The sequence below is a fragment of the Taudactylus pleione genome, unplaced genomic scaffold, assembly GCF_031769625.1.
Source record: "Taudactylus pleione unplaced genomic scaffold, aTauple2 ptg000044l, whole genome shotgun sequence".
NCBI classification, from domain to species: Eukaryota; Metazoa; Chordata; class Amphibia; order Anura; family Myobatrachidae; genus Taudactylus; species Taudactylus pleione.
This window is the reverse complement of record NW_028284446.1, coordinates 2,634,497-2,706,585: the sequence shown is the minus strand read 5'-3', so window position 1 is coordinate 2,706,585 and position 72,089 is coordinate 2,634,497. Positions and strand designations below refer to the sequence as shown.

Here is a 72,089-nt window from a genome sequence, read left to right as displayed (position 1 = left end):
GGTCCCGGCGCCTGCTCAATGAATCTGGCAGGCGCTGGGATTGCCGCATGTGCATGAGCGGCGGTGGCGCCACACATGAGCACCCTGGAAACCACTCTCTGCTGATCGCAGCCTGGACTGACAGTCCCAGGGGGAGGAGACACCTCCCCTTGGGGCTACCTGTCTTCAGCGACTGCACTGGCTCCATTGTGACTGGAGGTGGCTTCCCAATGGGAAGCCACCTCCAGTCACAGTGGAGCCAGTGCAGTCACGGACTACACTGGCTCATTGAAGTGGTTGATTTTCCTGGGGGGGGGGGCAGCCTCGCAGCCCCTAGGTAAAATCCACCACTGGTCTATAGGAATTAAATAGCATACTATCAGGCAAGACAGATAATCATACTTGCCGACTGCCGACTTGACCCCCCCCCCCGCAGTTACTGTATAAATCACGGCAGCGGGGGCGGTGATGTGATTCGCGCTAAATCGCGTCAATGTGGCCCCGCTCCCTGCTTCACAATGCCATTAATATCGGCATTGTGAAAAGGGGGTGGGCCATGATGACGCTATCGCGCCGTCAAGCCCCCATGCCCTGCCCCCAATGATGCATCATCAGCCGGGCCACACAGCGACATGCCCCCCCACTGTGAAAGCCCAACAGCTCCCGACCCGGAAGGAGGGAGCTAAATGTCAGCAAGCATGATTTACTGTAGCTATTATCTTCTAGAAGGTGCTAGATAAATGTTAAGTAGAATCTGATTGGTTGCTATGGGCAACAACATCTCCACTTCGAAAACCTGCACTTTAATAAATAATATAAATATACTCCTTAGAGTGCAGGAGGAATGCATGAGGGACAAGATAATCTGGATGAAAGAGGAAGTCAGTTGCTATGAGTTGACTGCATTATCACTAAACATCACTAGATGACAGTAGAGGACCAGAATGTTTGTGTATAGATGTGTATCACTATCTGAGGGAACATTATCATAAAATTTAGAAGAATATAGATGGCTGTTTAGAAAGAGAATTGAAAGTATAAATAAATACAACATGTAACAATCAGATTAGTGTGTACAGTGGGCCTGATTCAGCTGGGATCGCAACTGCGATTATGTACTGTATGTAAAGGGCCGATTGTTGCATACTGCTCAGGCAGTGAACACTCCACTGCAAGCGGACAGTAACTACGCAGACCCATCGCAGAGTAATTTACAGGAAGTACCATTTGGGGGTGGTGATGAGGTGTTGTCGGCAAAACGCAGACGTGCCAGTGCGTTTGAATGCTGTTACAGGGGAGTGCATAAATTATCCACTGCAATGTCATACACAGCTTATGTACTGACAGCGTGCAATGAGGTTAGCAATTCCTGAGTAAGGTCAGAGCTTGTGCAAGTGTGTGTGAGGCTGCGGTGGTACTCGATTGTACCGATGGTTTTATAGTCTTGCTAAATATTACGCATGTGTGTAAGGTAAAATGGGCGTCCTTATGTTGTGCTGCGACGGCATAGCGATCGCAGTAGATTAGCATATCACAACAGCGAGACTGCGTGCGCAATCGCTATTGCAATCGCAGTTGCGATCCATAGTGAATCAGGCCCAGTGTCCTATGAATAGTCTGGTTTATACAATTAGGTTAAATTATTATTTTTGTTTTGTTCTAAAAAATGGACTTTCTTTACATGGTCTCTTGATGATTTTGGGATATCATATATATAAAATTCATTGGTTTGCTTGTTTGTCTGTCCGGTTATGCATTCGGACACTCCTGCACTGATTGGGCTGAAACCAACAGGAGGTGGTCTAGGGATCCTGGACTAATTTAGAGGGGTTAAGGTCCTGGTCGAAACACCCATTGGTGTATGCTGGTCATAACTATGACCCGGGGAGTCTGTTCTGAGCCTTCCACTGGATGGATGACGGGTACTTCAGCTAGTATGAGATAAAATTAATTCTAATGATGATGGTGCAATCTGTGAAGTAGTAGGCCCAAGTTAGAACAAAGGATCCTGATAGTTACAGATTAAATATACACACTATTGAAGACCAATATATATATTAAAAAAACCTGTACAATACTGATATAATAAGTATATGGTATAATAAAAAGGTTTGCCATAATCTGTCCAGCATATCAAATGGTATATTTGTATGCTCAGTATTTATACTTTACACGGGGCAATTATTTATTTTCCTGTGCTTAGGCTAAGATTATGTAACAAGTTACTAAAAAAAGTAGTAACCCCTGGACCACATTATAATAGAAAGGAAATGATGGGAAGCACAAAAAAGCACATGAGTGCATGAATTACTGGTGTGCATTCTACTTGGTTACAAAAATGTTCAGTATATAGTTATGTATGCAATGCCGGCGGATCAAATCCAGCCCGACGGGTTGGAATCCCGACATCAGGTAAGTAATCTAACCCTCCCCTCTTCCCCCCCCAACCCTAACCCTCCTTTAGGGATGCCTAACCCTAACCTCCCCCCTTAGTGCCTAAACCTAACCTCCCGGCTGGGGGTGCCTAACCCTAACCCCCTCTAGTGGTGCCTAACCCTAACCCCCCCTTTCCCTACCCTAAACCTCCCAGGGGGGAGTGCCTAACCCTAAGTCCCCCCGGGGATCCCTAACGCTAACCCTCCCCCCCGCGGCTACACAATAAGGATCTCATTCAGAGGCGGTCGTAGAATGCAAGTGGTCGCTCAGAAACAGGGCGACCGCTAAGGGAGATGGTCGCGATGGTCAAGACCATCGCAACCATCGGGGCTTACGACGAGACCCTAGGGTAGGGTCTCGTCAACCTTAAGCCCCAGAGAGCTTCCTGCTCTGTTTGAGCAGGAAGCTACCCACTGATGTCAGTGGGGACGCCCACAAAACGGCAAGTGTTCCGAAAGGAACGCCTCCGTTTGGCCGGGCACGCCCCCTGCTCGCCCAGCAAACGGAGCGAGCTGTCAATTAACATCGACAGCTCGCTCCGTCTGCTTCGGATCACCCGTCGTTAGCGGGGGCTCGCGCATGCACACGACGGAGCAGTCTCCTTCGTGCGCATGCCCTGTGGACCAACATCGAGCCGGTTGCGAGCGCTCAGCCCTGAGGACCCTCCCTTAAACCACATCTATAGGCTCACCTCCCCATAGCTCCAAATACCAAACAGCTCGCAAACAATTGTAACCCTTGCCTGTCCAGAGGCAGCCACATACAGACTTGGGGCCTGATTCAGAGATGTATGCTATCCAATGGTTAGCATACATCCTCGATGTTTAGAGGTCTGCACATTTCCTGGCCTCATAAGTGACCAGGCTTCAGCTTACACAGCCTAGCCAGTGGAGCAACCATAGCGATCATTGGTCGCCATAGTTGCTATGGTGAGCCGAGGCAGCATCTACGAATGCTGTACTCAGATCAGAAATGCAGTAAGGAGTTGTCTATTTCATACAGACACTTCCTGCTGCATTTACATTTTGTTGGATGGTATTGCATCTGCTTCAGTGCGGCTGTGCAATACCGTTCATCCCTGAAACAGACCCTGGGGGTTTCATTTCCTACATGAATATGAAATGCATTCCGTCCCTCAACTGACATACTGTACCATCCATGCTGACAGCGTATTTCTTATAGTGATCTACTGTAGGAAATACCATACTAGGTGCAACCAAAGTACTTCAACGCGTTCAAATGTAAAGTGTTGGCGTATCTACAATGGGTGCAGGGAGTGCCATGCACATGGACCCCTGAGTCAAAGAGGGCCCATCCTGCACAAGTTCCAGGTGAACGCTGGCACCATACTATTTCAATGGAAATTGCTGGAAATATGGTGCATGCGCGAAAGATAACAAAGACTCAGGTGCATTGCTGTCTTCTGCACAGCTGCCCCCAAATTTCTGGGGGAAGGAGGCCTATGCAAAAAGCTCACACATGGGCCCCCTAACGTCCCTGCCTTATGCATACAAGTACATCTACTGTATACAATGACAACAAGCAGGTGTAGCCATGCCTCCCGGCAGAGCGGTAACTAGACTTATTGGTGCCCAGTGCCAGAAAGAGCATTTTTTAAATAGGGTGATAACACACCTAAAAAAGGGCCATGGTCTCATGGGGAAGGGCCAGGGACGAGATAGGGGAGACCAGGAGATGCTGGGGATAAAATAAGAGGAAACTACTAGTGAGGATGATAATAAACAGGAAAATTGACAGGCCTGAACAGCGCCCCCTGCCATGGCACAGGTCGCACTACCCTAGTTACGGCCCTGCCTCCCAGAGTTGGCCATGCCCCCTGTCTTACCCAGCATATGTGCTCTGTTATGTAAAAAGTAGTAGCAAGTGGAAGTAAAATCAAGTGGAAGATACCCACAAGGACTATCATGAAACTGTACATGCAGACTAAACTGGCTATTTTTTTTTTACATGCCAACACAGTGACTGATGAAACAAAATGTCATCTAATGCAGAGTCAGTATATTTTGAGGATGATAATGGGCAGACCAAGGAAGAAGGTTCAATTCCTAAATAGTGCTGGACAGGCAAAATGATGCATTGGACTGTAGAAAACAGACTACAAAATGGGAATGTTGGGGATTACACATACCTGGTATGGGACTACACCTACTTGGTCGGAGAGTACACATACTTGGTCGGAGACTACACATACTTGGTCAGAGACTACACATACTTGGTCAGAGACTGCAAATACTTGGTCGGGCACTACACATACTTGGTGGGGCACTACACATACTTGGTCAGAGACTGCACATACTTGGTCGGGCACTACACATACTTGGTCAGAGACTGCACATACTTGGTCGGGCACTACACATACTTGGTCAGAGACTGCACATACTTGGTCGGGCACTACACATACTTGGTCAGAGACTAAACATACTTGGTCAGAGACAGCAAATACTTGGTCAAAGCTGCACATAATTGGTCGGGCACTACACATACTTGGTTAGAGACTGCACATACTTGGTCGGGCACTACACATACTTGGTCAGAGACTACACATACTTGGTCAGAGACTGCAAATACTTGGTCGGGCACTACACATACTTGGTGGGGCACTACACATACTTGGTCAGAGACTGCACATACTTGGTCGGGCACTACACATACTTGGTCAGAGACTGCACATACTTGGTCGGGCACTACACATACTTGGTCAGAGACTGCACATACTTGGTCGGGCACTACACATACTTGGTCAGAGACTAAACATACTTGGTCAGAGACAGCAAATACTTGGTCAAAGCTGCACATAATTGGTCGGGCACTACACATACTTGGTTAGAGACTGCACATACTTGGTCGGGCACTACACATACTTGGTCAGAGACTACACATACTTGGTCAGAGACTGCAAATACTTGGTCGGGCACTACACATACTTGGTGGGGCACTACACATACTTGGTCAGAGACTGCACATACTTGGTCGGGCACTACACATACTTGGTCAGAGACTGCACATACTTGGTCGGGCACTACACATACTTGGTCAGAGACTGCACATACTTGGTCGGGCACTACACATACTTGGTCAGAGACTGCACATACTTGGTCGGACGCTACACATACTTGGTCAGAGACTACACATACTTGGTCAGAGACAGCAAATACTTGGTCAAAGCTGCACATAATTGGTCGGGCACTACACATACTTGGTTAGAGACTGCACATACTTGGTCGGGCACTACACATACTTGGTTAGAGACTGCACATACTTGGTCGGCACTACACATACTTGGTTAGAGACTGCACATACTTGGTCGGGCACTACACATACTTGGTTAGAGACTGCACATACTTGGTCGGAGACTACACATACTTGGTCAGAGACTACACATACTTGGTCAGAGACTGCAAATACTTGGTCGGGCACTACACATACTTGGTGGGGCACTACACATACTTGGTCAGAGACTGCACATACTTGGTCAGAGACTGCACATACTTGGTCGGGCACTACACATACTTGGTCAGAGACTGCACATACTTGGTGGAGCACTACACATACTTGGTCAGAGACTGCACATACTTGGTCGGGCACTACACATACTTGGTCAGAGACTGCACATACTTGGTCGGACGCTACACATACTTGGTCAGAGACTACACATACTTGGTCAGAGACAGCAAATACTTGGTCAAAGCTGCACATACTTGGTCGGGCACTACACATACTTGGTCAGAGACTGCAAATACTTGGTCAGAGACTGCACATACTTGGTCGGGCACTACACATACTTGGTCAGAGACTACACATACTTGGTCAGAGACTGCACATACTTGGTCGGGCACTACACATACTTGGTCAGAGACTGCAAATACTTGGTCAGAGACTGCACATACTTGGTCAGAGACTGCACATACTTGGTCAGAGACTGCACATACTTGGTCGGGCACTACACATACTTGGTCAGAGACTACACATACTTGGTCAGAGACTGCACATACTTGGTCGGGCACTACACATACTTGGTCAGAGACTACACATACTTGGTCGGGCACTACACATACTTGGTCAGAGACTACACATACTTGGTTAGAGACTGCACATACTTGGTCAGGCACTACACATACTTGGTCAGAGACTGCAAATACTTGGTCAGAGACTGCACATACTTGGTCAGAGACTGCACATACTTGGTCGGGCACTACACATACTTGGTCAGAGACTGCAAATACTTGGTCAGAGACTGCACATACTTGGTCAGAGACTGCAAATACTTGGTCAGAGACTGCACATACTTGGTCAGAGACAGCAAATACTTGGTCAAAGCTGCACATAATTGGTCGGGCACTACACATACTTGGTTAGAGACTGCACATACTTGGTCGGGCACTACACATACTTGGTCAGAGACTGCAAATACTTGGTCAGAGACTGCACATACTTGGTCAGAGACTGCACATACTTGGTCGGGCACTACACATACTTGGTCAGAGACTGCAAATACTTGGTCAGAGACTGCACATACTTGGTCAGAGACTGCACATACTTGGTCAGAGACTGCACATACTTGGTCGGGCACTACACATACTTGGTCAGAGACTACACATACTTGGTCAGAGACTGCACATACTTGGTCGGGCACTACACATACTTGGTCAGAGACTACACATACTTGGTTAGAGACAGCAAATACTTGGTCAAAGCTGCACATAATTGGTCGGGCACTACACATACTTGGTTAGAGACTGCACATACTTGGTCGGGCACTACACATACTTGGTCAGAGACTGCAAATACTTGGTCAGAGACTGCACATACTTGGTCAGAGACTGCACATACTTGGTCGGGCACTACACATACTTGGTCAGAGACTGCACATACTTGGTCAGAGACTGCACATACTTGGTCAGAGACTGCACATACTTGGTCAGAGACTGCACATACTTGGTCAGAGACTGCACATACTTGGTCGGGCACTACACATACTTGGTCAGAGACTACACATACTTGGTCAGAGACTGCACATACTTGGTCGGGCACTACACATACTTGGTCAGAGACTGCAAATACTTGGTCAGAGACTGCACATACTTGGTCAGAGACTGCACATACTTGGTCGGGCACTACACATACTTGGTCAGAGACTACACATACTTGGTCAGAGACTGCACATACTTGGTCGGGCACTACACATACTTGGTCAGAGACTGCAAATACTTGGTCAGAGACTGCACATACTTGGTCAGAGACTGCACATACTTGGTCAGAGACTGCACATACTTGGTCGGGCACTACACATACTTGGTCAGAGACTACACATACTTGGTCAGAGACTGCACATACTTGGTCGGGCACTACACATACTTGGTCAGAGACTACACATACTTGGTCAGAGACTGCACATACTTGGTCGGGCACTACACATACTTGGTCAGAGACTACACATACTTGGTTAGAGACTGCACATACTTGGTCGGGCACTACACATACTTGGTCAGAGACTGCAAATACTTGGTCAGAGACTGCACATACTTGGTCAGAGACTGCACATACTTGGTCGGGCACTACACATACTTGGTCAGAGACTGCAAATACTTGGTCAGAGACTGCACATACTTGGTCAGAGACTGCAAATACTTGGTCAGAGACTGCACATACTTGGTCAGAGACTGCACATACTTGGTCAGAGACTGCACATACTTGGTCGGGCACTACACATACTTGGTCAGAGACTACACATACTTGGTCAGAGACTGCACATACTTGGTCGGGCACTACACATACTTGGTCAGAGACTGCAAATACTTGGTCAGAGACTGCACATACTTGGTCAGAGACTGCACATACTTGGTCAGAGACTGCACATACTTGGTCGGGCACTACACATACTTGGTCAGAGACTACACATACTTGGTCAGAGACTGCACATACTTGGTCGGGCACTACACATACTTGGTCAGAGACTACACATACTTGGTCAGAGACTGCACATACTTGGTCGGGCACTACACATACTTGGTTAGAGACTGCACATACTTGGTCGGGCACTACACATACTTGGTCAGAGACTACACAAACTTGGTCAGAGACTACACATACTTGGTCAGAGACTGCACATACTTGGTCGGGCACTACACATACTTGGTCAGAGACTACACATACTTGGTCAGAGACTGCACATACTTGGTCGGGCACTACACATACTTGGTCAGAGACTGCAAATACTTGGTCAGAGACTGCACATACTTGGTCAGGCACTACACATACTTGGTTAGAGACTGCACATACTTGGTCGGGCACTACACATACTTGGTCAGAGACTACACATACTTGGTCAGAGACTGCACATACTTGGTCGGGCACTACACATACTTGGTCAGAGACTGCACATACTTGGTCAGAGACTGCACATACTTGGTCAGGCACTACACATACTTGGTTAGAGACTGCACATACTTGGTCAGAGACTGCACATACTTGGTCGGGAACTACACATACTTGGTCAGAGACTGCACATACTTGGTCAGAGACTGCACATACTTGGTCAGGCACTACACATACTTGGTCAGAGACTGCACATACTTGGTCGGGCACTACACATACTTGGTCAGAGACTAAACATACTTGGTCAGAGACAGCAAATACTTGGTCAAAGCTGCACATAATTGGTCGGGCACTACACATACTTGGTTAGAGACTGCACATACTTGGTCGGGCACTACACATACTTGGTCAGAGACTACACATACTTGGTCAGAGACTGCAAATACTTGGTCGGGCACTACACATACTTGGTGGGGCACTACACATACTTGGTCAGAGACTGCACATACTTGGTCGGGCACTACACATACTTGGTCAGAGACTGCACATACTTGGTCGGGCACTACACATACTTGGTCAGAGACTGCACATACTTGGTCGGGCACTACACATACTTGGTCAGAGACTGCACATACTTGGTCGGACGCTACACATACTTGGTCAGAGACTACACATACTTGGTCAGAGACAGCAAATACTTGGTCAAAGCTGCACATAATTGGTCGGGCACTACACATACTTGGTTAGAGACTGCACATACTTGGTCGGGCACTACACATACTTGGTTAGAGACTGCACATACTTGGTCGGCACTACACATACTTGGTTAGAGACTGCACATACTTGGTCGGGCACTACACATACTTGGTTAGAGACTGCACATACTTGGTCGGAGACTACACATACTTGGTCAGAGACTACACATACTTGGTCAGAGACTGCAAATACTTGGTCGGGCACTACACATACTTGGTGGGGCACTACACATACTTGGTCAGAGACTGCACATACTTGGTCAGAGACTGCACATACTTGGTCGGGCACTACACATACTTGGTCAGAGACTGCACATACTTGGTGGGGCACTACACATACTTGGTCAGAGACTGCACATACTTGGTCGGGCACTACACATACTTGGTCAGAGACTGCACATACTTGGTCGGACGCTACACATACTTGGTCAGAGACTACACATACTTGGTCAGAGACAGCAAATACTTGGTCAAAGCTGCACATACTTGGTCGGGCACTACACATACTTGGTCAGAGACTGCAAATACTTGGTCAGAGACTGCACATACTTGGTCGGGCACTACACATACTTGGTCAGAGACTACACATACTTGGTCAGAGACTGCACATACTTGGTCGGGCACTACACATACTTGGTCAGAGACTGCAAATACTTGGTCAGAGACTGCACATACTTGGTCAGAGACTGCACATACTTGGTCAGAGACTGCACATACTTGGTCGGGCACTACACATACTTGGTCAGAGACTACACATACTTGGTCAGAGACTGCACATACTTGGTCGGGCACTACACATACTTGGTCAGAGACTACACATACTTGGTCGGGCACTACACATACTTGGTCAGAGACTACACATACTTGGTTAGAGACTGCACATACTTGGTCAGGCACTACACATACTTGGTCAGAGACTGCAAATACTTGGTCAGAGACTGCACATACTTGGTCAGAGACTGCACATACTTGGTCGGGCACTACACATACTTGGTCAGAGACTGCAAATACTTGGTCAGAGACTGCACATACTTGGTCAGAGACTGCAAATACTTGGTCAGAGACTGCACATACTTGGTCAGAGACAGCAAATACTTGGTCAAAGCTGCACATAATTGGTCGGGCACTACACATACTTGGTTAGAGACTGCACATACTTGGTCGGGCACTACACATACTTGGTCAGAGACTGCAAATACTTGGTCAGAGACTGCACATACTTGGTCAGAGACTGCACATACTTGGTCGGGCACTACACATACTTGGTCAGAGACTGCAAATACTTGGTCAGAGACTGCACATACTTGGTCAGAGACTGCACATACTTGGTCAGAGACTGCACATACTTGGTCGGGCACTACACATACTTGGTCAGAGACTACACATACTTGGTCAGAGACTGCACATACTTGGTCGGGCACTACACATACTTGGTCAGAGACTACACATACTTGGTTAGAGACAGCAAATACTTGGTCAAAGCTGCACATAATTGGTCGGGCACTACACATACTTGGTTAGAGACTGCACATACTTGGTCGGGCACTACACATACTTGGTCAGAGACTGCAAATACTTGGTCAGAGACTGCACATACTTGGTCAGAGACTGCACATACTTGGTCGGGCACTACACATACTTGGTCAGAGACTGCACATACTTGGTCAGAGACTGCACATACTTGGTCAGAGACTGCACATACTTGGTCAGAGACTGCACATACTTGGTCAGAGACTGCACATACTTGGTCGGGCACTACACATACTTGGTCAGAGACTACACATACTTGGTCAGAGACTGCACATACTTGGTCGGGCACTACACATACTTGGTCAGAGACTGCAAATACTTGGTCAGAGACTGCACATACTTGGTCAGAGACTGCACATACTTGGTCGGGCACTACACATACTTGGTCAGAGACTACACATACTTGGTCAGAGACTGCACATACTTGGTCGGGCACTACACATACTTGGTCAGAGACTGCAAATACTTGGTCAGAGACTGCACATACTTGGTCAGAGACTGCACATACTTGGTCAGAGACTGCACATACTTGGTCGGGCACTACACATACTTGGTCAGAGACTACACATACTTGGTCAGAGACTGCACATACTTGGTCGGGCACTACACATACTTGGTCAGAGACTACACATACTTGGTCAGAGACTGCACATACTTGGTCGGGCACTACACATACTTGGTCAGAGACTACACATACTTGGTTAGAGACTGCACATACTTGGTCGGGCACTACACATACTTGGTCAGAGACTGCAAATACTTGGTCAGAGACTGCACATACTTGGTCAGAGACTGCACATACTTGGTCGGGCACTACACATACTTGGTCAGAGACTGCAAATACTTGGTCAGAGACTGCACATACTTGGTCAGAGACTGCAAATACTTGGTCAGAGACTGCACATACTTGGTCAGAGACTGCACATACTTGGTCAGAGACTGCACATACTTGGTCGGGCACTACACATACTTGGTCAGAGACTACACATACTTGGTCAGAGACTGCACATACTTGGTCGGGCACTACACATACTTGGTCAGAGACTGCAAATACTTGGTCAGAGACTGCACATACTTGGTCAGAGACTGCACATACTTGGTCAGAGACTGCACATACTTGGTCGGGCACTACACATACTTGGTCAGAGACTACACATACTTGGTCAGAGACTGCACATACTTGGTCGGGCACTACACATACTTGGTCAGAGACTACACATACTTGGTCAGAGACTGCACATACTTGGTCGGGCACTACACATACTTGGTTAGAGACTGCACATACTTGGTCGGGCACTACACATACTTGGTCAGAGACTACACAAACTTGGTCAGAGACTACACATACTTGGTCAGAGACTGCACATACTTGGTCGGGCACTACACATACTTGGTCAGAGACTACACATACTTGGTCAGAGACTGCACATACTTGGTCGGGCACTACACATACTTGGTCAGAGACTGCAAATACTTGGTCAGAGACTGCACATACTTGGTCAGGCACTACACATACTTGGTTAGAGACTGCACATACTTGGTCGGGCACTACACATACTTGGTCAGAGACTACACATACTTGGTCAGAGACTGCACATACTTGGTCGGGCACTACACATACTTGGTCAGAGACTGCACATACTTGGTCAGAGACTGCACATACTTGGTCAGGCACTACACATACTTGGTTAGAGACTGCACATACTTGGTCAGAGACTGCACATACTTGGTCGGGAACTACACATACTTGGTCAGAGACTGCACATACTTGGTCAGAGACTGCACATACTTGGTCAGGCACTACACATACTTGGTCAGAGACTGCACATACTTGGTCGGGCACTACACATACTTGGTCAGAGACTGCACATACTTGGTCAGAGACTGCACATACTTGGTTAGAGACTGCACATACTTGGTCGGGCACTACACATACTTGGTCAGAGACTGCACATACTTGGTCAGAGACTACACATACTTGGTCAGAGAGTGCACATACTTGGTAGGGCACTACACATTCTTGGTAAGAGACTGCACATACTTGGTCGGAGATTACACATACTATTTTGCAGTTTAGTAAATGGTTTTGAAAACATCTAAATGAACCCAAAGTTGCTTATTCTGTTTACTGTGACTATAAAAAGATTTTTTCAATGAAGATGCATAATCTTTCCACAATGAATAAAAAAAAAATTGCTCCATTTTCACACTTTGTTTACACCATGGTACCTAAATGCCATAGGTCTGGTACACTGGCAGACACATTGGAGTTTAGCTGGGAGCAGCAGGAAATAATAATCAGGAACACAATAGTAAGGTCGATATACAGATGATGAAGGATTAGAGGTGAGCACCTTTCAGAAATGAGTTAGACTGGAAACAATCAACTAGCATAGTTTGCTAGGTCTGGACATCCTTTATACCAGGGATTCTGAACCACTATCCTCAAGTATGCTGACGTTCCAACGCCGATGCCTGACCATAGCCTCCCCCCTAGTGCTTAAACCTAACCCCCCCCTTCCCGGGGTGCGAGGCCCCATGACCTACACATTATAGATATGCCACTGCTGTAAGAGGTCCCACAGTTGGTTAGTGTGTTACCATATGAGCACTCCTCTTAAATCGAATGGGAATATTTACTAAAGTGCGGGTTTATAGAAGTGGATGCGGTTAAAATACAGATGGAGAGGATTCCAACGGTCAGAATGCCGGCACCGGCAACCCAATCACTGGAATCCTGAAGGTAAGTTAGGGGTTGGGGGAGGGTCAGCGTTAGGCACTAAGGGGAGGGTTAGGGTTAGGCACTAAGGGGGGAGGGCTAGGTTTAGGGTGCGGGGAGGGGGAGGTTAGGTTTAGGCACTAGGGGGGGAGGTTAGGTTTAGGCACTAGGGGGGGAGGTTAGGATATTGCAGGTTAGGATACGGACCGGCAGATGTCGGCATCCTAACCCTGTCGGGATGCCGGCATCGGGATTCTGACTGCCGGGATCCCGAGCACCGGCGTCCAATACCCAACCCAGCTTAACACATGTTTTAAATTCCTAACGGAAAATAGCAACCAGTCTGGTTCCATGGTTAGAGATATTGGTGTCAGTCCATATGTTTTTGTTAGATGGTGGAAGTCAATTACCAGGCTTAAAATGGTGACTCCACAGCAAATGCACCTTGATTTACACAGGCACCCATAGGCTTCTGTGACAAGACTGCTGTACAGTTTTTGTGCAGGATTTTCAAAGGGAAAGGGTTAGCACAGGGTGATTTCTGGAGATATGGACTAGGCCACGAGCATAGTTTTACAGAGAAATGCAGAAATGTGATTTACTTTGCTCTGCATGTCCATTATTCTTTAGCAAAGAACTTGACTTCTGCATCAGCACACAGCTGGCAAATATCAGGCCTTGTTCTTTAGCTATTAAGACAAAATAGTTCTCTAAGGGTGCACTAAGAAAAAACATAGATGTATAAAATAGTCAGCATGCCCCCTCCTGCTGGTTTTAAATATAAGGGGACCCCTAGGCATTTTTATTCCCCCTATATTTAAAACCAGCACTGGCCCTGCAGGCAGGTACTAGTTCTTAAATTACGGTGGAACCCTACATGATTTGTTCCCCGTAATTTTAGGAACTAGTACTGGCTGATCAGTCCGGGGCTGGTTGAGCTTTTGGGGGGGGACCCCACGTCAAAATTTTCAGTAAAAATGAACCCTAAAAAAACACAAATTATTAATAAACATACACAACTCACACTGAGTTGTGTATGTTTGATGGCAACTCGCAGCTCATGATGTGGTGCATTTGAAACTTCTATTGACTCCCTGATTTGGCTGTAAAAACGGATGAATATAGCAAAACGAATAATGGTAAATTCCCGATTTAGGAAGAAATGAATGAAAAGTACTTCCGATTTGAGCCGATGATGAATTCATTTCTAGTGAAAACAACGGCCGAATTTGCTGCAATAACTCACCCAATTTCAACCCCAAAAGATGAACAAATCACCCGACTTTAATGATAGTAAATTCCCAATTTGCAAAAATGTGATATTTTCACCCAAGATAGCAATCTCGGATCAACACGAATCTTAGTAAATTTACCCCTAAGACTGCTACTGTGGTGTAACTACAAATTACAAAATGCCCAGTCTACTGCTGACTGCTTTACATGCTGGGAAGTTGCTCCCCCAAAGATCTGCCCCCAGACTCAGTCGCTGGTGCCCCAGTTCCCCACCTTCCATGCCCCTTACCCGCAGCTCCGTCTGGTGCATCCTTTTTGACATCCAGCTCCTGGAAGATCTACATCCGCGATTATGTCGGGCCTGCCGCACAGGTCCGTGGCTAGAGCTGCCACTAGGGAGGAGTGGGTGAGGGGGGTTGCCAGAGTCACACTGGCATGAGAAACTGCTGAGGAGCAGCAACATCAATGAGCGGGGACAGACTATAAATAGACGAAGCAGCATCTGATGGTCTAACACGGAACCCTCCACTAGTACATGGTTATGGTAGCTTCTCAGGTGCCGGGAAAAGGTGCCGGGAAGAGGTGCCATGTATTGGACGGCCGTGACAGTACACTTCAGGTACATATTTACAGCCCTAAGTGGGGTGAATATATTGTGGGCAATGGAGGAGGTGCCCCTTCAGTGCTGGAGCCCGGCGGAAGGTGCCTCCATTGTCTCCCATAGTTCTGCCCCTCGGCGGTACTGCTACTGTTCAGATGGGTCTTTTTATGGACTGCACTAAATAACTGAGACTGGTTCCCACTATGACAGGATTAACCCACACTGAGGGCTACATTGCTTTAGTGGAAAGCAGAGATGTACGCAAGTTTATATTTATTTTATTGGCTATACAAAACACGTGATAGTCGATAGGCAATGAGATGCCGTTTTTTGAGATCCGAACATATCCGCGTAAAACTGAACCCGCACATCTCTAGTGGAAAGTGGTGAGGTCTATATTGTTACACCTTTTTTCCCATTTTTATTTTGAAGAAAAAGATGGTAATATTTTCCATTTGGAAAAGAAAAAACATTTTTTCTAACAAATGAAGTGATGGACAAGGGTTTCTGAGACTCTTATAGCCTATTCTGTACTTCGCTAGGGATGCCTTCACTTCACCAAACTCCTTCCCTCTGCCTGACGGTGCTGTGTAACTGTGGCCACCGTGCTTCATAAATCTATGCAACCCTGAGGAAGGCTAGACACTTTTATTAGAATTGAGCAAATTCAAAGTGATACTTGTGCCATGGTACTGCCCTTTCCACCTTCACAGATTACTTATTTATTTATATTTTGTACATGTCTTCTGAGTTTTAAGCAGGTGATGTCAGGTAGAAGCCCTATTTCAAATATCAGGATTTATTTCAACAAGCTCTAATAACTTACATAATGATTTTAATTAGACAACATCCTTTTTGAATGGGGTTACCGTTTAATAACAGAAATTGTGTCAAATTTTGTGTGCCATTACAAAGCAGAATCTTTTAAACGGGATGTAGTTAATTTGCCACCGCATGGGATAAAATCCCGGCGCCGGCATCCTGACTCGCAGCCAGAACCCTGGCGCCAGAATCCCGTCATCAGTTGAGATGCTGATGCCGGAATCCCGACAGCCGGCATTCTGAACTTATAGTGGGCAAGGTTAGGTTTACTCCACTTGGGGAGGGGGGTGGGGTTAGGTTTAGCCACCACCGGGGGGGTTATAGTTAGGCTGCGGACTGGGAGGTTAGGGTTAGGCACTAAGGAGGGATCAAGATCTGTAATGCAAACTTGTTCCAGATAGGCAACGCCATTTATAGAAGGCATTGCCTAATAGAAGCCTATGGGCTTCTAACCACAGAAGCCCATATCATGGGATGTGGTCAATATCCCATCAGTCGGGATGCCAGCACTTAGAATCTCGACACCAGTCAGAATCCCGGCTCCGGAATCCCGACCGCCAGCATCTCAACGGTAAGTACTGGGGTTAGGGGGAGGGTTAGGCACCGGGAGGGTTAGGGAGAGGATTAGGATACTGACTGACACGTTTAGGTATCCTAAACCTGTCAGGGTGCCGGTGTAGGGATTCTGACCGCCGGGATCCCGAGTACCGGCATCCAGTACCCAACCCCATAGGATACCTCCCAGTGTCCCCCGCGGTTGCACATAACTGAACGATGGAAGCGCATGTGCAGAAGGACTCCATAAACCCGGAAGTCCTCACACTGCAAAGTAACGGAAGAGCTGTGCTTTGCTTAAATCTTCATGCATTCGGCGTTACAAAACGTCGCTATAAATGCGATCATTGGCGGGATGCACCACATTCAAACTGCAATACTGATGCACCCTGCCCAATATGACAAATCTGCTTTTAGGTTTACTAAGAATTGTGTAGCTGCTGTGCCCATCAACAAAAGCATTTCCTGTCAATAAAGGACACAAGTTTAAATTTTAATACTTTATTTTCATGGATAGAAAAGAGTAAAGACACAAAGATAGAAAAATAGAAAAACAGCACTGCGATCTCTGACCTTTACCAATAGGAGGCAAATTACACCCGAAACTGTGAACAGTAGATAAGAAATAAACAGTGATTAAAAGCCTGTTTATGTGGCTGTGATGTGCTGGCATGAGTTGTGCCAGTGGTAGATGTTTCCATATTTGTACAGTATTAACAAATGCTGCAATAGTTTTTACAACAAGCAATGCATTCTGAAAAGACGTCATGTGTGTGTCTCTGGTGCCCTACAATGGGAGATGCAGACACCATGCCCCTTGCTTTGCTTGGGTGTTAATATGTAGCAATAGCAGTCTGCCAACCTCATAGCTGCTCTCCATCGGTGTCACTAAGTTAACTGCTGAAGCAAGAGACAGTCTTCACGTCACATAGTTATTTTCTGTGTCATTATGTGATAGCAAACCATTGATCTCCATATACCCTTATATCATTACAACAAATTATGGCATGAGGTACAAATTCCCTACACCACTGACCAGTCTGCCTGTGTCACAATGCCACCCAGAAACAGGAAAGACTTCATTTGCTGCCCAAGAAACTCATTCTAGGTGTCCCTTATAAATAGGTTGCATCCACCAAAACATAGTGGCAACAGATTCACCTTATCTTACTACAAAATTGGATATTTCCTACAAGATATCACCTTATAATGTGCAAGAGTTTAGCCATAAAACCCTGCTATGCATGCTCTTGGGTAGAGGAGCTTGGTTGGTACATATAAATAACACGTCCAGTTAATAAATATGCCTCACTGTATGTACAAATTACACATGGAATGCCCGTGTGCTTATTCTGTCATCACCATGACATCATAATAATCTCACACATAATTCTTCACTGCATCATCGACATCCATGGAAAATTTGGAGTGTACTGTAAAAGAAAGAAAATACATGTTTTACTACTACTAATAATAATAACAATACAATAATTCCATAACATATTACAGACAAGACACTGTACTTTTTCCTACATGCTTAAATCATGCAGCAACAAGAGTGAATGCATCTCCATGGTGTTTATAAAAAATGCAAAATATGGAATGTAAAATGCATGGCCAACCGACATATACAATATGAGACATCCAGAAAAAAAGATGAGGCATTGCTATGAGCACAAAGAAAAATAAATAAAAAATTTGATGATGATGATAATAATAATAAAAAATAATTCCTAAAAGTACCTGATGACAAAATTGCCAATGCTCTGCCTAACCTGTATTTTTTGAGTTGGCCAACTGCTTGAAACAATATTCGTCCATTATTGTCACACAAGAATGGAGAGTAATAAAATAGTTAAATGTAACGTACTTAATTGCAAATAAGAAAACATACTAATAATAACCATTGAAATAATTAGTAATTTTTTACATAAAGAGCAAAACATGTGCTGTACATTTGTCTAATTCTAAATCTGCATACACAAACAATGATTGTTACCAACGATTTTATGAACGATTTTATGAGCGATTATCTGTCAGATTATCTGTCAGATTTTTTAGTGTAATGAACGTTTTTTTTTAACTACAAACGATTTTTGCATATTCCCTTAATGAAAATCGTTCAGTTGACAAGTCTGACTGAACTACAAACTACAAACGTGAACGCGCATGAACGATAATCGTTCATCGTTTGGCTCAGAAAGTGAACGATTTTTTTAAACGATTATCGTTAAACTATATCGTTTAACGATAGTCGTTCAAAAAATCGTTGTGTGTGTATGCAGCTTTAGTATTACATTTGCTGTAAATAAAAAATGTGACAGTGCAGAAATGTGTGCCTTCAAAAACGATATATTTATTTTATTCCTGCTATAGTGATTTTTCTGCTTGGGTATTTAATACAGACACTGCTTGCAGTGCATATAGTATTGATTGGAAATTATTGTACAAAAATCACTTTACATAAAATTGGGCATAAAGCAACATCATCAATTTCTAATATATATAAACATGAAACCATGCTATAGTAGTTAAAGGACAATAGTAATAGATACCTGCACAGCTGCCTGTGTGACGGACCCCTATAGAGCGTCCCAAATAGCAGGTGGCTCTTCGCAGGTGACAGGCAGAGGGGTAGGTGACATTGTTGTTCCCACACAGCATATAGTCAGAGGCAAGAGGCATTGGACAAGGAGAGGAACGGCACATAACACAATGGGCACTTCCTGTCTGATCCACAACACAGGAATGTGTCCCTGGGCAAACCACATTGGAGCAGGACTCTGAAAGAGTATAAAATGGTCACTTAATTTACAGAACACCATTACATTTCTTATACAAAACAACAAAAGAATACCAGTACATTATTATTATAAACATTTATATCCACTGTCCTGGTACTATTGCATTATATCACTTGAACGCATTGATAAAGATACTTGTGCAGAGGGTAAAAAGGAGATCACAGACCCATCTTTACAGTAATATAATATATATATATTTTTTTAATACAAGCGAATAAGGAAAAAAAAGGATGCAAAGAAAGTGGGACAGGCTCATGGTTGCCAACTGTCTCTAATTCCCAGGAACCTTACCAGATTTGTGCCTGGAATATTTATCCCTGGCAATCTCACTATTTTCAAGGTAATCAATTATGTACAATAATCCCTCAAACCCTGTATATTGGATATCATTTTCATTATCTAGTATTACTCTCTGGTTTATAAATGTACAGTATATTTACTGAAGAGGAGATATCTGGTGGTCATTTACTAATAAAATGTAAGGGCCACAATTAGGAGTCTAATTACTAAATTTTCTTTGCTGCAATTTATAAATTGGCACTGTCTGGTAGCAGTAAGAGTAGTCTTACCATTTGCCAGGCCTGGTAGGTGTCACGGAGCCAATGCCAGACCCGGCTTATCTGCTCTTGCCTGCGTACTGGGACTGGGAGTCTGAACTCGGGCTTCCAGTTCCAGATTCCACAATATCTAATTAATTTAAAAATAAACAATGCACAAAATTGTACAAAAAAAATCTAAAAATAAAAATGTAAAAAATTCTTTAATTTATATTTTTTCCTATGGGTACCTGAGTTGGCATTAGTTGACCCATAACAGTTGTGGTGGTACTTGTTATTGCTTTGCATGGGGAAGGCTATCAACAGCCTGCAATAGCCTTCACCTACTGGGGGCTTTGTTCTAGTCCAGTGGTTCCCAAACTGTGTGCCGTGGCACCCTGGGGTGCCTCAGGACACTTGCAGGGGTGCCTTGGGTTGGTGGTCCAATACCAAATAAAATGATTTTTAGTCAGTGTGATAGGTAAAACCAGTAATAATGACTGCCAAACAAATAATATATGGACAGAAAGAAGCACAGCCCTGTCAACCACCCCATAACTGAACCTAAAGGTGACATAGAAGCACAATTTTATTCATTTAATTTTTTTCGGAATTTCTCAATAAGAAACTTTTGGTCCAGGGGTGCCGTGGAAAAAATACTGATACTGTAGGGTTTTATGATTCGATAAAGTTTAGGAACCACTGATATAGTCAAAAGCTTTAAATCCTGCAAAATGGTCAGGAGCAGATCCAATTAAAGGGAGCAAATGTGCATCAGACATTTTATTATTCATTTTTGCATGCAGGGAATTTACTGCCTGATTTTTATGCATGTTACAGTTAGAACAAGGACCACTCCCTCCAAACAGTAATTCTAAGGACGCTGCAGTCAGATCACAGAAGCTCGCAGGAGGTGTCTATTTCTGACAGACACCTCCTGCGGTTTCGCATTTTAGGTGGATGGTATTGCACAGCCTTACTTGCCTACACTCCTGGAATGGCCAGGAGGCTCCCGGCAATTGGGAGGAACCGCGTCATAGTGGCCGATAATCTCTTAATTGTTTATTGGGAGCAGAGCCACGATGACGTGATCACGTGGTCACGTCCCCCCCTCAGCCCCCATTGTAGAGTCAGTAAAAAAACATAAATAAAAAGTAAAAAAAATAAGATTGCTAAAAAAAATAAAAAATAAAATATTTTAATATAATTTGCAAAATAAATAATGCCTTATTTTGATAATAAAGCATTTATTTTCTTATCTAACAGCTCTTGGTTATAGGAAATTGAAGACAATCGGCAATCCTTGTTAAATAGAAATATGGGGAAGAGACTGCCAGAGAGCAAGTGGGATCGTTTTAACAAGCTGGGAGGGGAAGTCCAATCTCTGGCAAAAATGGCTGTTTTCTCCCTAAGACAAATAGCCCCCTAAGTGCTTTAAGCATATTAAATGTTTAATAAACCAAGTTACTGGAAATGTGTATATAGGAGGAGAAAAAATTGTTGTTTGCAGGTTTTTTTCCTGGATTTTTGGTTCTCCCTGCATAATAATGGAGGTGGAGCTCAGTACACACAGGGCCTGATTCTGAATTGGGAATTTGAATGGCTATCGACAATCGATAGCTAGCAACCATTTATGGTTAAATCTGATAACCAATGGTTTTTCCATCACTGGCAGAGATCCAACGGTTCTTGACCATCGATAGCAGACTGGAAACCGATGGCTTTTCTTCTTCCCAGGGACATGGAGCTTAGTCCCATCCCCCGATGCTGATTGGCCCGCAGCCTGCCGTGTCCCTCAAGAGGGGTGGCCAACGATGGATGCAAACCATTGATGTTCACAGCAGATGGTGTTGTGCCACTGATGATATAAAAAAAATGGAAACATCGCTGGTCATCCCTAGTCGGGAATAAAGCAAGAAAGAGCAAATACCTGTGTGCCTGGACAAACCATGTAGGAATGCTAGAGGTGCAAATACATATATTTATTCGCATACGCGGTAAGTACTGGCAAATAACTGTGTACCTGGACAAACTATGTAGGTATGCTAGAGGTGCAAATACATATGTTTCTTTGCATGCGTGGTAAATCCTGGCTGCTGTTGCATGTAGCCCACAAATGCTGGACAGCTTTATTTTTACACTGCGATTTAGGTTTCAGTTTGGACACACCGCTCCCAAATCTAATGCTGGGTACACACTTGTTGATATATTGCTTATTCGATTGATGAACGATATATTGCGAGTGCATCAGCAGGTGTTCACAGACATATCAGGTTGGCCCTACAGCACAGTCAATGCCGATATATCTGAAACATATATCAGTGCATCTGCATGTGAGTACATGTGACCCGCCGACTGCCCGTACACTGGCTGCAGGGACCCGTCCAACACAAATTTGAATGCCTGCCCAGTTGTGATGTCAGGCCAGACATATTGAGCGGCTGATTGGTAAGTGTGTGTGTATAGCTTACTAATCGACCGCCCGGATTGGCAGAACGTTCTGCTGACCGATACGTTGTTGTAGTGTGTACCCAGCTTAAATCTCTCTGCACATTTTACTCAGGCCCACCTCCAGTGCAACCTGGTTTTATGAAGGTGCATAGTTACTTGCTCTCTTTTGATTTATTTCCAACTCAAAATCTGGCCCACAATTCCATGCTGAAGCCATATTACATAAATCCTGAGCTAGTCTCCCCACTCTGAAAGTGAATGCAATCAGTGTCTCTTTAAGCCGGAGGAGTTAGGGAGATGTAAGACATGTGTTTGAGCGGACGGATTGTTCCTTCTCCTGCTGCCAAGTGTTTACACCGATTTCTGCAGCTTTTCTTAAGAATACAAAATGTGTTTCTTCCTTTTCACTTTCCAAGAAAAAGGAATAAAAAAAAAACTTCTGAAGAATAAAAAAAAGAAAAAACTGAAAGAGAAGCAGACATTCACTGTGAGAGAACGGATGAACAGAAGCCCTATTATATATCCTGAATACAGGTTCCATTATATTAGAAACATTATGAAGATTCTACCTCAGCTTTAACTGAAATGTGGTGATAGTACCATGGTGTTTCTTTATCAGAAACTCAAGATTTTGATATGTCCATATTTTATCTATTTCCTATTTGCCCCACTGAACGGCACTATGAGGGGAAGCAGTTGGGAAGCCGACGCGCGCAATCCCGACCACCGGCTTCCCGACTGTCTAATCCCAGCAAGGCACTAATGACAGGCATCCAAATCCCGACGCCTGTCATTAGACCTACGCCGGGTGCCCAACGCCTGGCTTACCGATCGAAGGTAAGCCGGGTGCGGACAGCCGCGAGGGGGGTTTGGTTGGGGGCTCCCGGGGGGACTTATGGTTAGGCACCCCCCCCCCCGGGAGGTTATGTTTAGGTAGGGGAATGGGGGGTTAGAGTTAGGCCCCCCCGGGAGGAGGTTGGGGTTAGGCTCCCCCTCGGGGGACTTAGGTTTAGGTTGCGGGGAAGGGGGGTTTAGGTTTAGGCACTTTGGGGGGGATTAGGGTTAGGCACTTGGGGTGGAGGTTAGGGTTAGGCACCCCTAAGGAAGGGTTAGGGTGTAGAAGTAGGTTAGTGAATACTTACTTTTTGACGATCTGGATTTTCACCCCTGTCTGTTTGCTGCTGTCGGGATTTGAACCGCCGCATGGCCAGCGGTAAATCATACTGATTCCCACTATGAGCAATGATGTGCCTTACAAATCAACGTTAATAATAACCTTGATAATAATAATAAGCAATAGGGTATGCATCACAATTCTATATCAGATTGTGTACTGTATATCAGTTACTCCCGTGATTTACTTTCCATTTTATTTATGAAAAGAAGCTAATAATTTGATCCCCTCTCATTCCCTCATCCTTCATTTTAAGGTGAATTAAAAAATGAAACATTCTATTTTCCAGTTTGAGGAACCATCTAAATGCTATGTGTGATTGTAGGATTAAGGGCGGGATGTACTAAATGCAAAAATGCGATAAAACCTCCGAAAATGTATTCCTGTGCTTCGTCCCGATGGGTAACGTCCTCTTCAGGTAGCGTTACCCAATAGAAGCCTCTGGGTTTCTTTCGGTATGCTTCCCCTGAGAGGGATCCAATCAGATCCCTCCCATCAACCCCTGCAGCCTGTGGCCTTCTGCGCTTGTGCTGAAGGATGTCAGAGGGACTTCTGGGTGTTAAACACGGAAGTCACTCTCTCCGGGTGCATCATAAAGGACAGCTCTTATCAGGTGAGCTGTCCTTTGGGATATTCTAGGTACATACCGTGGTAAGCAAGCGCGGTATGTAACTGATGAAAGACTGGATGTACCACATCACCCTTAGAGTGCTTAGATGGAATATACATATGGGCAAAAGTCAAAATATCTATTCAAACATACAATCTTCTGCCACATATAGGGGTTTGTTTATCAATAATTGCAAAATGCACACAAAAAACGATTTGGTTGGATTTATCAATGTATTACAGCCGGGACCACTCTTGCAGAAAAAGCCAGGCGAACAGGTCAGGCGAACAGGTCAGGCTCTCACAATTACAAATTACTTCCCCGTGCTTTATAATCAATGTGTACATGCACCAGGTAGGATTACAGTCTAATGGCACATAAAATAGTAGCAATAGAAAGTCTATTAAACATTAGCCTAAAATTACCTGTGCTTGTTATAGACAATAAATATTAATACATTTTAACATTGATCAAGACAGAGGGGAAATAAACTGGCGGATGGGGGCTTTATCCTATATGAAACAGGATTTAATTTCCATTGTTTATTAAACTAAACACCTTCACATCACTATGGGGGAGGGAAAAAGTCAGAACAGGCAAGTGGGAGTACAGTAGCCAATCAAAATGTATTAAGTGAATATTAATTAATTCCCTATATACTGACTATTTGTTGCAAAAGTTTATTGGGTGTAAGTAAACATGTCTCGTGCTTAGGAGCAATATTGGATGCACATTATAATAAGAATATAATCTACAGCTGAATCACTGCTGCAGGCTCACAAGGGAGAGCTCTGAATAGGCACCTATCTAACATGCGGTGGCTTTAGCCGGAAGCTTTGAAAACATTTTTGCAGCTTGACAAATTACAAAACCTATTAAGAATGTAGAAATGGTGGTGTACATACGATGCATGAGTAGCACTGGAGAATATCTTTGATACTTCCTGTATAGGCATGTTGATGAATGTCAGCAATAGTAATTAAGTGATGAAAAACATTGATGTGCATAAAATTACACTTTCATGTATTATTTAGTGCACATGATTAGTACAACGAGGATCATCCCATTGTAAGTACTGACTAATGCCAAATCTTTACCACTTCCAATAATGTATCAAATTAGGTCACTTTGCAGGGCTCCATGCTAAGATGGGCATACCTCAAATACACCACCACTTCCTTAGAAATGGCCTGTAGGATAACAACAGGGCAGGGAGAATAGGAGGTGTACCTCTGTACTTGAAGGATAAAGAGATCCACACTAAATTAAATGCAGAGATGCTTATGTCATTAAATTAGCATGTTCCAATTCCATGTGGGACACCCAAGTAGAATGCAGAGTGACTTACGCTCACATATCTTTGATTTTCAGGAAGGACACCCAAGGAGACTGCAGAGTGGCTTATGCCAATGTGCTAACATAATTTTTATCATAATTTTTTAATTTCAAGTGGAACACCCCAAAGACAGTGTATATATTTCTGTAGCTAACATTGTTTTGCAGATCGGTTACAGTGTATGGGAAAGCACAGCATTTGGGTGGCAAAATGAATTGCTATGGAAGTACCCCATTTTAAGTTGCAGTTGAAGAGTAAGACACCACCCATGTGGGGGATGATATCTTGGGGTGGGTTCCCAATGGTTATGGTTATATTGTGGCTGGAGTTGGTGTTTGCGGTGCTGTCCGTTGCCACCATGTTGCAGAATGTAAATTAATAAATCTTTCACTTCTTTTCGACCATCTTATCACTGTCTTTACTTAGTTTTAGGAAAATGGATTGGAGGTGTAGCGTGGAGCCATAGTGCCCAGAGCAAGTGCATGTTACAGCACCCGCCCTGGTACTGAAGTGCACACAGGGAGGGTGCGTGGACAGCATGTGGGAGTAAGTTCAAGTGATAAAAAAATTATATAGCAGCAGGGACAAGTTGGGTTCACTGACAACTCTCCTCTAAGTTGTCAGTACTATTCGGCTGTCTCGTGGTCCATCCCACGGGCCGCAGTGTCTCGTAGATTGGCAAATTTGGGCTGGAGCACTGTCACAGCTGCTCTACAAAGCTGCACAGATGTCTTCATTGTGCGGAGGTCCTGAATTACCAATAAGAAATGTCAGGAGGTAAGGGGTCTGTAATACACCTCACTGGAGAGGTAGGTTCTGTTCCTAGTATCTGTGCAGAACACCATCTGTCAAATGGAGGGTTAATCCAATAATAACTAAAAAGGGGCTAAAATATGTATTTATTTTTTTTACAAAATGGATAATTATAAATTATCAAGTTATCTCCTTATATCAGCGTGTTCCAATTCCATGCGGGACACCCAAGTAGAATGCAGAGGGGTTTAAGCTATGCTCACATATCTTTGATTTTCAGGAAGGACATCCAAAAAGACTGTACAGTGGCTTATGCTAGTGTGCTAACATAATTTCAGTCTTCCATCTTCCCTGAATGATTATTTGCAATGCCACGTTGGGTAATCCTTCTTCACTATGCAAACGCATACACAGAAGAAATTAAAAACACTGGCTAGTCTTTTGCTAGCTCATGTGCTGTGCTATTTTTCTGTCAACATCACTAAAAAGATGGGTCCGTGGAATGCTCCACTGCCTTTTAATAGGCCCCTACATTACATTTCCCCTGTGGGCCCTTTATGCCCCAATCTGTCATGTGTGCTTGGAGTGGTGGGACAGGGGCGCTCATGTGTGACCTTACTACAGTTAAGTTGTGGAGATGCAAGTAATCCATCCCCCTTTTTAGAGATGTGTCTTATTTTAAGAACTACATAAACATTTGTTTGATAAGATTGAGCAGACTATAATAATCTTTTTCACAGTCTGTGCGTGAGAAAATGTTTGGCCACAGGACTCTCACAAGAGAATATTATCAAGGTCAGAGCTACCATTAGGTCATTGGGACCAGGGGGCGCTGCTAAAATGAAGGATGTCTCTGAAAGGAACTGAAAATAAATGGAGCTGCATGTAGACTGCAGATAAATCACTTGGATTACTGCTAATAATAATAATAATAATACTAATAATAATAGAGGTAAGTATTAATGTATTTAAAATAAATGATACTTCTCTCAACAAAATTATATGTTCAATCCAATTAGCCGCAAAGGATGCGAGTTGCCGATGACAGAGTTAAAATGCCGGCAATGGCACTACATCTTGCACCTCTCGCAGCATGCTCTAAACCCAAATTCGCTCAATTTTGCTTGGAGCCTATGGGGCTGCAAGTACTTTTGTGTGTCTGCCATAAAGTGCGGCTGTTGCCGCGATGACTCGCACCCACAAGATCATCGTGGCTAATTGAATTGATCCCTATATGTATTTTTTTTCTATTTGTAATATTTAATTCTATCTGCACCAAGAAGCCCAAGACCAGGTCACACATGCAGCAGAGAGTTCACGACTGTCCGGCAAGGGTGTGGTATAAATAATCGACAGTGTCTAGAAAAATATTCAATACGTCTACATCAGATGGTCAACAGGCAATAGGTGGATATAGTCATAAGGTCGACAGGTACAAAAGGTCAACACTTTTTTATTTATTTAACCCTAACCCTACTCCTAACCCTTCCCCTGGTGTTTAACCTTAACACTCCCCCAAGTTTCTAAACCTAACCCTAGCCCAACCCTAACCCCAACGTTAAAAATGTTGAAAAAACATGTAGACCATTTGTGTGTCCACCATTTGTCCCTGTCGACCTTTTGCACTGTCAACCATTTGTCAGTTCACCTCTTGACCATGTTGATCTATTGACTGTCAACCATATGGTGTCGATGTATTGACTTGTAAATCTTTACATTTTGTTTTTTTCTAAAATATGCTTGAAAAAGAGATTTGTGATAGAAATTACAAAACCTTGATAATATAATCATCCCAAATATGGTTTATTATAATCCTCTTTAAATGACATCTGTATGCAGTTGAGATGGCAGCATTTATGTACACATTTTCCTTTTCCAGCCTTACAGAGGAGATATCAGAGATATACTGTATCCTGCAAAAGATGATCCACATCATTCCGAAAAGCGTAGGACATCTTCAGATGGCGTTAACTGCTTTGTGCCTGTGGTCCCTCTCAGAGGCGGATTTACCGTTAGGCAATGCAGACACATGCTTAGGGCCCGGCGGGTCCCAGGGGGCCCAGCCGCGGCCGCCGACGGGGATGTATAATGGAGCAGAGCAGAGAGCATTTTGCTTGCAGCCAGGCTCCAGCAGGCTGTTAACATTCAAATTCAATGCGCATTGATTAGATAGAGCACCACTCTGTCTACTCTAGTATCTCCTCCTCTCCTGCACTGTGTGCACGTGACATGCACAGAGACAAGGAGTGAAGAGCCGAGAACCCAGTGACAGACAGGAAGACAGTGAGGTGCGCCACGCGCTGCTGAAGAAAAAGTGAGGTTACAGCCTGCAAGTCCTGCCTTGCCTTTACCATCTTGGGCAATAAAGCTCACCACCTACATCCAACATCACAAACGGGGAGGGGGGAGGGGAGGTCAGGATTTGCTTAGGGTGAGGTGCCTGCCAGTGCCATTACTGTTTGTAGCAAGGGATGGGGGGGGGGGGGGGTCGGTGAGGTGCCTGCCAGTGCCATTGCTGTTTGCAGCAAGGGATGGGGGGTGGGGGGGGGCGGTGAGGTGCCTGCCAGTGCCATTACTGTTTGGAGCGGGAGGGGCTGGAGGAGGTAAGGTGCCTGCCAGTGCTTTCATAACAGGGGAAGTGAGGTTGCTGCATAATTATTTAAAGGTCAAGAATATATAAATACAAGAACCTGCCTCTTTCTCAAGTGATCATGAGGGGTTTCAGGGCCTGATTGAGCAAGGATCACTATTCTGCTAATACGCACGCAACACAGTTGCTAATATCAGTGGTGATATGCAAACAATTGCATTCGCATTGCGATCGCAGCCTAACATAAGGATGCCCACTTGCCCTTACACACATCTATATACTTTGGCAACATAGTAAAATAATTGGTAACATCAAGTAACATCGGACCCATACGCACAATTAAGGCAGGTCAGACCTCACTCAGGAACTGCTAACTTCAGCGCACGCTATAAGGCCTCAGGCTGCGTATGGTATTGCAGTGACTAATTTATGCACACCCCTGCAACGCTATCCAAATGCACTGACACGCCTGCATTCACCCGACCATCCACCCCCCCATCACCACTCACAAACAGCACTTCCTGTCAATGGGTCTGCGTGGTCTCTGCGATCGCAGTCCCGAATGCAGTGGAGGGTTCGCGCACTGCGATGCATACGCATGTACAGAATGTGACAATCGGCCGATTGCGTGCGTATTAGAAAACTGCGATCCTTGCTGAATCAGGCCCTCAGTCACAAGACAAGCTATTATAGCAACTGTTATATTTATTACTGAGTACTCCATGACAGGTGTATCCCACAGAGCTTATGCCTCACTCCCACCCCCTAGTTTGTAGAAGATGTGGGCAGTGAATACAAGCACAAGGCACAAGCTTACATGTATAGAGACTGAGGGGTCTATTCATGATGTTCATTACCGGGGTGCAATAATTAACATTCTAACTCGCCGCGAGCACCAGAGCGATTCATCTTTGCTTCGGCGCGAAGACAGATGATGCGGAAATCAACTGTCTCTGGGAGCGGCTTCACTGCTCTGAAAGTTGCTCTGCAAGCGGGTTCAGTGATCCTTTCACTAGTGCGCATGAGTGACCCATAAGTCACACGTGCACAAAAGCTCCGACGTCCGGCGGAAGGAACCGGAAATGGGCGGAGGGATCCAAAAGTAGCGTTATGCAGTTTTTGAGGAAGGGGCCCCAAATCGGTGTCTTGCTTAGGGCCCCATGATTTCTAAATCCTCCTTTCTGCTCAGTGGCTGTTTTCAAAGAGTTATAGCGTGCATGTGCGGCCTTGTGCTGTGGTATAGACAGCGATACCAAGCTCTCCCACCGGACAGTAATCTATGGGAGATGTTATTCCTGCAAGAGATTTTTTATAACATCTACGTAAAATCATTCCTTATTGCGGCCACATGCAATAAATAGGCCCCTTAGACCTTTTCCTCCAGCGGGTCAAGGATTGATATGAAAGATTCTGTGTGTAGTGATGCGTAATGTGATTATATTATGTTATGGACACAGGGGCCTGATTCAGCAAGGAATGCAGTTGCTAATACGCATGCAATTGGCAGGTTGTTGTAGACTGCGCATGCATCGCAGTGAGCGAACTAGCTATTGCAATTGGGAGTGCGGTCACAGAGGCTATGCAGACCCCTCGCAGATTGATTGACAGGAAGCACCATTTGTGGGTGGTGACAGGGGGGTGGTCGGGGAAATGCCGGCGTGCCAGTGCGTTGCACGCCGTTGCAGGGGGGTGCATAAATTATCTACTGCTATGCCATACACAGTCTGTGATCTCATAGCGTGCGTGGTTGTTAGTAATTTCCGAGTGAGGTCAGGGTTTGTGCAAGTGTGCGTGAGGCTGTGATGGTACTCGATGGTACCAATGGTTTCGCTATTCTGCTAAATATTACGGATGTGTGCAAGGTAAAGTGGGCGTCTTTATATTGTGCTGAGATTGCATTGCGATCACAATGGATTAGCATACTATCGCAGTTGAACTGCATGCGTGCGCAATATTGCGTTCCGTAGTAATAAGGCCCATAGCACACACATATTAGGCAGCACTTTACAGAGAGTATTTCAGCTATTTATGTTGGCAGAGTATGTACTGGTGCTGGATGTGTGTGAATGGAGGTTAGTCCACACAGCAGGTATGGTAGGTAGAAGACACAGGGTAACACAGGTACAGGCTGTAGATGGCATGCCATTTGAAGCTTGGAGCGTATAGGCATACATACGCCCTCCAGGCTCCTGGAAGAGTGGGTACCCCTCCCAAATCCTGTCCTATCCTTTCTTTCCATCCTTCCCATGACTCGATGGGTCAGAACGTTTTGGCGGCATGATGGGGACTTACACAATATTAGGTACAGTAGGTGCTTTTAATGTTATGACTGATATATATTATCACTCACTAGTCACTATAATCCATTAGACACACCTAATCTCTGTCTCCACACAGCTATAGGCTGGACAATCTGGCACCATGCCACAATCCTAAAAGAATGAAAGTAATTACATTTTACACACAACCTGTCCAGCATGGAGGTTTATATGCCGGGTCTTCAGCACTCCATTATTTTATGACTAGTTACAGATTATTGCAAGGGATGTACCCTTCTGTACAGCTCATAGGCATTACTACCGTTGGTGCGGGGGATGCGGCCGCTATGGGTCCCAAGCTGCCTCCAGGGCCCACCACTCCCCCGGCACCCAGTCACGCAGCAACGTTGGCAACTGTCAAACTGCTACTGCTGCCTGCCCTGCTGGGACGTCTGTGGAAGGAGGTGTGGAGGCACACAGTTGGATTAAGGGGTTATGTGTACCGAGATTTCCTCTCTCCTCGCTCAGGTGAGAAGACTGCGGACGGGATCTGCAGGGACAGAGTTTTATCGCAATCTATGTCCCTGCAAGAGATTTTTTATAAATCCCTGTGATATATCCTAAATATCACACTACAAAGGCATTTTACATGCGGATTGTAGTAAATAGGGCCCATAGACTCCAATGCATAACTGGTGCATTGCCTTTTCTGATATTCACCCTTCACTGGCTTAAACAATGTTCAAACACTCTGATGTCAGACAGCACCTGTCAGTGATCTCCTCCTATCATAACCTGCCATGCACTGCGCATAACGGAGCTCATTCAGAGCCGCTCACATGCGCTGTGCGCTCGCAAGCGGTCCAATGTTGCTGCACTGCGCATGCGCTGCGTCCGGCGTGCGTGTGCCCCGCTGAGCGACTGATGTCAGTAGTGGACATCCTGCTCTATTAGAGCAGGGAGTCCACTCGGCCTTGCGGAAGTCTAGAACCTACCGCAGGGTCTCGCCGATGGTCGCGACTATCGCGTTGGTCTCCTGGCCACTCGCACAAGCTGTTGGGTGGTCTCCCACAGCTTTGCAAGCGGCCGGAGAAAAAAATAAATTAATAAATAAAAAACGCCCACAGACCAAGCGAGCGGCCAGCGGCTGCGAGCGGGTCTAAATCAGGGCCAATGGGCCTGATTCAGACCCACTCGCGAGCAGCTGTCCGCTCGCAAGTGGGTCGATGTTCTGCACTGAGCATGCGCACGACGGAGGGAGCTCCGTCGTGCGCATTCGCCAGACGCGACGAGCGAAGGACTTTCCTTCGCTCGTTGTGTCTGATCAAAGGGGGCGTGCTGTCGATGTTGATTGACAGCACGCCCCCTTTGGTGGGCGTGCCGGGGGCGTGCCTCCCTGACGGGGGCGTTCCAAAGGGAACGCCTACCGTCAGAAGCCGGCCCACTGACATCACTAGTGATGTCAGTGGGAGTGATTTTGGCTCTGATAGAGCCAAAATCACTCCGGGCCTTGCGGTTGAAAACCTCAACCGCAGGCTCCGGCTCGAAGTTTCGATGGTCGCAATGGTCAAGACCATCACGGCCATCAAACTGCACGCTCGTATAGGCTGTGGGTGGTGACCCACAGCTATACGAGCGTCCAGGAGGACGCTCCATAGTTATGGAGGCCGGCCCTCATTCAGAGCGTGCGCTCTGCTCAGAGCGTACGGCTCTGAATGAGGGCCAATGTCTCCACCTGGCTCCTGCACACACAGCAGTTGTCACTCATTGTAAAAAACAATCAATGCAGTCACCACACACTAGTGTTCTCAGCTAGCATCATCCTGCAGGCTTTGCACAGCTGGTTGTAATGGACTTTCCTTGACTCACTCAGGAACTTCTCCAGAGCTCTGATCAAGAACATGTTGGTCTCTATTAAAGTCCTAAGCTGGAGTTAGAGCCCAGTCAATGTTTCATGGTTTCTGGTGTAGGCCGCCTAATTCCAGCCCAAGCAGTCACCCCAGGGGAGACTCTGTGGATGCCGCCGAGACCATCTCCCGGGAAGTGTAGAATTGCTGTGGTTAATGTGATGGCGCTCGGCTCTATTGTCCATAATGGAAGGGTTGAGGAGCAGAGGTCAGGAAGTGGAGCAGAGGTGAGGTCAGGAAGCACAGCATGTAGAAATAAAAGATCTGCGCCCCCGTGTTAATGCTATCCGGCCACTTGTGTCGGATCATGTGTCTTCCACCCCTGGAGTAACAGAGCATTGTCTATTAGTATTGAAATTTAAGAAAAAATACAATTGGCTCGGCCCCCAACAGCTGCTGTCACCCGAAGCACCAGCTCCACCCACCCCAGCTTAAGTAATTACTGAAAGCTGAGCAACAGCACCCGGCGACTGATTTTGTGTTGTACAGATCTCTTAGCACAGAAGCAATTCCGGCTGTACTTGGCCGAATCTGTATGTCGGTGAAATTGGACTTTTCATGGCGGCAACTGGGCGGTGACAATGCCTTGTCACCCTGACTTAAGGGCGTGCCATGGGAATGTTGTGGGTGTGTATCAAAAGCTCAAAGCTATGATGAGCCGTACATAGTGGGAAGATGATTAGTGGAATATATTACAAAGGTGATTTATTCAGGCTATAGATGTGATTGACATTTTGGGGATCAGCCAGGATTCTTTTCTTGTGATGTTACTTGGCAAATGCCTTACTGGGATTTTTGTTTTCATTGCTGCCCTCAGGATTAATAATATTAGAAATTATGAAAAATACTTGATGGTCTTCTGTCTTTCTTTCAGCCTTACTTAGAGCATACATGCCAACCCTCCCACTTTTAGCAAGAACCTCCCGATTTGTAACTTAGGCTCCTGCTGCCCCGCAAATCTTAGCGCTACTCCTGGTTTTTCCACTGACCCCGTTAAAATACGGACTGCGCATGCGCGAGTCTGGAGATGGCCTGCAAAGGGAGACATCACAACGTGTGATGTGAAGGCCGTCCAATGCGGGGTTGTCGGTTGCGGTGGCCGTCTAGCATCGTCTATTTCCACTGTGCCTCTGGCGGCAACGGAGTTGGGTTCAGCGGAGGAATCAGCCACAGCAGCAGTAGGGCCAGTGGTGGCCTCTTCTCCCCCCATGCACAGTGGCCCCAGAAGCAACCTCCTCCCAGTGGTCATTTTAGGGTCCTCGTGGTCCTCTTCAGGGGCTGGCCCTTCACCTGCCTGCAGCTGTCAGGCTGCCTCCCCAGTCTCCTTGGCGGGATCTTCCTTTTTACAGGTGTCCCTCTAGTCAGCAACAGCATGAAGTCCTTTGCGACGGTGGCTTCTTCCCTCCAGTCCTGGCAGCAGGCTTCTTAGTAGAAGTCTTCTCGTCCGCAGACACTCCTCTTGGCAGCTTGCAGCCAATGCATACCTCCCAACATGACCCTCTCCAGGAGGGACACAATGCTCTGGTCCTGGATTTCCTGTAAGAGGTGGGGCTACAGCGCAGTTGAAAATTCAAATAGGGAAGCCACACCAACTGTCATTTCACACACTGCCAAACATCACTGGCCGGGACTCACTGGCAGTTGGTGTGAGTCTCCTATTTGAATTTTGGACTGTAGTGCAGCCCCACCCCTGGAGCCACCACCAATCATAAATTACCAGGGAAGTTCAGGACCAGAGCATTGTGTCCCTCCTGGAGAGGGTCATGTTGGGAGGTATGCCAATGGGGTCTTCCTCCGGGTCCTTCTGCTCTCCCAGCAGTTCTTAGCGGCGGCAGGTCAGTCCCTACTCCCTATCTATTCATGTAAATGTGTGTGTGTGTGTGGAGAGGATCTATTAATGTGTGTGTGTAGTGAGATCTATTAGTTAGTGTGTGTGTGTGTGTGTATCTATTAATGTGAATGTGTGACTGTGTGTATATCTATTCATGTAAATGTGTGTGTGTGTGTGTGTGTGTGTGTAGAGGATCTATTAATGTCAATGTGTGTGTGGAGGGATCTATTAATGTCTGTGTGTGTAGTGAGATCTATTGTGTATGTGTGTGTGTGGAGGGAATCTATTAATGTGAATGTGACAGGGGGAGATTGAGTATTAATGTCAATGTGGCAGGGCAGCCGATGGGGTCTTCCTCCGGGTTCTTCTGCTCTCCCAGCAGTTCTCGGCGGCGGCAGGTCAGTCCCTACTGCCTATCTATTCATGTAAATGTGTGTGTGTATGTGTGTGTGTGTGTGTGGAGAGGATCTATTAATGTGTGTGTGTAGTGAAATCTATTAGTAAGTGTGTGTGTGTATCTATTAATGTGAATGTGTGTGTGTGGAGAGGATCCATTGATGTCAATGTGTGTGTGGAGTGGATCTATGTGTGTGTGTGTGTGTGTGTGTGTGTGTGTGTGTGTGTGTGTGTGTGTGTGTGTGTGTGTGTGTAGGGGATCTATTGAAGTGTGTGTCTGGAGGGGATCTATTAATGTGAATGTGACAGGGGGAGATTGAGTATTAATGTCAATGTGGCAATGCAGAGATATAATAATGTCAGTGGGGGAGCTAGGGTGTCAGCTTATAGGAATATATACGCCCATAGATGGAGTTAGACATGCCCTTTTTGGTGGAACAGACCACGCCCCACAACAGCGCACAGCGCGCTGCAATCTCCCTCAAAGTGTTTTTCAAAAGTATGACTTAAGGCGGATATCCACTACCAGAGTAAAATGAGCGATTGAACGATATCGTTATCGTTCAATTGTTCATTAATCGTTTGCAAATCGGCCATGAAAATTTCAAAACGAACAGCGATGCATGCTCCCGCTGGTCGTTTTTGACATCTATCATCGCCCGAACATGCTGGTCAATCTGCCGATAACGACAGATTGGCCATGTTCGGGGATGAGTGAGGGTGCTTACACTGAATGACTGATCGTTCATTTTAGGAACAGCACAGACTGTGAAACGACTGCATGATCACAACGTTGTAATCGTGCAGTCGTTTTACAGTCTGCTAGTGGATATGCACCTTTAGGGCCTCATTTATGAACGAGTTTTATTATACGCAACGAGTGTGTAATGGTGCTCCAGCCAACCAGATTCTAACTGTCATCTGTTTGAAAAATGACAGGTAGGAGCTAATTGGCTGAAGCACTATTTATCATACGCAACAAGTTTTATCACTCGTTGCGTATGATTAAACTTGTTGATAAATGAGTCCCTAAATCAGTAACTAAGTAAAGAAGAACATTGCTATAGCAGACAGTTGAAGAACACATAGCAAGCAAGATAAGGCTGGACCCGCTAAATAAATAATTGGTAATAATGGACCTCTTGGGTTGTGATACTGCAGCACCAGACATTTTATTTCTACCTTGATATATATATTTTGACATCATCACGTTATTTTCACAAAGTTGCCAGTTGTACCTGATATCTAGTCAGGTTTTGAAATTATTGTCTTATAAAATGTCTTTTTTTTTAAATGAGGAATTTAACTGTTAAACTGTTAAGTTGTATAACTCGCAGTATTACTATAATATTTACAATTCAATATAATTCTACTGTGATAATATCCAGAAGTCATATATTGTTGGTTTGTTGTTCTATATCTGCAATGAATCTTGCTCACTCACCGCATAAATATGCACCTGCCCAACAACATAGGGGTCATTCAGACCCGGTCGTTAGCGCCGATGCGCTCGGACCGGGTCGATGGCCCCCCACAGAGCATGCGCACGAAGGCACCGGCGCCGTCGTGCGCATGCGTGAGACCCGCTACGACCGACAGCGCCGGTCGTAGCGGGTCTCGATCCAAAGGGGGCGAGCTGTCGATGTTGATTGGCAGCTCGCCCCGTTTGGAAGGTGGGCCGGGGGGGTGGCAGCCCAAACGGGGGCGTTCCCATGGGAACGCCTGCCGTTTGGGGGCGGCCCCACTGACATCACTAGTGATGTCAGTGGAGAGCTTCCGGCTCAGACAGAGCCAGAAGCTCTCCGGGGCTTACGACAAGGGAGACCCTACCCTAGGGTCTCGTCGTAAGCCCCGATGGTCGCGATGGTCTTGACCATCGCGACCATCACCTTAGGCGGTCGTAAGGCTGTGGGTGTTAACCCACAGCCTTACCACCGCAAAGGAGGACGTCTTGAAAATTCAAGACGTCCTCCCCTCATTCAGACCGACCGCACGCTCTGTGCGACCGGCTCTGAATGAGGTCCATAGTCTCTGCAATTGTTTTCAAATGTTGGCAAGAAAGCTTTTGACAAAGTTCTGCCAACATAATGGGCGGTATACAATTAGCCCCAATATTTGTTCAGGGGTGAAATATGGGGATTTTTTGCCGATAATCCCCGTTTTTTGCCGCTTTTCTTTTTCACCCTATCCTATTTGTTTTGGGTGAACAAATAGGATAATTATCTCGAAAACACATTGGATACAGGATAAGTTCATGGACCTATGTGTTTTCGCCATTGCACTGGCGAAAAAAACTGCCGTTTTCGGGAGATAATTTTTTAGGACACACATCAGGTCCCAAAAAAAATCCTGATAAGTGCCGGCAATGAGCCAGACTTCGGGGCTAAATGGATGGAATCGGTATGAAATACCGCCGGCCGCATGGCCGTCAACAGCAGAGTTCCCGGCAGCGGAAGCCCGACAGCGCTGGAAATTCCAATCGTGGATAGGTAAGTACTAACTAACCTAACCCCCTAACCCTAACCCTCCTTAGGGGTGCCTAACCCTAATCCCCCCTCTAAGTGCCTAACCCTAACCCCCACTTCCCCGCTGCCTAAACCTAAGTCCCCGGGGGGGGTGCCTAACCCTAACCCTCCCTCCCCCTAGCCTAACCCTAATCCTCCCGGGGGGTGCCTAACCCTAAGGCCCCCCTGGAGCCCAAAGCCTAACCCTCCCCCCGCCGCGGCTGTTCGCTCGCGGCGCCCGGCATCCCTTTGATCGCGCCGGTCTCCCGGCATCGGGGAAATGTCAGGCGTCTACATCTAGACGCCCGGCATTTCATCACTCGCCGAGATATGACAGTCGGGAAGCCGGCTGCCGGTATTAAGGCAGCCGGCTTCCCGATTGTATACCAATTGGATAGCCCCAGGGGATTCATTGGCACCCGAACAATGTCCTCTGCGCACAGCATCTTTTCACCATGAGGGGAGAGCTTGCGGGAAGCCTTTAACCTCCGCAAGTGCTGAGCACGCCCCCAAGTGTGATGATTGAGGGTGTTTCATAAGGACACGTCCCTCCTCCAATTGGCCACACTCCCTTTCAGGAGATACTACATGCCCGGATGCTCAGCGCCCTGCCCACTGGCTAGCAGGAACACTACATATTTATTTAGTCAAATTAAAAGTAATAATCCACATTTAAATTAACTGAATTAATTACAGTTAGTCAGTGCCATAAACACCACAATCGACACGGAATGCATGGATAACTCCGCTCTGTGTATTTAGTGGACAGTGGCCAACAAAGATTTGCTAAAAAATGGATGCAGCATTTAAAAACAATATAAAAAAAAATAGCGTTATAATTTTTACATTTACATTTTTTATGTTTTGGTGATTTCAATTCCCTGGCCTATGCAGCAAATATTTTCAAAACGGCAATAAATAAATTGAATCTGAAAGTCAGCACTGCAAAGTCATAAACGCCAGAGAAACAGTTCCTGCAGCTGGAAGACCACACTGCTAGCATTAGTCTGGCATAGACCTGCTAACAGCTGAGTAACACTTCTGCAGCCAACTGCTGTATATTAAAAAGACACTGGGCTTATTCAGCAAGGATCGCTATTCTGCTTATACGCACGCAGCTCAGTTGCTAACATCAGCGGTGATATGTAAATGTTTGCATTCGCATTGCGATTGCAGCCTAACATAAGGACCCCCACTTCCCCTTACACACATCCGTATTCTTTGACAACGTAGCTAAAGAATCGGTAACATCGAGTAACATCGGACTCATACGCACAGTTAAAGCAGATCAGACCTCACTCAGGAATTTCTAACTTCAGCACACGCTATGAGGCCTCAGGCGGCGTCTGGTATCGCAGTGGCTAACTCATGCACGCCCATACAACAGCGTTGAAACGAACTGGCACACCTGAGTTCGTCCGACCACCACCCTGTTACCACCCACAAATGGCACTTCCTGCCAATCACTCTGCCATGGGTCTGCGTAGCCTCTAAGATCGTAGTCTCGATCGCAGCGGCTAGTTCGCATACGCACAATGCAACAATTGGCTGATTGTGTGCGTATAAGCAACTGCTTTTCTTGCTGAATCAGGCCCAATATTGCTAGATTAGGTCAGTAATGAAAACATACATGCCTACTCTTCCAGAAGTCTTTGGAGGCTCCCGATTTTTCGGGTAACTCCACGTACCCCCGGTAGAGTAGGACGTTTTCCCGCATTTCTGCCCACTTCCTAGTGAAGTGGGCAGAATGGGGAGAATTTCTACGGCGATCGGGGGTCTCCTTGTAGGGGGCGGGTCTTAATGACGTGATTCAACAAAAATCACATCATTTGGCCCCGCCCCTATTTAAATATGCGCTAATCGGGGCTATTTACCGCGAACGGCTGGGCTTAATGACGCAGCCCCGCCTACCATTGGCGCCCACCTGCTACTTCTCCTTGGGAGGAAAACAAAAAAGTAGCCAAGTATGAATGAAAACATTTATTATTGAAAACTATAGAACAGAGTAAGTAGCCTTACATGGATGAGGTTTACTAAACTAACCCTATTTTTATTTATTTATTACCAGTTATTTATATAGCGCACACATATTCTGCAGCACTTTACTGAGAATTTTTTCCACACACATCAGTCCCTTCATCAGTGGAGTTTACAATCTATGGGCCTGATTCAGGACGGATCACAATTGCGATCGCGGCTGCGTAATTGCATGCAATGCAGCTGCAAAAATATGCTAATGCCTGCCACAGCTCAGCCAGCATAGAGGCGCCCACTACTGCTTTCTCACATCCCTAATACCTCGCAGTCCTGCGTTTACATTGGTATCATCGAAGCACATCACCCCGTCACGCACAATTACAGCAGCGTATGTAGTTGCAACTATGGCCCTCATAACTATGGAGCGTCCTCCTGGACGCTCGTATAGCTGTGGGTCACCACCCACAGCCTATACGAGCGTGCAGTTTGATGGCCGCGATGGTCGTGACCATCGCGACCATCGAAACTGCGTACAAAAGCCTGTGGTTGACTTTTTCAACCACAAGGCTCGGAGTGATTTTGGCTCTATCAGAGCCAAAATCACTCCCACTGACATCACTAGTGATGTCAGTGGGCCGGCTTCTGACGGGAGGCGTTCCCGTGGGAACGCCCCCGTCAGGGAGGCACGCCCCCGGCACGCCCACCAAAGGGGGCGTGCTGTCAGTCAACATCGACAGCACGCCCCCTTTGAAGAGACACTACGAGCGAAGGAAAATCCTTCGCTCGTCGCGTCTGGCGCATGCGCACGACGGAGCTCCCTCCGTCGTGCGCATGCTCAGTGCAGAACATCGACCCACTTGCGAGCGGACAGCCGCTCGCGAGTGGGTCTGAATCAGGCCCAATGTACCCAGATTCGCCGATTGTTCAGTACTGCGCATGCGCCTGCACAGCATTGCGCGTGCGCGGCAATTGCATTGGAATCCATTGCAGAGTGTGTGACACGCCGTGAGCGTTTGGGGGTGGTGACGGGTAGTGGTTGGAGAAACGCAGCGTGCGCAGCAATTGCACTGCTATCACAGACGCACAGAGGAATCCATCGCAAAGTGAGTAACAGGCTATCAGCATTTGAGGGTGATGACGGGGGGTGATCGGAAAAATACAGGACAAAACACGTGACATCATGACAATGCGTCGCTGGATCAGAGAGGAGCCGGGCCTGAGCCGCCAGGTAAGAGAAACAGCAGGCAGAAGGAACGTATTGGCTGGGCTAAGTTAGAGAGACATGGGTCGGGTGATCGGGAGTTGCAGATAAAGTGGTGGGGTGGAGCTGTAGACACAGGGCTGTGGAAACACAGGGACTGGGGAATGAAGCTGAGAGACACAGGGGCTGGAGAATGAAGCTGAGACACAGTGGAGCATGCTGAGAGACATGGGGTGATGAAGTTGAGGGACTGGTGGGGGGATAATGATGCTGAGAGAAACAGGGGAGATAAGTGGATGGCTGAAGATGGAGAGACAGGAAGATGAGGCTGGAGACAGGGATGTTGCTGGAGCAACACAGGCAAGGATAAGGCTGGAGAGACACAGGGGATGAGTCAATGACCGACTTGCATGTACATACTGGGAGGGGATGGGGCAGTGCTTAAAATGGTCCTAGAGAAGTGGTGGAACTCACCCCCCCTCAGAACTTTTTCAATAAAGGGACAGTACGTGCAGTAGGTGCCCCAAGTAGTGTTAGTGTCCCTTATGTAGTTCCCACAGTAGTGTTAGTGTCCCTTATGCAGTGCCCCAGTAGTGGTGCCCTTTATGCAGTGCACCAAGTAGTGGCAGTGCCCCTTATGCGGTAACCACAGTGGTAGTGCCCCTTACGCAGAGCCCAAAGTAGAGGTGCCCCTTATACAGTGCCCCCAGGAGTAGTACACTCACTATACATAAAATGCAGGTTGCCAAGTATATTAATAATAATAACAATAATAAAAAAATATTTTTTTGCATTGATATATAACACAGATGATAATTAAAAACTAAGAAACAATTCAAGGAATGTACCAAAGTTATAACTGTATGCATAATGCTCTGGTGGAAATTACACTGCATGATTTCTCTGATGAAACAAATAGAGTTCTGTGCAGAACTGTACAATTGACTGCATTATGCTGAAGGTGTTTTCCCATATTACGTATGTTTTTACTATTGTCTAGGCCACACTGAATGTCTGGTATGCTGGTATTCATGCAGTAGGTGGTGTGGTATGCGACTCCTCGTTGAGTCAAAACAACTATACTTGGTATGACATAATTTCAGCTGTCGTATTAAGCATATGTCAAGACTTGAATTATAGACCTCAGTTAGAACATACTTGCCGATATTCAGCTCCCTCCTTCCAGGAGGACGCTGAATGCCTTTGTAGAGCGGGGGGCGTGGACGGACAATGACTAAGTATTGGGGCAAGGCCAGGGGCGTGACCACGCAATCGCATCATCGTGGTCCCGCCCCCTCTTCACAATGGCGAAATTAAAGTCATTGTGAAGCAGGGGGCGGGGCCACGATGATGCGATTCAGAGCAAATCGCGTCACCGTTCCCCCCTGCTGCAGGGGTTTCTATTATTAGTCTAGGGGGGCCGGACGGGTCGGCGGCCGCTGGGAGGCTTGCTTGCCTTTACGGGAGTTTTCTATTATTTAAATCAAACTGAATGTCAGATGCATTTTTTTGTTAGCAATACAAATGTTAATAACTTTTCTTTGGTGTATAAGCGCATCTGGGTGTATGTATGCATAAAGTAAACCTGGATGCATCTGGCCATGTGTATGCACAAGACTGTCAATATAATAAATCAAAAATTCAATCATAATTTTGCGTTAAAGTGGTTTTTTTTATGATTTACAGCATTTTTTGTGTTTCTTCTATTGTTAGAAAATAGAAACTTGATTAAGTTGATGTATTCTATCACTTGTCTGGTGTATATTTCTTATATATAATTTTCTAGAAGGTGCCACATGTTGAGATGCACTGCAGGCCTGCAGTATGCACTTATTACTTCTTCAGTCCACAAAGAATCTGCTTTTAACAAGAGGGAAACTATTGACATCTATGAGGATTCCATATCAACCCAAATGATGAGACTATGAAGGCCAGCTTGTATCTACATAACCGCTATACAATGAACGCTGGCTGTGATGTAGGCAGTGTATCTTATCAACAGCCAACCATCCTTCACCTAGATGTCCGGACCGGATGATTACATCATGAAGCCAGAAACGGCTTTCAGGATTGGAGGAATGAGGTCCGTTTTGGACACTATTTATGAACATTTGTAGACTTGTAATGGACTACGTAATTTGTAATTGCGGCACCCTAGGTGAGCAGTGTTTTAGTAAGTGATGGTTATGTTACTTTGGGGAAGATTTATCATAGCTTGTAGAGAGATAAAGTGGAGAGAGATAAATTGTCTACCAGTCGGCTCCTATCATTTTTTAAACACAGCCTGTAAAATGATAGTTAGAAACTAATTGGTTGGTACTTATCTCTCCCCACAGTTAGAAGCTATTTGGTTGGTACTTTATCTCTCTACAAGTTTTGATAAATCCCTTTTATTTACGAGCGGAATGATGTCAGAGGTCTGTCTCTTTCTGATTGGTGGTCTTTGATATAAATATCAGAACTGTTCCCTACATATCCCTTGTCATTTGCCTTGAAAAAGACCCCTGAACAGGTCAAAACATGTTGGCAGGGTGTGCTGAGTGGATCCACAGCAGTAAATTCAAACTTTCCAGCAGTGAACTCGTACAGACCTGGAGAAGTACCCGAGTTCCCCTGGTTGTATATGAGGTCTTTACATGCCATTTTCTCCATTGCACACTAGTACGGTTTGAGTGTTATCACTCAATTTTCAGCACCCCATCTGCAATTTTGGCGCAGCAGCCAATAAGAATCCCACATATTCTTATTGGGCGCTGCTAACTGCTGCTGGACAGGCCAAAGCGATTGACTGGTCAAGTGTCTGCAGTCGACCTGTCGATCGCTATTGATGCTTTGGCCACCTCTGATCCACCTCTAATCTACTTGATTTATTAAATGGTGCTACACTATATATGTTTTTCCCCACTTTATTGTGTCCTCCATGTGGACAAGCAGAGTCTATCTTGGATTGAATAGAGGTATTGGAACACCTGAGAAAGACATCATTGAAGAGTACTTCTATGGCTGTGTAAGTGTAATACCATAAGGGTACGTCTTGGAATTTTTACACTGTGGTGGACACATAACAAGCTTGCACATGCATTTTCCCTGGTGAAAGAGTTTATTCCAATCACTATTAAATTATTTGGGAACTACTACATTATATACATTTTATTTCCTTCAAGGCTTCCCCTACATTGTAGAAAATTAAAGAACTGAGCGAGAATATTGAAAAAGGAACCTTTTGGCTTCTTAATAAAGGATGGATATTGTTATTTTTTATAGAAACATAGAATTTGACAGCAGATAAGAACCACTTGGCCAATCTAGTCTGCCCTTTTATGTATGTGACATATGTAGCACTTAATTGGGAGTCTTCCCTACCTCTTTGAACTGTATTGTCCATTTAAGTGTTGGGGACACTTACAGTTAGATTCATTTTAGGCAGCTGTTTGTGCAGAGAGGATACTGTTTCTATTTGATAGTTGTATATAATTATCAGTGCACAGCACATCATAACCAGCACTGTCGATTATATAACCAATATATAATCAGCAGTGCTCAGAATATCATTATCAATAGTTTCCATCATATAACCAATATATAATAATCAGTGCTCAGCATATTATATCCAGCAGTGTCCAGCATTTAACCAATATAAAATTAGTGCTTGGCCTATCATAACCAGCAGGGTCCCGAATATAACCAATACATAATCAATAGTGCTCAGCATATCATACCAGAAGTGTCCAGAACATGACCAATATATAATCATCAGGGCTAAGAATATCATAAGCAGCACTGTCCATCATATAACCATTATATAATCATCAGCACTCAGCATATTACTGTACGTATCAGTAACAAGCATGTTCCCTGTTCTACTTAAAAATAAAAATTATAGTATAACAAGATCTACTCAGATGCACCAAAAGGAAATTTAGAATATAAAATTAAATACTCCATCTAAAGTTATACAAAATAATCCAAAATAAAAACAAGAATATAGATGATATTTATATGTATTTATTAACAGTTATATGCCCAAATATTCTGCAGTACATTACAAAGAATATTCAATCATTCACATCTGTGTCCTCATACACCTAAGGGTATATTTACTAAAGTGCAGGTTTTCAGAAGTGGAGATGTTGCCCGTAGCAACCAATCAGATTGTAGCTATTATCTTCTAGAAGGAGCAAGATAAATGTTAAATAGAGTTGGCAACAACTCTACTCCTAAAAACCTGCACTTGAATAAATATACCCCCTAGCCTCAATATGCCATGCGCGTGAGATATACGAGCGTTGCATATAAAATAACCCAGTGCAGTCTCATGGTGTGTTAATAAAGACATATTTTGGGGCAAAAAAGATGCTTGCCGCAAGCAGAGTCGCACGGAAGCTGGTGCGATGAGAGGGGCTGTTTGGTGTGTAGCAATAGTGTATGAGGACACATCTATGCACTAGGTTCAATTATTTGAGAAGTGAATTTACCTATCAGTATGTATTTGGAGAGTGGGAGGAAACTGGAGAACCCAGAGGAAACATGGGAAAAACATACAATCGCCACACAGGCTACTAATACTAATATTACTACTGCTATACTCCTGGCTCTATAGGAGCCAATGTAATCTAGAGGGCTGCCACTAGGTGGGGCCGCAGAGTGCCTAAGGGCTCTATTTACTACAATCCGCATTTTGAATGACGATGCTAGTGTGATTTTACCGACTGAATTCGTATTGCCAATATCACAGGGATTTACTAAAAATCCCTTGCAGGGACAGAGCTTGCAGTAAAGTTCTGTCCCTGCAAACCCCTCTGCATACTTATCATGGTTTTTTTGCAAAAAATACAGTGACAAGTGCCCGAGCATGTGCCGACCAACCGCCGCTAAGCCCCGCCCCGCCACTAAGCCCCACCCCTGCAACCCTTCTGCGGCCCCCCCCTCCCTTTATTACACTTACCGGATCAGTGCTCCGGTGATGTCCTCCGTGGCTCCGGTCAGCTCACATCCCATCTTGCACTGGGACCCAGTCAGCTTTTGTTTTACTATTTTTTTTTTCTTTTATTTACAGTGTATCAGCATGTGGTCTTTTTAGACCACACAGCTGATCACTGGGGCCAGCTCCGGGCTCTGCTCTGCCTTTTAGAGCAGAGCAGTAGTCCAGTAACCGGGGAAGACCCTGGATAACGCCACCTCCAGGTGGCGTTATTATCAGAGGGCTTTCTCCGGTATTTTTTCACAATTTATTTTTAGTAACTTTGGCCAGATCACATTTCCCATTACAATTATGGGAAATGCAATCTGCTTACTAAAAATAAGTGATAATTAGAGGTTGGAGTAGAATTTTACGAATTCTACTCCAATTGCCCTTTAGTAACTTTAGGTGATACTAAAATAATGTGAAAAGGGTGTGAAAACATCCTTTTTCACTTTATTTTAGTAAAAATAATGTTAATAAATAGAGCCCTAAAAGAGACAAGCAGGCAAAAAGGAAACAATTCAGTGGTTACACATGCGCAATGGGGACTGAGAGATGCAGAGGAGCAGAGCAGGATAGTGGGGTAAAGTGCCACAGATTGCTGAGCCAGGGCTGGGCAAGCAACGATGCTTAAGTGGTGCCAGTTGCAAAGAGCCATGGAATTCCCACTGACGACGTACTGGGGACTGCAGCAGAAACACTAGCAGAGTGAGTCTGAGATCCGGGGACAGTGTGATAGTGTGTGCTGGAGGCTACAGCATAGATATGTGGTGGATGTGCGAGATAAATCTAATAAAGGGAGATGTCCCCAGTGAAGCATATTGAATGAATATTGACAGTAATGAGTAACCCTAATATTTACAAGAAACTGAAGGAGATCTGACTATACTGACAGTGTGATATATGTTCTGTAATATTACTATTGAACTAGTGACTCAGTCAGTAAGTATAAAGAGAGGAAGCCATTTTGTGAGAGAATTATAAGCTTATTAAAGTGCACTTTGGGACTAAGCTATTGATTCTATCAAAATCAAATGCTGAAGATAATTGTGCTACTAAAGCTGTGTACACATTAGACAGTCTATTCTGATATATTGGACTATTTGCCAATTTCCAGTGTACGCACTTTTGCGTGCTACCGCGTGTCGTTCTTTGCATCTTCAGATCGCCTACAGAGCAAGACAATCTGAAGATTCGAGGAACGACACCATGATTCTGGGTGCGGCGGGGGAACAAAAAATCGGCCGGTCATACACCAGATCATGTAGTGTGTACGGCCCATCCGATATATTGTCGCTGGGTACACACAGCGGCTAGTGTGTACCCAGCTTAAAAGTGGAACTGTGTTTATTGTGCATTATAACTGGAAAGTAAAACTATTGTTCTCTGGATTCAATTACGACCAGCATTAGAGGCTAATCGTATTACTTTTGCATATTGTGGATTACAAGTACATGTATGTTATAGGACAGTGACCACCCAGCAAGAGAGCACTCCAAAGAAAGAACTTTGTGTTCACTTAAAAATAAATGACTGATCAGTCTGGGGTTTGCTAGTCTGCCGAGTAATAATCCATTTTGCTATTTCATTATATGTGTAATTTGTGAAAGTTATTGTGTGTTGAGAAATTAGTATATTAAAGAAGCTGAGAAACTGCATTTTCCCTAGTTATAGCCAAAGTGGTGCTGCAGAGATTAAGTTAAAGAAGCCTGTTCAACTACTGAAAAGAGTTATTGCCTATTGTCTACTTACTACCGTATTGCTGACTACTGTGTTATATTTCTCATATTTCATCTGTGCCGTGTTGACTGTTATTTTTATGCTGATCATTATTTTTTTCCGTCGTGACCTTGTTAACTCAAGTCCTCTTACACTCCATTAATAACACTTAATAAATCTACTAGATTATTCTATTTATCAAGGTTGAAATGTTATGTAATTTTACTGTGTGTATGGGGCTAGCCTCTCTGCTACAGTGTGAAGTGGATAAGCTTGTGCAGTTGCCAGAGAAGAAAGATTCACTGGAGCTGCCATCTCAGCTGAAAGGTACCATTTAAACCTAACAGATCTGTGCCCACTCTAACACCCGGGTACCACACTACTACACAGGGCTGTAACTAGGGGTGTGCAGAGGGTGCCTGAAGGGCACCCTGCTGCTAGTACAGGATCTCTGCTGCAGTGCCAACCAGAGCTTCCTTTAGACGCTCCGGGAATGCACCCTACCGCCTGTACAGCTGCTAGGAATGTCCTTATCAGTGCTTTCGCAGTGATGTCGGTGAGCTGCGGCACAAATAGTTTTTTTCCATGATAATTACAAGTTCCCTATAGCAGCATATTGATACAATAAGGAATATTTTTTCAAGAGTATGCATGAATTTGCAATTGCAGACACGATAGCCCATCCCAGCGATGAGAAAGAAATAAAGTGATCGTTCATGCAATCACTTTACTTCCACCTGGGTGCCTAATTGCACATGCATGGACATATGGCCACTCTCACTCATCGTGAACAAATTGAGATGTGTATCGCGTTCACTCCAGCTCCCTGGAGAGGAATTACAAGATCCCTCTCCAGCCAGGATTCCCATTAGGAAACAGTAAAGATGGCATTAGCTGCAGCAAGCAAGTTTCAAAAAGCAAAGTTTTTGGAACTTGTTTCATACTGTCCCCATAGAAAATGACGTGGATGGCTCCTGAGAGGGCCGGGGATCTGCTTTCTAGCTTATAACAAACAGGTGATGTCCTTAAACATGCGGAAACAGCCATGTCTGCATGTTTAAAGGGCAAAATTAGCTTGGTAATTAAAAATGCAAAAACTATGCACATTATAATGGTTCACTGTCCTGTCAGAGGAAATAATGCCAACGCATCACCGCAGGCCCAATAAAAGCACTGACTGTATGATGAATATGTATAAGAAAGTACATCTGCAAAAAACAAACAGGGTCAAATAAGTGCTCTCATGCAGAGATTGGAACCCTAAGGTAATTTTTGGTATCCATTTTACCTACAAGCAGAGCCATTGAGAACTGAGACGGGCCCAAGTGCAGGGGCCGTGGCCATTTCCGGGAGGCGTACCCACACCCCCTAATTCTCCCCCAAAAAGTGTGGCACAGCATGCTGCATTGGTGAACATTTGTCCCCCTCAGCAGTAGAACTGACAGGTGATTCTTCTTCTCATGGTACAGAGAGCACTGCAGTTGCTGGTGGGTGTCTTGCTCTAGCAAGGCTGCTGCAGTATGTGTTGAGCCTCCAGGACCCCGCGGCTGCAGCTTTTGTTAATGGCTGTCGGCTGCCCAGTGGCTCTCATTATCAGCCACCAGATGCGGCTGATAATGAGAGGCGTCTAATGGCCTGCCTCAGCAGGGAATCTGCAGCTGATGTGGAGACCCGCCTGTGCTGGTTGTTCAGTAGGCAGATGCAGCTGATGCTTAAGAGCCACCTGATGATCTACCTCAGCACGGTATCTGCTGTTGATGTAAAGAGCCATGGGTGCTGGTTAAATAGCCAGTGGATGCAGCTGATGTAGTGAGTCGCCCAATGACCAGCCTAAGCACTATAAGAATGCAGTTTCCAAGCATTCAATAAGTAGCAATAGAAAAAAAAAAGATGTCTCTCTTGAGAAGGCATTGTACAACACGCTTGTCAGATATGGATATTATGTGGTGTAATGTTCTAGGGGCCTGATGCAGCATTTGCATTGCAGATCTTTTTTCACACTGCACATGCTCCGGAACCAAACATACACAATACGAGTGATCCAGAGTTATACACATTTTAATTGCATCTTCACTAGCAACTGAGTAGGTGTAACTGGGGGTATACGTTCAGAAAGCCGGCGGACGCAATGCCGACCGCCGGCTTCCCAACTGCTTAATCCCGGCGAGGGTTAAATGACAGGCGTCTAAATCTAGACGCCTGTCATTGTACCGATGCCGGGAAACCGGCATCCCGGATGAGCGCGGACATTTCCTTCTCTGTCGGGCTGCCAATGCCGGGATTTGAACCATGCGGCCGGCGGTAAATCATACCGAATGCGTAACTGGGGTGTAGCGGTGCATTAAGTGGACAAAGTTTAATGAGGGCATGTCAACGAAACTGCGTGCTCTGCAGAGTTGAACGGAAGCGTGACTATGCATGTTTTCAAACACATCTTTGGCACCAAGTATAGGTTGCTGCAAGAGAGTGCTGACAATCGTGATGGGTAACATACCAAGGGTGCAATTCAATTCAGCGGGAGTTAAATATCACCTGGAAGTTGGACCAGGAGCTATTCAATTCAATGTGTTGTTTAGTCCAACACTTAAGCTGCGCATCCACTACGCGACCCAGGGAAGACATATTAATCGTACCGTCGTTCCCCATCCCCTGCAGTGCCTACACTGAACGATTAGTTGTTCAGTGTAGGCACCTGCCGTCATCCCTGAACATCGTCAATCTGTCATTATTGGCAGATTGATCGGCATGTTCAGCCGATGATTGATGTCGGAAACGACCAGCGGGAGCGCGCATCGCTGGTCGTTTCCGACATTATTGTGCAAGATTAATGGACGACTGAACAATAACGATATCGATATCGTTCAGTCGTCCATTAATATCACGTAGTGGATGCGCGGTTTTATAAGTTAAGTTGGAGAATGCCGGTTCTCACAACTTAACCTGGGTGTTTAGTCGTGAGAACCAGCATTCTCTGACTTACTGCAAGTGGAGGCCACAGGCTATTAGCGTCGCACTAAGCTGGAAAACAGCCTCTGGACAGCACTTTAGTCGGATTTCTCCTCACACCCTCAGGAGGGTGTAAGAATAAATCGTTTATGCAACCTAACAGTGCGCTGAATTGAATCAGCCCACAAGAGTATAAATAGGGTGGATGTACTACAAGATAAATAAAATTCTGCATGCAGGCACTTATACGTATTGCAATCAGCTCCTCATCAAGTCTAGGGAATGGGTACGGGATGCGGGCGCTCGGAATCCCGGCGGGCAAAATCCTGATGCCGGCATCCAGACAGGGTTATGATACTGACATCTGTCAGTCATAATCCTAACCCTCCCCCTCTCCCTACCCTAACCTCCCCTACCCGGTGCCTGAACCTAACCTCCCCCCCCTGGTGCTTAAACCTAACCTCCCCCTGCCCACACCCTAAATCTAACCCTCCCCCCTCAGTGCCTAACCCTAACCCTCCCCCTAGTGCCTAACCCACTCCCCAACCCCACTACTTACCTTCAGGATGCTGGCGGTCGGGATGCCAACATTGGGATTCTGACAGGCGTCAGGATTTCCGGGCCGGTATTCCAAGCGCCGTCATCCCATGTGATGGGATACTGAACGTATCCAAAGTCTAGAACTGTAATAGTTCACATTGGATTCTTGTTCAACACGTCTTGGTAAATTTACTGATATCTAATATAAGCCATCACTGTACTTTCCTGGATGCGTGAGGGGAGGTAGAAGCTGTGTGCTGTGTGTGAGAACTATACTAAGAGCACCAGCGACCAGTCATGTGTGTCAGCTGTTACATTTTTAGCTGCCAAATGAAATAATTGTATCAATAACAGCTACAATGATGGCAACAAGTTTCTCCTTTGATTGTTTGCTAATGAAAACTTCTATATTGTTCTTTCATTTAAGGCTATCATTTGAATATAAGATTTCTGTGGCAGACTTTTCACCTGGCACAATGTGCCCTTCTCATCCATTAAACAATTCAGTGTATGTAAGTGCGAAGGTAAATCAATTGGGGTGTGTGGGAGCAGAACATGTTGTACTCAGAGGAAGCGGTCATGTTGGAGAGTCAGCTGTTGCTGTCTGTTGGGAATAAAGCATATTGTAATGTTTTTAAAAGAGGTGGACCACCCAAGTAACAAGATTAGAACCTCCAAATATGAAGTGCTGCAACAGCAATTCATAATAATATAATTACATTTTATTTAACAAATAACTGGATTTATCTACTGATATCTTCTATTGCAAACATGTTCTACAGCATATATAAACTGTACAGGGATTTTTTTAATTAGTTTTTTTGTATGGTCCATTAATTGGTAAACTAAATCTGTAATTATTTAATTTGTTTGAGTAGTGCCTTTTTATGTGGGTTGTATAGTGAGGTTACTATAGTGCCTACAGTCACAGAAATACAGCATCTATTATAAGAAAAAAAGACCTGGGGCCAAATGTAATAGGGTGAGAGATTAGAAAATGTGAAAGTTTAGCAGTAAGCTCTCACACTTTTTAAACTCGGTCAATGTCAAAGAGTCTGAGAATATGGAAACTCACATGTTTTTAGACTCAAAAACGCTCACGATTTAAACTCTCATCCAGATGTTTTCCCATTTTGAAGATAAAACTCTCACATTTTCTAAACTTTCACCCTATTACATTTGGCCTCTTGTATTTTGTTCTTTCTTTTTAACAAAGCATTCATAGTGTGTTATGGATGCCTCCCTGTAGCATAGTGTATTGTGTACTTAATGATACATGCATCTCATCATGGTCACACCCTACACTTCAAAATGCCGTTAATTGCGCAATCACAGAATCAGGTGTAGGGCCAAGAAAACCCGAATTACTGTAAATCATCACAGCCTCACCTCTCTCTCTCTCTCTCTCGTCAAAAGTTTGGACACACCTTCTCATTCAATGGTTTTTGTTTATTTAAATTATTTTCAACATAGTACATTAAAACTGAAAACAACAGCACATATGGAATTAAACAAAAAAGTGTTAAACAAATCAAAATATTTTTTAGATTTTAGATTCCTCAAAGTAGTCCCCTTTTGCTTGGATGACAGCTTTGCACACTCTTGGCATTCTCTCCATCAGATTCATGAGGTAGTCTCCTGGAATGGTTTTGAATTAACAGGTGTGCCTTGTCAAGAGTCAATCTGTGGAATTACTTGCCTTCTTAATGTATTTGAGACCATCAGTTGTGTTGTGCAGAGGTAGGGTTAGTAAACAGTGGACACCACTTATTGACTACTGTTGTAATCCATATTATGGCACCAACCACTTAACTCGGTAAAGAGAAACGACAGTCCATCATTACTTTAAGACATGAAGGTCAGTTGACACGGAATATGTCAAGAACTTTGAATGTATCCTCAAGTGCAGTTGCAAAAACCATCAAACACTATGATGAAACTGGCTTTCATGAGGACTGCCCCAGGAAAGGAAGACCAAGAGTTACCTCTACGGCAGAGGATAAGTTCATTAGAGTTACCAGCCTCAGAAACCGCTACTTAACAGCACCTCAGATTAGCGACCACATAAAGTCTTCACAGAGTTTAAGTAGCAGACAAATCTAGACATCAACTATTCAGAGGAGACTGAGTGAATCAGGCCTTCATGGTCGTATTGCTGCAAAGAAGCCACTACTGAGGATGAACAAGAAGAAGAAGAGAATTGTTTGGGCCAAGAAACACAAGGAATGGACATTAGACCAGTGGAAATCTGTACTTTGGTCTGATGAGTCCAAATTTGAGATTTTTGGTTCCAACCACCGTGTCTTTGTGAGACGCAAAGAAGGTTAGCGGATGGTTTCTGCATGTGTGGTTCCCACTGTGAAGCATGGAGGAGGAGGTGTGATGGTGTGGGGGTGCTTTGCTGGTGACACTGTTGGTGATTTATTCAAAATTCAAGGCACACTTAACCAGCATGGCTACCACAGCATTCTGCAGCGCCATGCCATCCGATCTGGTTTGCGCTTACTGGGACCATCATTTGTTTTTCAACAAGACAATGATACCAAACACACCTCCAGGCTATGTAAGGGCTACTTGACCAAGAAGGAAAGTGATGGAGTGCTGTGTCAGATGCTGGTTTGGGATGAGTTGGACCGCAGAGTGAAGGAAAAGCAGCCAACAAGTGCTCAGCATCTCTGGGAACTCCTTCAAGATTGTTGGAAAACCATTCCAGGAGACTACCTCATGAAGCTGATTGAGAGAATGCCAAGAGTGTGCAAAGCTGTCATCCAAGCAAAAGGGGGCTACTTTGAGGAATCTAAAATATAAAACATATTGTGATTTGTTTAACACTTTTTTGTTACAACATAATTCCATATGTGTTCTTTCATAGTTTTGGTGTCTTCAGTGTTAATCTGCTATGTTGAAAATAATTAAAATAAACGAAAACCATTGAATGAGAAGGTGTGTCCAAACTTTTGACTGGTACTGTATATATACATATATATATATATATATATATATATATATATATATATATATATATGGCAGAATAGTTGGGTATGGCACTCCACATGTTCAAAAAACACAAGAAATGTTGCTTCTGCTTTGGATAAAATGCTATAAGCATCAATAAACACATTGGTGTTTCTTCAACATTTGGACCTTGGTGTGCACGACAGTCAAAGATTGCTGGACATGCCCCTGTGACATGTGACCATGCTCCTGTGCGCTCTTGCCACAAATGATAACCCTAAAATCAGCCTTAACATTAAAACCACCTACGTAATATTGTGTAGTTTCCCCACATGCCTTTTGACAAAACAGCTATAACCCACTGAGACATGGACTCCACAAGACTTCTGAAGCTGTTCTGTGGTATCTGGCACCAAGCAGCTAGCAGCAGATTCTTTAAGTCCTGTAAGGTCTTAAGTCCTGTGAGGTGTGAAGTGGGGCCTCCATTGCTTGGATTTTTTTCCAGCACATCCCACAGATGCTCAATCAGATTGATCTGGGGAGTTTGGAGGCCAAGTCAATACCTTAAACTCTTTGCCATGTTCCTCAAACCATTACTGTGAACAACTGTGGCAGAGTGCAATTTCCTGCTGAAAGAGACCATTGGAAATACTGTTGTCATGAAGGGGTGTGTTACACATGTCACCTTACTGCCATCTGTGTCTCCACTGGCTGCCAGTAGCATTCCTGAGTCCTGTCGTCACTTATCTGTAACTGTGGCTGGCTTTCCACTCCCAGCAGTTCCTGCAGTTCTGCATCAAGAGTGTTGCCATATTGGACTGTGTAACATGATCCATTATGTCTAACCAGCTACCAGTACTCTGAGCACATGTCTTACCCAGCCTATCAACACTTAGGGTGCCATATTTAAACTAATAACATTGCCAGTACAACGTATCTCTCTCAGGATCAGTACCCAGGCTCTTGTTTTGGTACCTTCTCCAGTATTGCTTCATGGCATTCTGCTCCAGTGCTATCCAGAAAACTGACTCCAGAATTGCTTCATGGCATTCTTCTACAGTGCTATCCAGAATACCTGCTCCAGTATTTGATTCACAAACATTCTGCCTCATTGAATTCCAGCACACTTACTCTAGTAATTACTTAACAAGCATTCTGTCTCAGTGTGTTCTAGCACCCCTGCTCTAGTAATTGCTTCTCAGCATTTCTCTCCAGTATTATCCAGTAAACCTGCTCCAGTATTGCTTTGCTGCCTGCTCCATTAGTGCTCCAGTACTAAGTTCCAGTGTTTCCTGCAGCCTGCTTCAGTTGTGCTCACGGAACCCAGTTCTAGTATAACTGTAGTCTGCTCCAAGGTATCCTAATTACTGCTACAACCATGGGCTTACCTGTTAGCCTGCACCTGTTCTCTATACCAGTTTTGCTAATCACTCTGCAGCATCAGCCCTCTACTATTCCTAGTGGCCTGCTTGAGGAATAGCATAATTAAGCTATTCAGCTTCATTCACACTCTAGCACATACAGCTAGATCCGAATCAACAAACCCCTAGTGCGGTGACAGAATGCACTTGGCCTCTAACAATGTTTAGGTATGTGGTACTTGCCAAAGTAACATCCAAGTAAATGCCAGAACCCAAGGTTTCCCAGCAGAACATTGCCCAGAGCAACACACTGCCTCCTCCAGCTTGCTCTTCCCATAGTGCATCCGGGGGCCATCTCCTCCCCAGGTGAACGTTGCACCCATTCGTCCACATGATGTAAAAGAAAACGAGATTCATCAGACCAGGCCACCTTCTTCCATTGCTTTATGGTCTAGTACTGATACTTACTCACTGATTGTAGGGGGTTTAGTGATGGACATGGATTAAGCATGAGCACCCTGACTGGGCTGAGGACCAGACGGGCTAGCCTTAGCTTCCCACACACATCAATGAGCCTTGAGCACCCATGACCCTGTAGCCAGTTTACCAATTGTCCTTCTTGAACCACTTTTAGTACTTACCACTGCATATCGGGAGCACCCTAAAAGACCTGCTATTTAAGAGATGATCTGACCCAGTCGTCTAGTCAACACAAATTGGCCCTTGTCAAAGTTACTCAGATCCTTATGCTTGCCTATTTTTCCTGCTTTCAACACATCAACTTCAAGAACTGATTGTTCATTTGCTTCCTATTCTATTATATTATATTTTTCTATAAACTGTCCTGTAGCATGTATAAAATATAATATATATTTACTATATTAGAAATTTAGAGCATATTATAGCATAAAGAAAAAAAATGTGCACTTATCAGGAAAACTAACTTCACATTTAAGACATTGGTGCTACATTATAACAGATCATTTGTTTCTTTTAAAACAGTACTTAATTTCCAGGAGACTCTACATGAATAGCAATTATTTTAAAATCATCATAATTTGATGATTTATTTAATCAACTTAATGTGACTATCTCCTTTAAGCAGAACCATGACATACATCTGTAATGAGTGATGTCATCACTATTCACCACCTATACAATTTATATAGGCATTTATACATAATTAATACAGAAATGACACTAATATAAGTCTAAACACCTGTAAATAATACTGGTACAACTAGTAAAATCTGATGTCATCTATTCAGTTTTCTTTTGTGTATTAAAGGAAATTACAAACTCTTTTGAATTATTTGCAGATATTAGAAGTCGCCTAATGGTGCGTACACATGGTACGATTAAAATGCACGCATGGAAGATAACGATATCGTCCATCGACCGTGCATGTAGGCCAACCTGGTCGATATCGACCAGGTTACTATAGGGACCTCGTTGGCCGTCGTTGGTGGGTTAATGGTGTGCTGGATGATTGATAATGATCATCCAGCACACCCGGGAGATCGTTCAACGATATTGGTATCGTTGATGATCGCCCCTTGTGTATGCACCATAAGAGTATTGTGACCTATATCAGTCACTCACCATACAGCCTTAAGGTCACAGAACTCCAATGTGATCTCTAATACCCCTATATTTAACAACAGAGAATACATTAGTTCATATATTAATGTCACTTGTATATTATAAGAACAGAACCTAAGAAAATACAGAAGAAAACGAATACATACTCTTGCATTTTCCATAGTACATGACCTCCAGGTCAGGCTGCCCACGACATTTGTTGGTGATTAGCTCACATTCATCCTGGTATGTGTTCCCATCTGAACCACACACAGGAATATCGCTGTTAAGACCTGAACAGTCAGGGGCACATTCACACTGGGGGCGTCCATCTTTCAGAAGACATGTCTTACCAGCAGGACATTGTACCCCATCACAGCTGTCTGTGGCGGAAAGAGTAACATGATTAAGCACAGCTCAATGATATCATACCTACTCAAGCACTATTAACTCTGCTTTCCTAAAGAATCTGTCATTTGTTCAAATGTGAAGAAATGTTTCACTATAAATCTATAAATAGTCCCATTTGTATTACTGCATATCACTGATGTTTTGATCTGCGCTGTTAGATGTAGCACACAGCCATGCACTAGCTGAGATTACATATTTTCAAAAAAAACTTGTCACATGGGTTTGCTGTCACAGGGGTGTTCATGTAATGCATTGTACACTAAAAGTATATTTAAAAATTCATGGATCATCTATGCTTCCCTTTTCCCAGACAAGCATCTACAAAATAACACTCATGGTGAGATGTACTATGCATTGCATCTGCGGTATGTACTTAGAAATGTGATTTAAATTGCAAAGGACAGTCCTCCTGATAAGAGCTGGCCTTTGCGATACCCTTGGATAGAGGGACTTCTAGGTTTAACACCCACATGTTCCTCTGGAGTCCTTTTGCGCAGAGCAGAAGGACAATTGCGCCGCGGGGAGAGATGGGAGGGATCCAATTGGATCCCTCTCAGGGGTCTTCCTAAAAAGAAGCTCATAGGCTTCTATTGGGTTACGCCATCTGAATGTGATGCACTCCGGTGCTTAGTACATATGGGAAATGCAGTCAAACTCCCATTTTCGGGGCTTTGACCACATTTTTCACTTTAGTACTTCCAAGTGAAGCTTTACAAATGTGTCCTCATACGCCAAGCCTGAATACAACATATGGCACAAGATGCCCAATGCAACTAAGCCGCGCTGAGCAGTGTATCGTGTAGCAACTTTTTCTGTGGGTGTTATGCCGCATCACAGACACAGCAAACACAGCTTAATCTGAACTACACACTGTGCTACAACTTTAACTGCTCAGGAATTACAAAAGTCGCCAATAAAGCACAACTTGGCGTGAGAAAAAGCCACGGACGGTGCACCGTAGAACTTCATATACAGGTTCATAATCATTTGCACACAGATGTACAAAAGTTTTGTCACATCAAGTTGTTTTATTAGTGCAAATGAGTTGCAAATGCGTCTGAGTGCAAATGCGTCTGATTTGCACAAGCCCTTGCAAACCGAGAGGGGCTATTTGGCGCTACTGATGCAATGGTATATGAGGACACATCTGTATACTACTCTATGGTGTCTTCAATACCAGTTTCCTTTGTAGCTCCACTAATTCATAAACGGAAAGTTCTAATGTATAGAGGTACTAACTCGGGGCTATTAGCATACAGGTGCTCCGCCAGACAGAGAGGGACCTCACTTTTTAAACTACAACTTTAGTGTACAAGGCATTATGGGGTCTATGCACTAAACCTTGGAGAGATATAAACACAGCCTGTAAATTCATAGTTAGGAGCTGATTGGTTGGTACTTATCCCTCTCCACGTTCTCTCCAAGGCTTAGTACATAGACCCCTTTGTACTGTAGAAGGCCAACTGTTTCCTTAAAAGCAAACTTTCTGTAATGTCATTGCACCGCTCATTGGCTATGAGTGGCCAATAAATATAAATAAATAGGTTTAAACAGGCATAAAAAAAATAATAATAATTTGGCCTGCACTCGCCAATATTTTATTTGTAACTCACCTCTACAGGGCTGACAGGTGACCAGTCCTAGGAAGCCCAAAAGACTGATCTTGTTCATGGGGTCGGTATAGTTGGACCAGGCCGTGTCTAGGTGTCCGTCTCCACAGCATTCATCCCATGTCACTGCAGTGAGCAGCATTAAGCTGCATGTGGAACTTGAACCCTGTAGAAGCCAGCATGTGCCACCTACAAACCACAGATCAGACAGCAACCTTTATCTCACTGCTATACAGTATGACTACAGATATAACAACTTTTCTTCTCACAATCATTTGGTATCAGATAAATCACCAATATTACAGCAAAACGTAACACCTTTCTTCACGGCAATATACATAAGTACAATATCACTGTGCCAGTGAAAATATTTTGACAATTTTCATCTAAATTTCTCATGAATTTTACTTTAGAAAATGTAGCCACTGTAACTTATATGTGCAAATACTATAATAATTAAAGAATTTCACTTTGTTTCATCTTACAAACATGCATGTAAGTCTAATGCCATGCAACAGAGCCTATTGAGATCCTCATTAAATTTGGTTCAACAGTGAGATGTAGTGTACACTGGCGCGCACAGAAGTACCCCTTTTCTAGGTCGGGGTCCATGCCCGGCGCCGGAACAAGAAAGGGGCACTGGCCGGAAAGGGGGCATGTCTTTATGACGCGCCCCCCTTTTCATCACTCTTGGTGGCGTGCACGGAACTTACAGACATGTCGCGCTGCCCCCAAAGTTCTCCTGTCTCTGTGCACGTGCCTGGCATCTATTCACCGGCAATGATCGCTGCACTACTATTTTTCCCACCCGCAGGACACTGCGGCCCGTGGGTGGGGACAGCACCCAGGAGGTTGTTTTAGTGGGGTGTCGCCAAAAGGGAAGGGTGCATTCTGCCCTTTTGAAATTGGGCATGGCGCGGCGCCCCGCTTAAACAGCCTAGCAGGGATGCTAAGATTAATGATTGTTATCTTGACAGCGATATGGTAATGAATAAACTTTATTGCCTAGTCAGCAGAGGTTCACGAACTCGGTCCTCAAGGCACCACTGTCTAGGTTTTTAGGATAACCATGCTTGGGCACAGGTGACTTAATTAGTACCTCAGTCAATTTTATTTAACCATCTTTGCTCAACCATGGATATCCTTAAACCTGGACCATTAGGGTATCTTGAGGACTGAGTTTGGGAACCTATGGCCTAGTGAATTAACATTATAATAAAGTGGAACCACCACCTAAAGTATGTTGCTGCTGAGAGTGAGTTTTATGTAGAACGCACGCAGAGTCCAAAGGAACAAAGATAAATTTTGAATTTTAAAATAAACACTTTGAATTGTAATAATGCAGAATGAAATATATGTGAGCAATTAAAGTGGGTTTATTGTATATAAAAAGTATACACATATAATGAATACAAAGGCGTTCACCACTGTCATATTACTTTATTTTACAGGTATGTACATGCCAGCCACATATTTTAATGAAACACATTGGTTCATCTTTCAGGTAGTGATAGGAAAAGCCAGGGCACAAATTGGCAAAACGTACTCTCTCCACAGTTCCCCGAGAAGATAAGTGATACAAAAAAAAAAGAGATGAAAGAGAAAAAAAAAAGAGAGAGAAAAGAAATAGATGGTTAGAAATAAGCGATAAAGAGTAGAAATAGTGAAAAGAAATCAAGAGATATGTTAAGAACTTACCTTTGTTATCTCTGTTTCTATGAGGTACTTAGGGTCCACAGGGCATTTACTTTGGGGTATAGGCAGGATGGGCACCACGCAGTTAACTTCTTGAGCCTCCCAGGATCGAGCAGGCTCCCCTCCTATACCCCGGGGGGGCCAAGGCATCCTCAGTTACGTTACCAAGCCAGAGGCTGGAGGAGGAGAAAATAGAAAGGAGAAAGTCCGGCACACACAAGAATTCCATACTCACAGAAAAGAGACAGAAAACTGGCGACCAGATCAAGACCCTTCTGAAGCACAGGGTGTAAGGGCAGGCGCCCTGTGGACCCTAAGGATCTCGTAGAAACAGAGATAACAAAGGTAAGTTCTTACCATATCTCTTGTTTTCTACTTCAGGGTCCTTAGGGTCCACAGGGCATTTACCTTGGGGATGTCCCAAAGCAGTACCCTTCAAGGGCGGGGACGCTCCTGTGCAGAAAGGAGAATCCACCACTCGAAGGAAGCATCCTGAGAGGCAAAAGTATCAAAAGCATAATACCTCACAAAGGTCTGAACCATAGACCACGTGGCCGCCTTACACAGCTGAACAGCCGAGGTGCCAAGCTGCCCACGAGAGACCAACGGACCTCGTAGAATGAGCAGTGACAGAGGGCGGAACAGGAATGCCCTCATAAACATAGGCCTTGAAGATCGCCAAACAAATCCAATGGGCCAAAGATTGCTTATTGGCCGGCCAACCCTTTTTGTGAAAACCGCACAACACAAACAAACAATCCAATTTTCGGAAAGAACGGGTGCGCTCCACATAAATGGGAAGAGCTCGAACCACATCCAACGTTGCCTCACCCACCGACAAACCAGATGAGTGAAAGGCCGGAACAAAGATCTCCTCATTAATGTGGAAACTGGATACCACCTTAGGAAGAAAACCAGGGCGAGTCCGAAGAATCACCCTATCCTGATGAAAAATCAAATAAGGGGGATGACAAGAAAGAGCCCTCAAATTCCGATACTCTTCTGGCAGATGCAATAGCCAAAAGAAAAACTACCTTAGCCGTAAGCCATTTGAGGTCCACTGAGCACCGTGGTTCAAAAGGGGAACCCTGAAGAGCTTTCAGCACCATCGCCAAATCCCAAGGTGCCACCGGAGGGACAAAGGGAGGCTGAATGTGAAGAACCCCCTGCATAAAGGTGCAGACATCAGCCAGAAGAGCAATCTGACGCTGAAACCACACCGATAAGGTGGACACCTGCACCTTCAAAGAAGCAAGACGCAGACCGTTATCCAAGCCTGCCTGAAGAAAGGCGAGGACTCTAGAATCACGAAACACCAAAGGATCATATTTCTTAGGTCGGCACCACACAAAATAGGCGTGCCAGACACTGTGGTAAATCCTGGCCGAAGCCGGCTTCCTAGCCCTGAGCCTGGTATTAACCACCGAGCTTGAAAAACCCTTCAACCTCAAGAGGGATGTCTCAAGAGCAACGCCGTCAAAGACAGCTGACCCAGATCCGGGTAAAGACACGGACCCTGAGACAACAGGTCCGGACGCTGAGGGAGTAGCCACGGAGTGTCTATGGAAAGACTCCGAAGATCTGAGTACTAGTGACGTCTGGGCCACGGTGGAGCCACCAGTAGAATCATGCCACCGTCCGGCTTGAACTTTTGTAACACGCGAGGAAGCAGGGAGAACGGAGGAAACAGGTACGTGAACTGGAAGGTCCATCGTACTGACAGAGCATCTACCAGGAGAGCTTCTGCGTCTCTTGTTCGGGAGCCATACACCCACAGCTTGCGGTTGTTTCTGGATGCCATGAGGCCCCACCAGAAGGCCCCACCTGTCCACTAGGAGCTGAAATACTTCCTGGAGACCATTCCCCTGGATGCACGTCATGACAGCTGAGGAAGTCCGCTTCCCAGTTGTGCACTCCTGGAATGAACACTGCCGAGATGGCCGGTAGATTGCCTTCCGCCCAAGTCAGAATGAGAGACACCTCTCTTAGAGCTGCCTGACAGTTATTCCTTGATGATTTATGTAAGCCACTGTCGTGGCATTGTCTGACTGAATCTGTACGGGATGACCCTGTAGAAACAGTCTCGCTTGTTGTAAGGCACGAAAAAACTGCCCGAAGTTCTAACATGTTGATCGGAAGAGCAGACTCCACCGAAGTCCACCGGCCCTGAAACACATGTGGACCCGACAAAGTGCCCCACTCCCTGAGACAGACATCCATCATCAGGAGAATCCAATCCGATATCCAAAAGGGGCATCCCATGAGGAGATGAGACTTCTGAAGCCACCAGGTCAATGATAGACATACCTCCAGAGACAGCACCAGCGTGTGAACCTTCAGCCGAAGAGGTATCCCATCCCAGTTGGATAGGATCAGTCTCTGTAGAGGTCTTGAGTGAAACTGGGCATATTCCACCATGTCGAACGTCGACACCATGGACCCCAGTATCCTCATTGCAGAATGGTAGGAGATTCTGCGATCTCGCAGACAAGTGCGAATCCTTGCCTGTAACACTGAGATCTTTTCCTCCGTCAGAAAGATCCGCTGTTGCTGGGTGTCCAGCAGAGCTCCGAGATGAAGCATCCTCTGAGCCGGCATTAGAGATGACTTCTTCCAATTTATCAGCCATCCGTGAGTCTGCAACACCGCTATAGTTAGTTGCAGGTGCTGGTGAAGTACCTCTGGAGACCCTGCCAGAAGTAGCAGATCGTCCAGGTAAGGTAGGAAGCGGACCCCCTGCAGGCGCAGATGTACCGCCATAACAGCCATGACCTTGGTAAACACCCTCGGGGCTGTAGAAAGGCCAAACAGTAAAGCCTGAAACTGATAATGCTGACCTGCCACCGCAAATCGGAGAAAGCGCTGATGAGAGACCACTATTGGGACATGAAGGTAGGCATCCTGAATGTCCAGAGACACCATAAAGTCCCCAGGTTCTATAGCCAAGATAATGGAACGCAGGGTTTCCATCCTGAACCGAGGCACTCTCAGATATTTGTTTAGAGACTTCAGGTTGAAGATAGGCCTGTACGATCCATTCGGTTTTTGCACCAGGAAGAGATTGGAGTAATAACCCTCAGGGGTAGCGGGACCGTTACTATAACTCCCTCCTGGAGCATGGATCATACAATCTTGTAAATTTCCCGAGCCTTCTCTGGATTTAAATGAAGGTCCATGAAAAAAAATTGATGGGGAGGTCTTCTCCGAAAGGAAAGGGCATACCCGTGAGAGACCACTTCCCTTAGCCAAGTGTCCGAGGTGGTCTATGACGCTGCTTTGTTAATTATGCACACCCTTAAAACGCCCGTTTTGACCGTTTGGCACGCCTGCGTTCGGATCACCACTCCCCGTTTTCAAGCACCTTCGACTGTTACCACCCACAAACGCAATGCAAATGCAAGCGCTCGATTTCCGACCGCAATGACTGGTTGGCACATGCGCATTACGACCCATACGCATGCGCAGATGTGCGAACAACGCTCGGAGCGAACGAGCGGCCGCTTACGAGCGGCTCTGAATCAGGCCCTTAGGTCACAAACCTTGGACAAATGTACACTCCATTTAGCACTTCACCAGTGCTCCTATCACACTAGCAAGTAACAAGTTTCAGCATATCGTTCTGCTGGACAGCCTATAACAAACAGCACCACATATATCACACGTCCCCATCAGAGATAAGCGCTCAACATAACAAATAACATAAATTCTAAATATAATTACAAGTTCAGTCTCTGTGGAGCCTTGCGCACTCTGTCACATTGTAGGTTTTGGGGGTTTCTTGTTCAGGACAATCTTCCACCTATATTGATGTTTCTACTTTTTGCTGGAGAGTCATTACATTCCAGAACTGGTTCGAATAAGGCCTCATTGAGGTTGATTTAAAAGGAAGCACTGGCAAGGTAATGTCCTTCATGCTCAGAAGGTTAGGGATACGTTTGGATCCAACCTACCCACTGGACTCAATGAACTGGCTTACATTATACTTGCCTACACTCCCGATTTGACCAGAAGCCTCCTGGAAATTGGGTGCCCCTCTCGGCCCCCCGAAAAGGTAGGCAAGCCCCCCTCCAACCCCCCTTGCCTTAACAAGAGAAATCCCTGCAGCAGAGGGGGGCGGTGATGCGATTCATGCTGAATTGCGTAATCTTGGCCCCGCCCCCTGCTTCACAATGCTGGTAATCTCAGCATTGTGTAACGGGGTGGGGCCAAAATGGCAAGATTGTGTGGCCACGTCCCCCATCCGCCCACAAATACTGGTAATCTGCCTGTTCCACCCCCTTGTGCTGGTCACACCCCCCCTGATATGCCGATCTGACTGCTCCCTACCGGGAGGGGCTAACAGTTAATCGGCAACCCTGGTTTACATGACATCACCAAAACTCTCCTCACACCTGAACTTTGTCATCACGGGTCCACTTTTTGGGAACACTTTGTCTGTTTGTCAATGTCTGCTCTGTAGTCACAATCAAACATGTCTTGGCCAGCAGTGAAATCTTGAAGGAGTCAACGATAAGGGTTTGGTATGTTTTGGCAACACTTTCAATATTGATAGTTAGAATGTGAACAGAATAATAAAGGAGGCAGTATCCCAACGTGGTACTAATGCTAATTAAAGCATTTAAACTGTGCTGATAGTATACTTTAAACATGATGATAAAGCACTTCAAGATCTTTTAGACATAATGTTCTATGTTTTTCTTACAATCAGCTTATTGGTCACTGGAAGTTCATCAAGTCAACAAATTATAAGACATTCAGGGAGTCCTCCCCTTCATCGCACTTTGGCAAAGGGGAATATGAAAGGGTATCTGTGTTACCATCTAACTTAGTGCCTCTGAATAGAATGTCATATTGATGGGCACCCAAAAATAGGTACAAACATTGCAGTTGAGCAGCCATAATGGTTTTACGAAAGTGGAAGCCCAATTTCAGGCTTCCGGTCCACACCACAAGAGTAAACCGGCAAAGCATCTAATGAACACTGTTCTTAGTGCTACCATATTATAAGGAACATTTTAAATTTTAGAAAATCTTTGTTATTGACGTATTTTGATAAATATACCCCAAATAATAAATAGAGGGAGAAATAGGAGATACAAATACAAAGTGAGAGAATGAAAGGGAGCAAATTAGAAAAGAATAAGAGGCGAAAAAAAGAAAGATTTATTAAAGTGTGGATTCACTGCATGGGTCTTGCCATTTTCTGAATAGAATCAAATTGAATGTCAACCCATGCATTTAGACCATTGAAATAATATAGAATAGAACAAAAACTCCAGATGTAACAAGCGGCGATTTTGAAAAAGTTCGTAAAACCACCAGCAAATCCACCCCAAAAAATGACTAGGCTCATACAGGCGTGATTGCTGAAACCGCAGGTGAATTCATGATTTTGACAGGCAAGGCTAATTGACAGGAATATCATCCAACAGGGATATGGCAGATTATGATGCCTCTAACCAGACATGCATGGACTTTAATAAAAACACACAAACAAAAATAAAATGCAAACACATATTCACACACAAAAAAACAGAGACAAGACTTTAAAAAAGAAAAAAAAACAGACTATATGGAAAACACACCTCATATAGACAATATAGAGAACAAGACACAAGACTTGTCTTGTTTTATAACTGCATTTTCTCCCAATTGTAAAGCTCAGCAGAGTACGTTGGTGCTATAGAAATACATTTAAATAAGAATAATAGTGAGTGAAAAAGAGAAAAAGTTCCACAGAGAAACTGAGACAGAGAACATGAAGTCTACCAATGTCTGGAATAGTATAAGAGGAATGCAGCACCTATCTTCCACAAAGACAGTCACACAACTGATGCCTGGTTGAAGGTGGTAGAAATTGCTGTCTCGAGGGTTCAGAATTTCCACTAATTCTTGATTGGGATCAGATCTAATGATTGAAGTCGGATGACATCAGTGTCATGCTCATGAAAATGCAGACTGAATACATGTACTCTATGGATAGAGACAAATTCATCCTTGGAGACTTGCCCCCATCAGGAATAAGAGCTGAACCCAATCTTGAAGTGCGTCTGACTTTTATTTGCAAGTGCACCTTTACCCTTCATATGTTCTGATCATCTACTCTAAATAAGCCAAAAATGAGCAGCACAAGCCCACAATTATTTATCAAACAATTGTTTATTAATCACCCAAATCTGTATAGCAACTCCAATAACGACATGCTAAATTTTACACCCCTGCATACAGTTCTTTTTACATGCAGTCTACTTGCTCTTGTCTTTGCTTATTATAATAATTTGGGATTATAATAACAGGATAACTGTTATTGAATGTTGAACAGCTGGATAAACAACATATAGCACTAGCTATAACTGGCTATATGCAAAGTAGTACTGGGGTACTAGGGTTATACAATTTGTTTTATTATAATTTAAGTACAGTTGATCTAGAGAAATGTATAAATCATCAAAAATAGCAAGAGGATAAAAATGATTATTATGTCTAGAATACCTTACTACAGTCTCTGCATGAGGAAAAATGAAGCAGATGAAAGTGTTTCCCCAGAGAAACCTGGTCAGCACATGGTACAACAATAGTGCTGTCCTATAGAAAGCATGTGCCTATCCATACACGCATGCCGCAGTGATCTCCCTGCACTCTGCTGTCTTCGCCCCGATTTGCTAACAAATTCAGCTGAGTCATACTCCACAAAAAATTTATTTTAGTATATTTATCTTAATAAAAAAGACTGCACTATTTCCTGTACTGAGCCTCTGCCTAAGGTTGTCATAGGAGAACAAATGATGGCATAGGCTTCTCCATGCACCAGACAGACCCAGCAATGGTTGTCATTGGCTTTTAGACATAAGCCCGGTACGCACTAGAGCAGACGATATGTCATCCGATCCTGCGGATTGGACGACATATCGTCTACATCGGGCAGTGTGTACCTACTATGTCGCTGATGATGCACGCTCCCGCATGCAGGTCCGATGGGCGGTAACATCAGCGGGGACCTTGCCGTTGCTCCTGGCATTGGCAAGTGTGTACGCACTTGCCGATGCTGGGACCCCCGCCGTGACATTGGCTGGGTACTCATCATTGTGTAGCCAGCTATAGGGAGAAGACCTATCAGGTGATTTTACTAAATAAATGTCTTGTCCCCATTTGTAAATAGATTTAAAAAAAAAATCATCATTAAATTATGGGCGGTATCCTATTAGCCCCGAAAAATTATTTGGGCGCTAATGGATCCCCCAGGGTTATCAAAATTAGGAATGCGATGCCGGCACTTACCGTGGATATTTTTTCCATGATAAGTGCCCTGTTTTTGCTGTCACGATCATGAAAACACAAAGGTCCGTGAACTTATCATGTATTCTATGTGCTTTCGGGCAAAAATGGAAATCTTTCTGGTGTGAAAAACGGAGGCTGGATAGCCCAAAAAAAGCATTTGGTAAAATCGCAAAACAATTACATTTTTTGCACCCAAAAACATTTTCGGGACTAATAGGATACCGTCCTATGTCAGAGGTTCCAAAACTCCACCACTACAGTGCAGGTTTAAGGATATCCATACTTGAGCCCAGAAGGTTAAATCAAATTGAAAAAAGTGCTGAGTCACCTGTGTTCAATCATGGACATCCTTAAAACCTGGACTGTAATGACAGAGTGCAGAGGTTCCCAAACTCCCTCAGAAATTTACAGAATTACAGAATTTTACATAGACAATAGCCCATTATGCCACTGACTCACTGCCTTCCTTACATATACAAACTCTGAGCAATCAGGTGGTGAAATACTCTCTATATTTAAATATAGGAGCACCCGTTTATTCTAGGTTAAATACAAGTCTCTTTAAATTAATTAATTAATACATTTTCAAGTACAGTAGGATACTAAAATAATACTTTCTGGCAAAAAATAAAAAATATGTAGTAAGTAACCATGTCATTTGTTATTCATCCTATATTCAACTATATGTTTAAGTTGCATTTTATGGCAATAAACCCGTTTGACATCATTAGAATTGTTGAAGGTTGTAGTGAATATAGTAGATGAAAGGTGTACAGGCTAAACATGGATACAGAAGAGATGTTTAATTCATGTCTTCATTTGTGGCATCTATGTGCAGTGTTGCAAATGGGGTGATGATGAGGTTTGCGTCTGAGTCTTCTCTTTTTGCAAGTTATATCCATGTGTACTGTATGTATGTGTATATATATATAATATATATATATATATATTATATATCACGTATATAATATATATCACTATGTTGCGTTGGGAGTTTGTATCTATAAGGAGTATTGAGTGGATGGCGTGAGAGAGGGCTCTTGCTCCTTGAGATGAGTGCATGGTGTTCAGTGAGTCAGTGCATAAGGAAGGGAGGGGGGTCTAGTGTGACTCACCCGGCTGCATTGTGTCCCCTCCCGGGATAGGGTGGCATCGGGTAACAACAGTCAGGAACAGGAGAGGGAGTACCAGGAATTGTAGCATGGTGGAGGAACTTCACAGCGTCACTGTGTCCTAGGACCTCTTTGGATGTCTGAGAGCTGTCTGGGAGCTGTCTACCTGAGAGAGTGATGGAAGTCTGTGTGTGTCTGAGAGACAGAGTAACTGTCTGTGGCTGATGTCTGTTTTTTCCTGTGTCTGAGAAGGTCTGTGTCTCAGGTCTGTCTATAGATTTAACAATTGTGTGTTCAAAAATGTATCCCTGTTCCTCCCCTGTTTGTTTCTCACTTCTCTCTCTCCCTCTGTGTGCCTCTCTCTCCCTCTGTCTAGTCTGTCAGTATTCCCCCCCTTATTTGTGCCCCTATGTCTGTCCTGTGTCTAAGTGCTGTCTGTGTCTAAGAATTGTGTGTACAAATCTCTCTCTGCCCCCTCCTCTCCACTTCTTTATTTCCCCTTCTCTGTCCCCTCCTTTCCTTTCTCTCCCCTTTTTATTTTAGGTTCCCCTTTGCTGTGTCTCCTTTCTAGATAGGTCTCTTCACTTTTTGTTTTACTATTGCTTCAACCTGTCTATCTATGTATGCATGTATCTGTCTGTCTGTCTGCTCACTGTCTGGATTGCAATAGAATCTGTCTGTCTGGGAATGTGCCCATACTCTAATATATGTCTGTCTGACTGTCTTCCCTCTGACATGTGAGAACATTGCTGTAACTTTATCTACTTTCCTGTTGTGTGTGGGTGTTTATATGTGTGTGAGAGAGTTTGTGTGTGTGTGTCTGTCTTTCTGTTGTCCGGTGTTCCCGTAAAATTCTTCACCCTCTGTCTGGATCTTGACTCGTAAACTCCAGGACTTGCACTGTGCGCAATGTCTTCTGTCTCCCTCTCTTTTGCCATGTGGAACCTGCTTTCCTGCTAAGGTCTGTATGGTAGTGATACATGTGTACTAAGGTCTATATGGTAGTGATACATGTGTGCTAAGGTCTGTATGGTAGTGATACATGTGTGCACCTTATCACATGCATGCAATTGGGGATTTTAGGAAGCACTATTTATGTGCGGAGGTTCCAGCACATCTTTTATAGTATTCATAAGCCTCTGTGTATGTCTGTTTCTATAAACTGCTGTCTGTCTTTTTGTCACTTACATATTTCTGTAATATGTCACATTTTGTATGGTGATGTTTTTATTGCTAAAGCCTTATCTCTGAAGCTGTTTTGGTTTGTTTGTATGTTTGGCTGATATTATGTCTGCGGTCCAGGTTTATCTGTCTGGTGAGGTTTATCTGTGTTCCTGTACCCTTCACTAAATATGTATCCTGTCTAGAGTTCAAATAAGACCCCCTATGCTGGCCTTATACAAATCCCTGTTATTTTGTTGTGTTCAGAAGGCATATGTCTGGCTGCTGCTCTTTTAACCCATAATCTGCTGGACCTTTAACCTGTTTATACACACAAATAATTCCAGTGTATAGTGTGATGTCATATATATGTATATATGAATTATACCGTGTGTCTGTTTGTCTATCTATCTATCTATCTATCTATCTATCTATCTATCTATCTATCTATCTATCTATGTGTCAGTCATATATGTGTGCACAATTTTAAGCAGTGTGAATGGTAAATGTGAAGATTGTAAACATTTTGCAATAAAAATGTGGTTTGCCAGCCTAAATCTGTGTGCTTCGTTCTTCGCTGAGAGGTGGAAGGACATTGCTTATCCAGTCCAGTTGCTGCAGGGTGGATTGTAGTGTGAGTTGCCAGAACAGACAAGAAAAGTGTTGTGCCTCTCTCATCGCAGGCACAATAACCATAGAGGGCATGTAATGGTGCAGGTAAAGCATAGGATTGTGATATTACAGTGTTGGCACTCACAATGACTGCTGTCAGGTAAAAAATCTCAAATGAAGTCACCATTGGGAAAGTTTTGCATGGAAATCTGTGCTCCTGCAACAGATGGCTGGCAGCATTCAGTAATCACTAAATTATAATATCATAGTAATCTTATAATAACAAATTCTTTATGACTAACAAAATATATATATATTGTCCTGATTCAGAGTTGTATGATGTTGCCGCAGGTAAGCGGCTGTGCACTACCGTACAACTAATATGCTAATGTCGCAGGAGGCGTCTGGTGTAAGTATCTGTCTCCTGCTGCATCACAGATCCAAGTGCTGCAAACTCAATAACCCTGAGGTTACTCAGATCGCCCCTCACAGCTCCATAGCCGAGGTCAGGAAGTCTTCATCAAAAAACGCAGACCATGGCCACACCTACAAAATGGGGGTGACACCCCCACGGTTTTGTAGAATGTCCCAGACGCCATCCCCACTCCGCCCTGCCAAAAGCAGCAGCATGTCAATCATTCTGCAGCTTGAGGGACCTGTGAAATATCTCGCAGAGGGAGACCTGCAAATACACAGTACAGATGCTGCACATGCGCAGGTCTCTCTCAATAAGAGTAATGCACAAACCATCGGGTTAGCGTAACACTCTGAATCAGGCCTATAATGTCATTCCTATCCTTCTCCCTCAGTTACACTACCAGACCAGGAGACAGACAAGGTTGCAGACTAGA

The 72,089-nt window shown here is 44.7% G+C and overlaps 1 protein-coding gene across 1 annotated transcript; it reads right to left on the bottom strand.

Annotated features, from left to right (window-relative positions):
* Positions 1-17,451: 17,451 nt before the first annotated feature.
* FSTL3 (follistatin like 3) lies at positions 17,452-70,227 on the bottom strand. Its single transcript, XM_088460338.1, has 5 exons — positions 69,469-70,227; positions 59,384-59,569; positions 57,527-57,742; positions 19,522-19,749; positions 17,452-18,399 (listed from the first exon to the last, which is right to left on the bottom strand). Exons 1-5 carry the CDS (start codon positions 69,554-69,556, stop codon positions 18,347-18,349), a joined length of 771 nt encoding a protein of 256 aa, XP_088316464.1. The 5' UTR covers positions 69,557-70,227; the 3' UTR covers positions 17,452-18,346.
* Positions 70,228-72,089: the final 1,862 nt, after the last annotated feature.

Bases quoted from the DNA above. Each gene is read 5' to 3' on its own strand.
- FSTL3 (XM_088460338.1), bottom strand. From the start codon at position 69,556: ATGCTACAATTCCTGGTACTCCCTCTCCTGTTCCTGACTGTTGTTACC. The intron at 57,743-59,383 runs GTGAGTTACAAA...TTTCCGCCACAG, and splicing joins CACCTGTCAGCCCTGTAGAG to ACAGCTGTGATGGGGTACAA. The intron at 18,400-19,521 runs GTATCTATTACT...TTTCTTTTACAG, and splicing joins TCACACAGGCAGCTGTGCAG to TACACTCCAAATTTTCCATG.